We start from the raw sequence: 58,102 nt of genomic DNA, 5'->3' as shown, positions 1-58,102 counted from the left end.
CAGTTTAGGTGTGTATTCACACACTAGGATGTTCTGAGCAGTTTGTTATTCTTCCTGGATAGGGAATAGTTAATGCTTTGAACCAACGAGAACTCATTGTGATATTATCTGAGTTTTAGCCATGGTTAAATAATCTTGTTTATTGTAGATTTTACATCTGTCGGTTTTTAGGATAATGTATGTCCGTTCTGCTTAGTCTGTGTTCACACTTCTTGCTTGTATCTGTGCTCTGTATTTTATCATTCCTGTTTGGTATCCTGGAGTCTATTCAGACTCATCCGGTTCTAGTCTAATGTTTCCTGGAGTTATTCAGACTCATCCGGTTCTGGTCTAGTGTTTCATGTATTATATTTCTGTTTCCTACTTGGTCAGCATCCTGATCACACGGTGGAGTGTGCACGCTGGCTAGTAGTCTATCTGGCTTTATTATGCTGTCTACTCCTTCAGTGGAGTTGGGTGTCCAGTTTGTTTCTGTTCTGTGTCCCAGTGTGAACAGTGTTCTATGTACCTGATCAGTTTGGTGTTTTTATATTCAGTTCTTCCATTCATACCCTGCATCTCTTTGGATTCTGCTGTATACCTAGTCTTGTTCATTTTATCATGTTTGCCATTTATCTGGATTCTGGTTTATGAACTGTTTGTTTATACACTATATTCTGCCCTGTTTGTGAGTTAATATTCTGTCTGGTATATCTGGTTGTCTGGTAGTTTTCCCGTTCTGTTTTTCACTTGTGACAGACCATGTATATTATTTGTTTTTATGCCACTGTACTTTAGCTCAAGGAGGGACCGGCTTCAAGTTGTCGATCCACCGTTTAGAGTGGATGGGCAAGTAGCAGGGAGAGTTTTTCTAGGGTCAGTTTAGGGCTCACTCTCTCTGTCCTCCCCCAGTCATGACAATATGAGGAAGGGATATGAGGTCCGGACATGAGGACAAAATATAAGGACAGGATATGAGGACGGTATATGAGGACAAAAGCTTCCCCCTTTGTTGCTTTTCCTCCACCACAAGGATTAGGTAGGAAAAACCGGTCAGCACGGGTGCTTAGCTAGTAATGAATAAAAATTTACTGAAAATGAACTGATGAATATCAGATCTGCTGCTCCATGCCTGCATAGCATTGAACAGTTTATGCAATCAGAAGATTGCATGTAACAGTCCCCTATGGGAAATGGTGTAAAAAAAAAAAGCTAATAAATGTGATTTAACCCCTTCCTAAATAAAAAGTTTGAACCACCCCCCTTTCCCTTTAAAAAACAAAATGTAAACAAAAATAAACATAAACATATGTAGTATCACTGCGTGCATAAATGTCCGAACTATAAAGGTATAATGTTAATTAAACCGCATGGTTAATGGGGTATACATAAAAAAAATTCCAAAGTCCAAAATTGTGTATTTTTGGTCATTTTGTATACCATAAAAAAAAACGAAGAAAAAGTAATCAAAAAGTCCCATGGTACCGATAAAAACTTTAGATCACGGCGCAAAATATGAGCCCTCATACATCCCCGTATGCGGAAAAATTTTTATGTTATAGGGGTCAGAAGATGACAATTTTAAAGATACAAATTTTGGTGCATGTAGTAATGATTTTTTTTTAAGTAGTAAAATAAAATAAAACCTAGATAAATTAGGTATCCTTGCGACCGTATGGACCTAAGAATCAATATAAGGTGTCATTTTTACAGAAAAGTGCACTGCGTAGAATCGAAAGCCCCCAAAATGGCGTTTTTTTTTTTTGTCTTGAAATGATTAATGGTATTACAAATTAGAATTGGTGGCACAAAAAAAAAAACCCCTCATATGGGTCTGTAGGTGGAAAATTGAAAGCGTTATGATTTTTTAAATGTTAGGAGGTAAAAAAAACCAAAAGTGTAAAAATTAAAAATGGCCCGGTCCTTAAAGGAGTACTCCGGCGCGCACTTTTTTCCTTTTATCCCGTCCGGGCTGCAAAATAAAAGAAAACAAACTTTCTCTTACCTGCCAACGAGCCCCCGGAGCTCCGGTACAGGTGTTCGGTCCCCGGGCTGTATTCTTCTTACTTCCTGTTAGCCCGGCACGTCACACGGAGCTTCAGCCTATCACTGGTTGAGGCGGGACATCGCTGCAGCCGGTGATAGGCTGAAGCTCCGTGTGACGTGCCGGGCTAACAGGAAGTAAGAAGAATACAGCCCGGGGACCGAACACCTGTACCGGAGCTCCGGGGGCTCGTTGGCAGGTAAGAGAAAGTTTGTTTTCTTTTATTTTGCAGCCCGGACGGGATAAAAGGAAAAAAGTGCACGCCGGAGTACTCCTTTAAGGGGTTAAAGCTCCATACTTACTTTAGGAAACACCCATTCAGCCGAAGTGGGGGAAAGGTCACCACTGCGGGGATTTTATGCAGGGTGAACATGTCAGAGGAAGCATGGTGAGCAGCAGAGACCGGAGGCCATTGGAACGGCAGCTGCAGGGCAACTAGGGCAAGTGAGTATGCTTTTTTTTTTTTTTTTTTTTTTTTTGTTAAAGCATCCCCAGTCCATTATAACAAAATTCCCTTGCTGGAATTCTCCTTTAAAATATTATTCAGAATAATACAGGCATAAAACAATATTGAATGCAAATTAGCAGTTAAACCTAGGCGCTTTGTGGGCCCCTACCACATAGGTAGACATCAGTATTAAAAGTGATAGAAGCATAGAAGATATAGAATAGTATATGCTGGAGATCAGATGCTTCTAGTTATGTCTCTGGCTTCATAAAATAACTTGTTAAAGGGGTATTCTGTTAAAGGGGTATTTGACTGTGCTACAGGGGCTGTACAGTTAGTGTAGTTCATAATATAGTGTCTGTACCAGTGTGTGACAGTGGTTTTGCAATTCTTGTGTGATTTTTTCCCCCTAACATACACTCAGGTCTCATTTTTCCCAGGTTGCAGTGCAGCCGAGACATGACATCATTAGTCAAGTGTGCAAAGAGAGCCTGTCCTGCTTCAATGGGTGGAGCAACCGCTGGGTAGGAGATCATTCTGCAACTTATTGACACCCTGGTTAGAGAACACTGGTCTTTTGCATGGAATGCAGCTCATTTGTGTTTCAGTGGGTGGGGTGGCTGACGTGTGGGAGGGAGAAAAGTGACCTCACACTTACAAACAAGGAACCATTGGATTTGTAGTTCGTGACAACGAACCTGAACAGGAAATACCCAGTTCACAAGGAGATAGCCACAGTGTTATGGTTCTCACAACACAGTCATTTAGCCGTGAGACAAGCACGGATTCTTCCTAAGCATGTCCATTACTGTCTGGTAGGTACGTACTAAAATTACCTTATGGCGCAAAACCCCTTCAAAGACTCTGAAAATCTTTTGTTCATGTCATCTAGGGGAAATGTTTCAGACTATGCACAATGTGGTCTGATAACCTGAGGTCACATCTGTCGCCATTAGCTGATTACAGTGACCCCCCTCGACCTACGATGGCCCCGACATACGATCATTTCAACATACGATGGCCTCTCAGAGGCAGCATCAACATACGATGCTTTTGTATATGGGGGCCATCGCATAAACGGCTACCCGGCAGCGCAGACTGCTTCAGCTGCCACCGGATAGCCACTTACGGTGCCCTGTGTGGTCCGCTGATGATCACTTACCTGTCCTCGGGGCTCCGGCGCGTCCTCTTCGGGATCCCCTGCATCGTCGGCGCTCTCCATCGTCGTCATCACGTCGCTGCGCACACCGTCCAGTCATCCAATAGGAGCAGCGTGCGTAGCGACGTGATGGCGGCGATGGAGAGCGAGTATGCCGGGGAAGCAGAGGCCTTGCCGGAGCATCGGGGACACCCCGGGGACGCGGCGACAGCGATGGACGGCGACATCCCAGGCAGCGGTGACGGTCCGGAGCGGCGGGGACAGGTGAGTACAATTTCCTCTAACAGTGGTCTACAACCTGCGGACCTCCAGATGTTGCAAAACTACAACACCCAGCATGCCCGGACAGCCAACGGCTGTCCGGGCATGCTGGGTGTTGTAGTTTTGCAACATCTGGAGGTCCGCAGGTTGTAGACTACTGTCCTATACTTTACATTGCACGGATCCCTCAACATACGATGGTTTCAACAAACGATGATCCGTTTGTAACAGATTACCATCGTATGTTGAGGGACCACTGTATATCAAACCCCTCCCCTCTAAGATATAAGATTTGCTTTCTGAAAATGTTTGATGGTCCTAAATAAGTAGTCGCCTCCTAGAAAACCTGATCAGGGACTGACAAAAAAATAGTCAAGCAGTTTCTTTTTCTATGAAATTCTCAGTTTCTATGAGATTGTGATTGAAATGAGTTGATGAAATAAACCGTATTAAAGAAATGTTGGCGTTAACTGTGTTCTGCCAAAAATGTATAGGCGAAGTGTGATGAAATGTGAGCAATTGGCTTCTTAGTAATAATGCATCACATCTAGTGGGGAAATCCCTGGCTGCCATTATTGCTGAATTGAACAATTGAAAATGTCAATTTTACTTCATGTAAAGCAAGACATGAATTGTCACATTGCATTTCTTAAAGGGGTACTCCGCCCTTAGACATCTTTTCCCCTATCGAAAGGATAGGGGATAAGATGTCAGATCGCGGGGGTCCCGCCGCTGGGGACCCCCGGGATCTCGTCTGCAGGACCCACCTGTTGAGGCTTCCGGCAGCGCTGGAGGCTCTCATCCTAACGCCTCATGACCACGGCGACCTGAGATCGTGATGTCACGACTCCGCCCCCTCAATGCAAGTCTATGGGAGGGGGCGTGATGGCTGTCACGCCCCCTCCCATAGACTTGCATTGAGGGGCCGGGCGTGACGTCACACGAGGGCGGAGTCGTGACGTCACGATCTCACGTCACCGTGGTAGGGAGCCGAAGCCTCCAGCGTTTCCGGAAGCCGCAACAGGTGGGTCCTGCAGCAGAGATCCCGGGGGTCCCCCAGAGGCGGGACCCCCGCGATCTGACATCTTATCCCCTATTCTTTGGATAGGGGATAAGATGTCTAGGGGCGGAGTACCCCTTTAAGATGACTATGGTGTGGTGGTATTATTCTCCCTTATGTACTAATAATGTTTCCTCGTATACTGGTATTATTGGTAATATTGGTCTCAGTATACAGGATTTGGTCAGTTAGGTTAAAGGGGATCTCTCATCAAATAAACTTTTGATATATTTTAGATTAATGAATGTTGTATAACTTTCCAATAGCATGTTAATGAAAAATATGCTTCTTTCTATTGTATTTTTCCCAATCAGTCCTGGCAGCAAGCATTTCTGACTCATGCTGGAGTCCTAAACACTCAGAGCTGCCAGCCTGCTTTGTTCACAGCCAAACAGGCTGTGAACAAAGCAGGCTGGCAGCTCTGAGTGTTCTCCTTTGTGAACAAAGCAGACTGGCAGCTCGTAGTGTTTAGGACTCCAGCATGAGTCTGAAATGCTTGCTGCCAGGACTGGTAGGGAGACCCCTAGTGGTCATTTCTTCAAAGTGGAAAATTAAATAGAAAGAAGCATATTTTTTAAGAACATGCAATTGTAAAGTTATTCTGCATACAATAATCTATAATATATCAAAAGTTTTTTTGATGAGAGGTACCCTTTAAGTTCAGACTACAGAATTTCTGCCTGCAATTCCGCTTTGAAATTGCAGGCAGAAATTCTGCTTGCTAAAATGTATTATGCTAGTGAATGGGTTTTCTGTTCACAAATTTCTGTTCACAAATTTTTGAAGCGGAATTTGCGAACGGAAAATCCGCTTTAAAATTTCAGCCTGAAGAATGGAGTTACTCATTCTTCAGGCGGAACTGCAATGTCTGCAGGGTCCTAGCGCCAACTGATTCAGTCAGCGCTGGCCGTAATCTCTAGCCGGAAATTTTCCATCTGGAGATTCCGTAGTGTGAACCTAGCCCAACAGTATGATGGTAATATGTATGGTGATAATATTCCTCCTTGCATACTGGTATTATTGGTAATATTGGTCTCAGTATACAGGATTTGGTCAGTTGGGCCACTTTCACACTACCAAATCACCCCGTTTTAAAGATCCGGATGAAGTTCCGTCTAAAAATCGCCTGTAAAAAGGCAGTTACAAAATCCTATATGGCCGTTAGAAAATCCCATTATAGTCTATAGGATTTTTACATTATAATTTTTAACCCCTTATAGCCAGTTATTAATAACGGCCGTTATTTTGTGACGGAAGATAGTAACGGGAGAAATAGTGCATGCAATAGACTTGCATTGAGGGGGCGTGGCCGTGATGTCAAGAGCCTCCGCCCCGCATCGCCAGTCATCCGGCATGGAGCGAAGTTCAGGATCCCCGATATCAGCCATCTTATCCCCTATACTTTGGATAGGGGATAAGATGTCTAGGGGCGGAGTACCCCTTTAAGAATTAAAGGGTTACTCTGCTCCCCAGCATCCGTAACATTGAGTTCCGAACGCTGGGTGCGGGCTTCTGTGTTCACGCCCTGCCCCCTCAATGAAAGTCTATGGGAACGGGGATCGACGACCGTCACGTCCCCTCACACAGACTTGCATTGAGGGGGTTGGACGTGACATCACGGGGTGTGAAGTCACAAGGGGGCGGGCGTGCACACGGAAGCCCGCACCCAGCGTTCGGAACTCAATGTTCTAAACGCTGGGGAGTGGAGTAACCCTTTAAAGTCTGTTGGCAAGTGTCACAGTCAGTGCAAGAAACCAGCCACACTTTCCTATAATATACAGTGACCCCCCGACCTACGATGGCCCCGACATACGATCATTTCAACATACGATGGCCTCTCAGAGGCAGCATCAACATACGATGCTTTTGTATGTCGGGCCATCGCATAAACGGCTATCCAGCAGCGTAGACTGCTTCAGCTGCCACCGGATAGCCGTTTACGGTGCCCCGTGTGGTCCGCTGACGATCACTTACCTGTCCTCGGGGCTCCGGCGCGTCCTCTTCGGGATCCCCTGCATCGTCGGCGCTCTCCATCGTCGTCATCACGTCGCTGCGCACGCCGTCCCGTCTTCCAATAGGAGCGGCGTGCGTAGCGACGTGATGGCGGCGACGGAAAGCGAGGATGCCGGGGAAGCAGAGGCCTTGCCGGAGCATTCGGGGACACCCCGGGGGCGCGGCGACAGTGATGGAAGGCGACATCCCGGGCAGTGGTGACGAGTGGTGATGGTCCGGAGCGGCGGGGACAGGTGAGTATAACCTCCAATACCAGTGGTCTTCAACCTGCGAACCTCCAGATGTTGCAAAACTACAACTCCCAGCATGCCCGGACAGCCGTTGGCTGTCCGGGCATGCTGGGTGTTGTAGTTTTGCAACATCTGGAGGTCCGCAGGTTGTAGACCACTGTCCTATACTTTCCATTGCACGGATCCCTCAACATACGATGGTTTCAACAAACGATGGTCCATTTGGAACGGATTACCATCGTATGTTGAGGGACCACTGTATAGTCATAGTTTTCTAGAGTTTCAGTCTGTATTCTTCCACTAGATGGCGATGATGCTCTGCAGCAAAATACAAGATGCTGAATAGAGTTACTGTTACAGAACAATAGTAAATTTATATTCTTTTTTACTGGGGAAGAAGGGAGGGTTGCACCTGAAATTACTTGGCATAAATGTGCACTGTCCTAAATACAGACTATAGAAAGAATGCATATGGATTACAGAGGGTCTGATCTTGGATCTTGCGCCAATTCTAGCCTTTAAAAAAACAAAAAAAAAAACTTCTTCTGGGGTCCTATATACAGATATATATATATATATATATATATATATATATATATATATATATGTATATATGTATATATATATATATGTATATATATATATATATATATAAATATTTTTCTGTTCCTATGTGTTTCTGGTCCTCAAGTACAACTCCCGCAGAGGCTGTCACCCAGGACAGTGGTCATTAAAGAAAATGTCCTGCGGTAAGAAACGTATTTCCTATCTGCAGTATAGGGGATAAATGTCTGATCGCAGAGGGTCTGACCTCTAGGACAACCCCCCCCCCCACGATCTCCTGTACGGGACCCCGCCGGGGTCAGCCGCTGTTCTGCTTTAGGAAATGACATTTCGCACCCAGCACGTCAGCAGGTCGAAACACGCCCCCTCCATTCATCTCTATAGGAGAGGCGGAGTCACAGCATTTGCGTGTCTTTATAAAGATTAATGGAGGGGGATGGGGGGGGTTTCGACCTGCTGACGTGCTGGGTACGAAACTCGCTCTTGCAGTGCAGAGCCCATAAGAGTCCCCCGTGAGCAGATATTTACCCCCTATCCTGTGGAAAGGGGATACATTTCTTACCACTGGACACTTTCTTTAAAGGGGTAAATTATTATTTTTTTTTTTTTTTTTAATCAACTGGTGCCAGAAAGTTAAACAGATTTGTAAATGACTTCTATTACAAAATCTTTACCCTTCCAGTACTTTTTAGCAGCTGTATGCTACAGAGGAAATTCTTCGCTTTTTTAAATTTCTTTTTTGTCTTGTCCACAGTGCTCTCTGCTGACACCTGATGCCCATATCAGGGACTGTCCAGAGCGGGAGAAAATCCTCATAGCAAACCTATGCTGCTCTGAACAGTTCCTGACATAGACAGAGGTGTCAGCAGAGAGCACTGTGGACAAGACAAAAAAGAAATTAAAAAAGAAAAGAACTTTCTCTGTAGCATACAGCCGCTAAGAAGTACTGGAAGGGTAAAGATTTTTTAATAGAAGTAATTTAAAAATCAGTTTAACTTTCTGGCACCAGTTCATTAAAAAAAAAAAAAAAAGTTTTCCACCGGAGTACCCCTTTAATGTTCACTGTGCATAATTCCGATCGCGTAATTCCGTGGGAATTGCCCAGTGTGAACGTACCTTTATGGTCTATTCACACGTACAGTATTCTGCACAGATTTGATGCGCATAATTTTCTGCTGCAGATTTCAATGGAAACTAAATGACTGAACACCGCTTCAAATCCTGCGCAGAATACTATACGTGTGAATAGACCCTTAAAGGGAATGTTTCACCTAGATTATTTTTTTCATGATTAGATTCAAAAACCGAAACCTTAACTCTTTTTCTAATTTGTTTCTTTTTTCTGATTGTCATTTCTTTTTAAATTAGTTTTTTATGTGCATTATTTGTTTTTATGTCAATAATTATTATCTTGTCTGATCTGTTTGTAAAGGGGTATTTCAGTGGAAAACTATTTTATTTTTATTTATTTTTTAAATCAACTGGTGCCAGAAAGTTAAACAGATTTGTAAATTACTTCTATTAAAAAATCTTAATCCTTCTAGTACTTATCAGCTGCTGTATACTACAGAGGAAATTCTTTTCTTTTTGAAATGTTTTCTTTCTGACCACAGTGCTCTCTGCTGACACCTCTGTCCATGTCAGGAACTGTCCAGCGCAGGAGAGGTTTGCTATGGAGATTTGCTCCTACTCTGGACAGTCCTTCCCGTGGACAGGGTATTAGTCCTTCCCGTGGACAGGGTATAAGGTCTTCCCGTGGACAGGGTATAACTTGTTCCCGTGTACAGGGTAAAAGGTCTTCCCGTGGACAGGGTATAACTTGTTCCCGTGGACAGGGTATAACTTGTTCCCGTGGACAGGGTATAACTTGTTCCCGTGGACAGGGTATAAGGTCTTCCCGTGGACAGGGTATAAGGTCTTCCCGTGGACAGGGTATAAGGTCTTCCCGTGGACAGGGTATAAGTTCTTCCCGTGGACAGGGTATAAGTTCTTCCCGTGGACAGGGTATAAGGTCTTCCCGTGGACAGGGTATAAGGTCTTCCCGTGGACAGGGTATAAGGTCTTCCCGTGGACAGGGTATAAGGTCTTCCCGTGGACAGGGTATAAGGTCTTCCCGTGGACAGGGTATAAGTCCTTCCCGTGGATAGAGTATAAGGTCTTCCCGTGGACAGGGTATAAGGTCTTCCCGTGGACAGGGTATAAGGTCTTCCCGTGGACAGGGTATAAGGTCTTCCCGTAGACAGGGTATAAGGTCTTCCCGTAGACAGGGTATAAGGTCTTCCCGTGGATAGGGTATAAGCTCTTCCCGTGGACAGGGTATAAGTTCTTCCCGTGGACAGGGTATAAGGTCTTCCCGTGGACAGGGTATAAGTTCTTCCCGTGGACAGGGTATAAGGTCTTCCCGTGGACAGGGTATAAGTTCTTCCCGTGGACAGGGTATAAGGTCTTCCCGTGGATAGGGTATAAGGTCTTCCCGTGGATAGGGTATAAGGTCTTCCCGTGGATAGGGTATAAGGTCTTCCCGTGGATAGGGTATAAGTTCTTCCCGTGGACAGGGTATAAGGTCTTCCCGTGGATAGGGTATAAGGTCTTCCCGTGGATAGGGTATAAGGTCTTCCCGTGGACAGGGTATAAAGTCTTCCCGTGGACAGGGTATAAGTTCTTCCCGTGGACAGGGTATAAGTTCTTCCCGTGGACAGGGTATAAGGTATAAGGTCTTCCCGTGGACAGGGTATAAGCTCTTCCCGTGGATAGGGTATAAGGTCTTCCCGTGGATAGGGTATAAGTCCTTCCCGTGGATAGGGTATAAGTCCTTCCCGTGGATAGGGTATAAGGTCTTCCCGTGGATAGGGTATAAGTCCTTCCCGTGGACAGGGTATAAGGTCTTCCCGTGGATAGGGTATAAGTCCTTCCCGTGGACAGGGTATAAGTCCTTCCCGTGGACAGGGTATAAGTCCTTCCCGTGGACAGGGTATAAGTCCTTCCCGTGGACAGGGTATAAGGTCTTCCCGTGGATAGGGTATAAGGTCTTCCCGTGGATAGGGTATAAGGTCTTCCCGTGGATAGGGTATAAGTCCTTCCCGTGGACAGGGTATAAGTCCTTCCCGTGGATAGGGTATAAGGTCTTCCCGTGGACAGGGTATAAGTCCTTCCCGTGGACAGGGTATAAGGTATAAGGTCTTCCCGTGGACAGGGTATAAGGTCTTCCCGTGGATAGGGTATAAGGTCTTCCCGTGGATAGGGTATAAGTCCTTCCCGTGGATAGGGTATAAGTCCTTCCCGTGGATAGGGTATAAGGTCTTCCCGTGGATAGGGTATAAGTCCTTCCCGTGGACAGGGTATAAGGTCTTCCCGTGGATAGGGTATAAGTCCTTCCCGTGGACAGGGTATAAGTCCTTCCCGTGGACAGGGTATAAGTCCTTCCCGTGGACAGGGTATAAGTCCTTCCCGTGGACAGGGTATAAGGTCTTCCCGTGGAAAGGATATAAGGTCTATTCGCACGTACAGTATTCTGCCCAGATTTGATGCGCAGGATTTCTAGTCATTCAGTTTACATTGAAATCTGCAGCAGAAAATCCTGCGCATCAAATCTGCCCAGAATACTGTACGTGTGAATAGACCATAAAGGGTATTTCGGCTTTATACATGATCTTATCCATAAACATATAAGATGTATGATTGCAGGGGTCCTGCCGCTGGGGACCCCTGTGATCTCAGTGCAGCCCCAGGCACGCTGCCTCTGAGACAGGGACGTGACGTCACGGCCACACCCCCTCCATTCATGTTTATGGGGCGTGGTTGTGACGTCACGTCCCGGTCTTAGAGGCAGCGCCCGGCACAGACTGCCGGGGGCTGCACCGAGATCACGGGGGTCCTTAGCGGCAGGATCCCTGCAATCATACATCTTATCACCAATTCTTTGGATAGGGAACAAGATGTATAAAGCCGGAATACCCCTTTAAGCTACCATATATGACAGAGCCCATGAGCAAGAGTGGTAAAAAAATAAAAAGACACTTCTGTAAACTCAGACAACCCCTGTCGACGACTCCTTCTGTGCTGATCCGTCACAAAAAAGCTCCGCACGAGTCGGATCTCTCCTAAAAATGTTCATAATTCTAATACCCAGATGAAAGCTGCACAATGACTTATTCTGAAAGGGATTTCATGACGTCTCTGAGGTGATCACTGTTTATTCTGCTTATAATGGGACGGGTTACAACACCCGCTCATCTTATCTTACACATTTGTTCATAGGCTCCAGTGTATTAGCCATAAAAATCTCATCAACACTCATAAATCTGCCAACAAGAGCGATAAAACACTATGTACCTCAATCATAGTGCTTAAAGGGATACTCCGGTGAAAAACATTTTTTTTTTTTAAATCAATTTTTGGTGCCAGAAAGTTAAACAGATTCGTAAATGACTTCTATAAAAAAAAAAAAAAAATCTTTACCCTTCCAGTACTTATTAGCAGCTGTATGCTACAGAAGAAATTCTTATCTTTTTGAATTTCTTTTTTGTCTTGTGCTCTCTGCTGACACCTCTGTCCGTGTCAGGAACTGTCCAGAGCAGCAATGGAGATTTTCTCCTGCTCTGGACAGTTCCGTGACCGGTGATTTCTCGTTGGCCTGTGGCATCCGGGCCCGTCACCGTAAGCGCATACTAGCGCTGGACACAGCCTCTACACATCTATCTCTCGGACGTCCAGCCAAAAGCCACCTTTAGGAGTTGGTAATTATACCGTTTTGCGAACTTTTCTAAACCATATGAGAACGGAGTGTACCTTATAAAAGTGTATTATGTCGGTTTGCACAATATTGGGATAGCGGTAGAATACAATGTTACATGCCATTTTTTAAACACCTTTTTTAATATAATATTTTTTGTATTTCAATATCATACCTCCCCACAAGGGCCCTGTGGTAGGAGGCATTTATGTATTAGATTTGCATTATTTATTTTATGTCTCATTTGTAATATTTTATATTAAATTTGTACATCATTTAAAGTGAAGCACAGTCCGACTTAATTTTTCTGTAATTTCATCATCATGTACCATTTTATGGTATTAGTCTAGAGGCATTTGGTACCCCCCTTTTTATTCTTATATATTATTTTATACTGGTATTTTTTTGGTGTAAATACTTTCCATTCAGCCTCGACTAATCTATATTGTGAGCTGCACATACCCCAATTTCTTTTTCATTTACAAATCTGTTTAACTTTCAGGCAACAGTTGATTTAAAAAAAAAATTATTAAAAAGTTTTCCACCGGAGTACCCCTTTAAGTCCCCAGGCTAGCTCTCCTCAGAGCGCCATGATGTGGGGAGAGTTTTGCTTCTCTGACAGTCTCCGTCCCCCCTATCCAATGGTGCTTGCTGGCATGATTCCATGTCTGCTCCTTATTCTAACTCCAGTTTGGTAATATGCTGTAGTGCGGAACAGATGATTCTGAGTAGGGATCGACCGATTATCCGCCCCCGCACCTCCCCCCCACTTTGTTTTCCTATCTTTGCTTCTATTTCCTGTTTCTTGCTGTGCTGAAAACTACAAATCCCAGCATGCCACATGCCTTGCTGGTTTGGGGCGGCTCCTTTTTTTGTTCCGCCCTTTACCCAACCTACTATTTTCCTGGGTCGGCCCCCTTATACACAGCACACTAATATAATCAGCCCTGATTGGGATACACTGGCATACACACACAAAAGGGACTACAACTCCCAGCATGTGTCATTCAGGAGTTTTCAGTGTGTGGTATAACACCAGCATGCTGCCTCTGTCGTCTCCTAGGGGTTGTAGTTCACCACACCTCTGTAGGGCATACACCAGTGTTTCCCAACCAGGGTGCCTCCAGGTGTTGCAAAACTACAACTCCCAGCATGCCCTGACAGCCGTTGGGCATGCTAGGAGTTGTAGTTTTGCAACAGCTGGAGGCACACTGGTTGTGAAACACTGTTGTAACATGATGTGTATGCTGAATAGGCTAGAACAGTGTTTCCCAACTAGTGTGCCTCCAGCTGTTGCAAATCTACAACTCCCAGCATGCCCAAAGTCTGTCAGGGCATGCTGGGAGTTGTAGTTTTGCAACAGCTGGCGGCACACTGGTTTGTAAACACTAGCATACACACACACACACACACAACATGGACTACAACTCCCAGCATGTATCATACAGGAGTCCCCCCCCCCTCTCCCCATATAGAGATCATTCCCAGTATGAGATTTCTTCCCCTGCAGTCCATACATCCCCAGCCCGTGCACCTTCTCATCCTCCCCTTCAGATAACACTTATCTTCTCTGTGTTTCTTCTCCTGTGCAGACCTGCGTCCTTAGAATACAGAGCAGGGGGAGGGGAGAAGCTGTGTACTCAGCTGGATGAGATGAGGGGGCGTGGCTTATTCCTCTCATGCAGACAGAGGAAAAAAAAAAAAGCTGTGACATCTTGTCCACCACAGACTCAGAACATGGCCGACTGTGGACAACAGTAAAAGAAAACCCTCTGAACTACAGAACTTCCTGCCCAACAAACAGGTAAGAAAAACACATACATGCTGCCAAAACACAACACATGTATATTGCAAAAAAACAAAACTTACAAACAAGATGCCAGATAGTCAAAAAAATTAACCACCGGAGTACTCCTTTAACTAACGTCCATTTGCGGCAAGGGGTTGAAGAAGTACGGCGATGAAACTTTATCCATTGGGCCCAAGCTTCAAAAAAGTTGAATAAACTTTAATCTCACTGCCGCTCCCCCGGTGTGCCTATATCGCTCTTCTGGGCCCGGTTTTCTTCCGCATCCTTCACTCCACTTATTGTCAGCCTCATCAATGTCCCACCTCAGCTGGTGATAGGCGGATTGCGGTGTCATGTAACGAACTTGGGCCCCGCTGCACGGGCTTGTCACATGACACTGCACTCAGCGTATCACCGGCCGAGGCGGGAAATAGATGCGGCCGTCGATGAGCTAATCACAGTGTGACGGGTCGGGCTCCAGCATGCGGAAGAAGACTGGGCCTAGAAGACAAAGAGAGGCACACCGGGGAAGAGTCATTAAAAGGGTACTCTGCCCCTAGACATCTTATCCTCTAACCAAAGGATAGGGGATAACATCTAATCCCACAGGGGGGCACACTAGTCATCCGCTGCACACTCCACTTTTCTCTATTCACACGTACAGTATTCTTCGCAAATTTGATGCGCAGGATTTGAAGCGGTGCTCAGTTAGTTTACATTGAAATCAGCAGCAGAAAATACTGCGCATCAAATCTGTAAAGAATACTGTGCGTGTAAATAAACCATAAAGGAAAAAAAACACTACACAATGTGAAAAGCTAAGGCTGTCCGGGCATGCTGGGAGTTGTAGTTTTGCTACAGCTGGAGGCACCCTGGTTGGGAAGCACTGCCTTAGGAGTTAGTGATCTGCTCTACTGTCCCCTTCAAAAGTAGACACTTCGATAGATTTCATGGACTTGTTTGCATTTGGTCCCTTTATATGGTCCTTTTCTGTATCTGTCCAAGCAAGATTTAGGGTAGGGTCACACGTAGCGTATACGCTGTATATTTCAGTGCTAGCAGCGTTTACTCTACGTGTTACACAGGTGTATTTTCTGCTGCAGATTTGCAGCAAAATTATGCACGTCGCGCTCAGATGGATCACTGGGAAGTGGTAGGGGAAGCCAGATCATAATCGTATTTTCCTTGCTAAAAAGTCATGCCTGAGAGAGCCTGCAGGGGGGGCTAGCACTCACCACAAGGCTGCAAAGAGCGGAGCTGTCACCCATTTGCGTATTCATTACAGCGTCTGATCAGACGGGGCAATATAAATGAGGCAGGGGAGCTTGGTGAGCCGGCTCCTGATCTCTATTGCATATACTGGTGAAGATGCTTCAGCAATAAATGTAAGCGACCCCCCTTTTTAAAGCTGTTTGCGCCCGCACTATAATACAATATATTGGGTTTAGCGCGGGTGAACAAGCGGTTTATCTTTAAAAGGGCAACCAATTTCGGCCTTGGAGGACAAAGCAAATTGAAAAATGTTCCCTTTTCGTTTTTCCTCTCTGCCTTTTAAGAGACGTAACTTTTTTTATTTATTAAATTTTTTTGATCCACAGATCCATATTAGGGCTTGTTTTTTTTTTTTTTTTTACCGTGACCATGAATTGTACAGCACAACCCAAAATAAAAATAAATAAAATGTGGGGTAAAATGTAAACAAAACCTATTTTTTTTCCTTTACACAAAGAACGCTTTAGGCAAGACAGACTTTTTCCTGTGGGTCCACGAAATCCACCAGGTTTACATGATTTTTATTTTTTTATTGAACTGCTTTATTAAAAAAAAATATATATATAGTAATAATAATAATAATAATAAAAAATAAAAAAATTATATATATATATATATATATATATATATATATATATATATATATATATATATATATATATAAAATAAAATTAAGTACATTTAAATTTATCCTAGTCTGTCCTACAAATTTTTTTTATGGTGCTAATTTTTTGCGTTGCGGCCCCATTTTTGTTTCTATGGGACTTTTTGATAACTTTTTAGTAATTAATTTTTACGATACATGATGTTCCCAAAAACTAGCTGGCATTTGGTATTTTTTACATTTACGCCATTTTCCAGATGGGATCATAGCTCATAATGTTTTAATAGTTCAGACTAGAGATGAGCGAATTTACAGTAAATTCGATTCGTCACGAACTTCTCGGCTCGGCAGTTGATGACTTATCCTGCATAAATTAGTTCAGCTTTCCGGTGCTCCGGTGGGCTGGAAAAGGTGGATACAGTCCTAGGAAAGAGTCTCCTAGGACTGTATCCACCTTTTCCAGCCCACGGGAGCACCGGAAAGCTGAACTAATTTATGCAGGATAAGTCATCAACTGCCGAGCCGAGAAGTTCGTGACGAATCGAATTTACTGTAAGTTCGCTCATCTCTCGTTCAGACATTTATGCATGCGGCAATACCAAATGTGTATTTTTTTATTTGAAACAATGGGAAATGGGTTGAAAGGGCTTTTTTAATATAAAAAAAATAAAATAAAAAATTAATTACACTTTTGAAGTCCCCATTGAGTAAAACTGAATGACGCTCAGGACACTGTAAATATAAGAAGGGGTGTGTTAAGTACCAGGGCTCCAGGATGTACATTTACGTAAGATGCTGTTAAAGAGAACATTCCAGGGCAGATCCATTTTAAAAGGGTTAATTGTTATAAAGCAGTACACTGAACATAGATACGCCAATAACCTAGAACTCATTAAACATGACTTAGTCTTACATTCTCCTTTATCATCCGCCAGCCAAAACTCCATCTCCATTACTCCTTATGGGGTTTAACTTCTCATAAAACTAAGCTGCCAGCGTAATGCATTTGGCAAACGGACAAGAATATAGTAAACTCAGGACGGCTGTAGGGACTGTCGTCATTTTGTGGTACCGTATTTTTCGCCCTATAGGACGCACCGGCATATAAGACGCACCCAGTTTTAAAGGTCCAAAATCTAGAAAAAAAAAGATTCTGAACCCAACAGTGATCTTCAACCTGCGGACCTCCAGATGTTGCAAAACTACAACTCCCAGCATGCCCGGACAGCCGTTGGCTGTCCGGGCATGCTGGGAGTTGTAGTTTTGCAACATCAAGAGGTCCACAGGTTGAAGACCACTGGTATAGGAGGTAATACTCACGTGTCCCCACCGCTCCGGACCAGTCACCGCGGCCCTGGATGTCGCTCCATCGCTGTCGCCGCGTCCCCGACGCTCTGGACGTCTTCTTCCCCGGGATCCACGCTCTGCGTCGCCGTCATCACGTCGCTACGCACACCGCTCCTATTGGATGACGGGACGGCGTGCGGGATGATGTGATGACTAGAGATGAGCGAACTTACAGTAAATTCGATTCGTCACGAACTTCTCGGCTCGGCAGTTGATGACCTAGCCTGCGTAAATTAGTTCAGCCTTCAGGTGCTCCGGTGGGCTGGAAAAGGTGGATACAGTCCTAGGAAAGAGTCTCCTAGGACTGTATCCACCTTTTCCAGCCCACCGGAGCACCGGAAAGCTGAACTAATTTATGCAGGAAAAGTCATCAACTGCCGAGCCGAGAAGTTTGTGACGAATCAAATTTACTGTAAGTTCGCTCATCTCTATTGATGACGTCGAAGGAGAGCGCCGGCCATGCAGGGGATCCCGGCACGGAGCAGACACCGAGGAGGCAGGTAAGGTCCCTCCCGGTGTCATGTGAGCTGTTCAGGATGCCGCAATTTCACCGCGGCGGTCCCAAACAGCCCGACTGAACAGCCTGAACAGGATTAGTGTTATTTTCGCTTCAGACGAGGCGGTCAGCTTTGATCGCCGCGTCTGAAGGGTTATACAGGGCATCACCGCGATCGGTGATGTCCTGTATTAGCCGCGGGTCACAGGGACCGCCGCATAAGATGCACCAACTTTCCCCCCCCCAGTTTTGGGGAAGAAAAAGTGCGTCTTATACGGTGAAAAATACGGTAATTGTTAAAGGGGTACTCCGGTGTAAAACATGTTTATTTTTTTGTTTTTTTTTTAAATCAACTGGTGCCAGAAAGAAAAACAGATTTGTAAATTACTTCTATTAAAAAAAATCTTTACCCTTCCAGTACTTATTAGTAGCTATAGCAAACCCATGCTGCTCTGGACAGTTCCTGACACGGACAGAGGTGTCAGCAGAAAGCACTGTGGACAAGACAAAAAAGAAATTCAAAAAGAAAATAATTTCCTCTGTAGTATACAGCAGCTGATAAGTACTGGAAGGGCAAAGATTTTTTTTAATAGAAGCAATTTACAAATCTAAAATAAAAATGAGGCGAGAAAAGGGAGAACACACTAAAGGCAGACTTCACCTGGACTGGAATGCGGCTTGGTCCCGGTACCTAACTGTGTGTCTCCTGCGGGGTGCTCACACACAAGCATGAAGTATCAACGACAATGAATAAAGAAATACGTAGGTGCACTCACCGCTCGGCGGAGACAGCTGCGTGACTGGGTCCGGTTTACGGGGAGCCTCTGAGGCCAAAAGAAGCACTCACGCACCCACTCACTCACTCACTCGCGAAACTGCCGGCATAGCCTCCGAGCGCAACACTTCCTGTGCCGATGCGGAGGTCCAGCTTCCCCGTAAACCGGCCCCCGTCACACAGCTGTCTCCGCTGAGCGGTAAGTGCACCTATGTATTTCTTTATTCATTAATTTACAACTCTGTTTAACTTTCTTGCACAAGTTCATTTAAAAATAAAAATAATAATTTTAATAAAAAACGTTTTCCACCGGAGAACCCCTTTAAGTAGCACTTTACAGATTTTTCACCATTCCTAGCATACTGCAGCTCTTCAGCAGTTGTGGAACTCCTGCTAGCCTTTAGCTGTCTGGGAATGTAGGTTTGCAACAGCTGGAGACACCCTGGTTGGAAATACCCCTTTTAGGGTAAGGTCACACGCAACGAGTTAATATGCTGCGGATCTGGATGACTGACCCTACAGCGTGCCTTCAGCGGTGTCTGCCTGCTGGTAGTGGCAATCCGCCACTACGAGTTGGCACACAGCAATCTGCGCAGACATCGCGAACACTTGCAGACGCGGCCGCTCCCCCTGTTCAGAGCTTGGCGATGTGCGCGGCGACTCTCAGAATACTGTCTGCTCCAAGCCTAGATAGGGTGGGCTTCAGTAGGAACGCCGGCTAAGCCGGCGTTCCTACTGAAGCCCATCCTATCTACACTTGCACCTGAGCCGGAGGGCAGCGGACATCTCTTATGTTGTGGGTACGCAACACTTCAGGGGGAGTGGCTTTCATGCGATTTCCTTATTTTTATTAGTATTTTTTAAATTACACTATGGAGCGCCCTCACTCGTTTTTTGATCTGCTCCTAGCGGAAGACGGCCACTACGAGCAGGCACAGCTGGAGGCACACTGTAACTGTAACCTCTATAAGATGAGGTAATGACAACAACCCCCACCATTAACCGTAATCTTAAAGGGGTACTCCACTGGAAAACATTTTCTTTTAAATCAACTGGTGCCAGAAAGTTTAACAGATTTGTAAATTCCTTCTATTAAAAAAAAAAAAAAAATATCTCAATCCTTCCAGCACTTATCAGCTGCTGTATAATACACAAGAAGTGCTTTTCTTTTTGAATTTCCTTTCTGCCTGACACCTCTGTCCACGTCAGGAACTGTCCAGAGTAAGAGAGGTTTGCTCCTACTCTGGACAGTTCCTGACATGGACAGAGATGTCAGCAGAGAGCACTTGTGGACAGGCAGAAAGGAAATTCAAAAAGAAAAAGAACTTCCTGGCTATTATACAGCAGCTGATAAGTACCGGAAGGATTGAGATTTTTTTTAATAGGAGTAATTTACAAATCTGTTTAACTTTCTGGCACCAGTTGACTTAAAAGAAAAATGTTTTCCAGTGGAGTACCCCTTTAATTCCCAAAGTCAATTGGTCACTGGAGCAGCAAATACTTTTCAAATGTCACAGTACAAGAAGAAAAAGCATGCATACAAAGTATTCAATTCATCTTTATTTCATTTGCATTTGATAAAAAAAAAATTCAATAAAAAATATCAATTCATACACTAGGTTTTCTAACACAATTATGCCGAGAATTGTGTTTAGGCCACATTAGCTACAAAGTTGCAGCGTGGTGGAGGGAGCATTAAAATCCGAATTTAGGGTGAAGAATTAAAAACCGCAGGACTTGGGACGCCGCTGCAGTACAAGCACTGATGCTAGCCAAAATTCATCATGAAGATCCCACTATCTGGGTACAGTACCCCAAGGACAGACTTCAGTCCGCAAGCTAAAAATGCTACTCGACAACGTTTTTATGGCGCAGATGACCACCACCACCACCACCATCACCATACCAATATGGCCATAGCAGACAAATACTCCATAAAAATATATATGTCAAGAAGCAAAAAAAGTGTAGTGGGATTATAATTTAGGAATGATTTGAGACATCGTTCCTGACCAACCCTTGGGTGACAATAAAATAAAACACAAACTCTTAGCACGGGGAGATCAATCCTTCTGGTCCGTCTCTTCTGGTACTTGATCTGTAGTGGTTTCCTCCACTGTTCCGCTGTTGCTCTCAGACCCAGTGTTGCTGTCAGTTGTTCCCTCGTCCAGGGTGCTATCCACCGCTTCTTGCCCGCTCTCCTTGTCCTCTGGGGTAGAAGTCCCCTCCTCTCCATTTTGCTGGCTCTCGCTGGTCTCCTCTGGTGGCGGCAAAGAAGGGGTGTCCTCTGGAAATGAAAGCGGCACGTCTACATTACTCGGATAGTAAACCGGTAAGGCTATTTTTTAATCATACAAGTCGTCCTTTTGCCATGGGCAAGGAATGGACGCCCAAGGAGACCTGTGTTGGAATTTCGGTGCAAGGTTTTATCAAGAGTAGGTGAGAATGTTTTCCCTGGCAGCAGCAGCGCTCTTATGGTTTACTGCCAGTAGCAAAGCATGAGACATGCCAAGATTTCTACAGAGCCGTCTATCGGTGCTTAAAGGGGTACTCCTCCCCTAGAAATCTTAGTAGGGGGGAGAAGAGGTCTGATCTCGGCTGTGGCACCCCAGACATCCAAACTTCATTCCATGCTGGATGACTGGCGATGTGGGGGCGGAGGCTTGTGATATCACGGCCACACCCCCTCCGAATGCTTAAAGCCGACGCCGGGAGCTTGTGACGTCATAGCCCCGCCCCTCATGCCGTCACGCCCCCTCAGATAGACTTGCATTGAGGGAGCAGGGTGTGACGTCATGTGGGGCGGGGCTATAACGTCACGAGCTCCCGGCGCCGGCTCTAAGCGTTCGGAACATTTTGTTACAAATGTTGAGCAGCGGAGTAACCCTTTGAAGGGGTACTCCCGTGGAAAACTTTTTATTTTTTTAATCAACTGGTGCCAGAAAGTTAAACAGATTTGTAAATCACTTCTATTAAAAAATCTTAATCCTTCCAGTACTTTTTAGGGGCTGTTTACTAAAATCCAGAGAAATCCAAAAAAGAAATGCATTTCCTCTGATGTCATGATCACAGTGCTCTCTGCTGTCCATTTTAGGAACTGTCCAGAGCAGGAGAAAATCCCCATAGCAAACATATGCTGCTCTGGACAGTTCCTAAAATGAACAGCAGAGGTCAGCAGAGAGCACTGTGGTCATGACATCAGAGGAAATGCATTTCTTTGTTGGATTTCTCTTTAGTATACAGCTTCTAAAAAGTACTGGAAGGATTAAGATTCTTTTAACAGAAGTGATTTACAAATCCGTTTAACTTTCTGGCACCAGTTGATTTAAAAAAAAAAAAATTAGTTTTCCCACGGGAGTACCCCTTTAAACATCTCTGGTACATAAAACTGCAAGTAGAATGCATCTAGGCAAATATTACAAAATGACCAGGAAACGTTACAGCAAAAAAAATTAAATGTGAAATCCCATAAGAGCACATACCTGTCTCCATTGCCACCTCCTCCTCTCCATTCTTCTCTTCAGTCTTCACCACTTCCTGCTCCTCCTCAGCTGCGGTAGCGGCCGCTGCTGCCGCGGCGGCCGCTGCAGCAGCTGCGGCATTCTGATTGCGTTCAGCTTGTTCTGCCGCTTCTTTCTCTCGCTCTTCCTGACGTTTGCGAGCCTGTTCTTCTGCTTGAGCTATTTCTGCTGCGATCTTATCCATGTCAACCTCCACTTTCAGGCTGCACAGCTGTGAAAAGCAAATAGGAGTAAAAGACAAAAGTCACATAACAGGAGATTCTTCCATGCAGAGGAAAGAGAGATGACCGGATCATGTGACCGGCCGCATACACTGGAGGTTGGGTAGAAGTTGACCCTGCACTTATTACAAATACCATGTGCAATTCACCGTTCAGCTCCGCTCGGGGAGCTCTGTTTGCAGACTCTGTTTAAAATGTGGGATCTGATCAGAGAAAAAAAAAAATTATTACTGCAAGTAGAAATTTTTCTCTGCTTAGATCCTACAAATAAATGGACACTAGAATGAAAACCTAATGCAGCTCACTTAAAGGGGTACCCCGGTGGAAAACAATTTTATTTATTTATTTATTTTAAATCAACTGGAGCCAGAAAGTTAAAAACAGATTTGTAAATTACTTCTATAAAAAAAAAAGCTTAATACTTATAAGCTGCTGTATGCTCCAGAGGAAGTTGTTTATTTCTTTTAGCTCTCTGCTGACACCTCTGTCCATGTCAGGAACTGTCCAGAGTAGGAGCAAATCCCCATAGTGAACATTCTCCTGCTCCGGACAGTTCCCGACACTGTGGCCAGACTGGAAAGAACTACACAACTTCCTCTGGAGCATACAGCAGTTGATAAGTACTGGAAGGATTAAGATTTTTAAAAAGTAGTAATTTACAAAATCTAAACAAAATGAAGAAGGAAATGAAGGGGAGAGCACTCCTACTATAAGCACAGCTTCAATAAAAAGATACGTCTGCGGGGCTGTATGTGGATCCAGTGAAGCAAATGACACCTGCGGAGTGCACGCAATACAGTAGTAACAACCAAACAAAAGAACGATCGCATGCACTCACCGCTTAAACTGTGTAGGCGTCCAGAGGTCCGGGATCACAGGGAAGCATAGAAGGAATCATAGAAGCATAGAGGCCTCTGAGCTCTTTGGCGATTCCTTCTATGCTTCCCCGTGATCCCTGACCTCTGGACGCCTAGCGGTGAGTGCATGCCATCGTTCTTTTGTTTGGAATTTACAAAATCTGTTTAAACTTTCTGGCACTAGTTGATTTAAAAAAAAAAAAAAAAATAATTATTATTTTCCACCGGGGTAACCCTTAAAAGTCAATGGGACCGGTCAGGATCTGTTGTGCAACTGACCCATTCAGCTCAGTTTTGTGGCCCCGAGTCTGTGAGCTCCCAGAACGCTAAAGTGCACTTGGCCTTTGTTGTACTTATAAACTATTGATCCATAATTAGGTGAGAGGGGACTATGTCTGATTCCGCTGAACTTTGTCAAACGCTGTATTTACTAGGTTTGATCCTATCAACGTCTGGTTGTCACCTGCTAACCAGTGCTAGATGGGAGTAATGAGTCTATACAAGATTATGGTGATCCAGTGCAGTCACCCGCCAGAGCACCCAAGGAATACTTACCCGTTTAAGCTCATTGTTGAAGGCTTCGGTACTTTCTAAAAACTTTCTTTTCTTTTCCTGGTGACGATCTTCAATTTGTAACAGCTCGGCCTCCAGTTTGCGCTGATGAGAAAACACGGACATGTAAGGAAACTATAGGCACCTCTAATTCTTGTGTTACAGAACCCACTACATACAAGCCTCACACCCAAAAGACATTGCACACTTGAACCTTCACAAAGTAATGCCACAGATGAACCCTAGTGTAAAACTGTTTTGCTGGGGCCATACAATCCCCCTGTAATATAATCCTCCAAAGCATCTCCAGAGAGTTAAACAAATTTGTATATTACTTCTATTAAAATAAATCTTAACTCTTCCAGTACTTATCAGCTGCTGAAGTTGAGTTCTTTTCTGTCTGACAGGAGTGCTCTCTGCTGACACCTGTCTGACTGTCCCAGGAACTGTCCAGAGCAGGAGGTGTCAACAGAGAGCAATGTGGTCAGACACAAAACAACAACTCAACTTCAGCAGCTGATAAGTACTGGAAGGATTAAGATTTTTTAATAGAAGTAATTTACAAATATGGTTCACTTTCTGGAGCCAGTTGATATGAAGTTTTTCACCGGAATACCCCTTTAAGCAAAAGATTAGATTATAGTCATCACCTAAAGCCATGTAAAACAAATACCGGATTTATCGGCGTATAACACGCACTTTTAAAACTTAAATTTAAGGCAAAAAGCCTGCCTACGTGTTATACGCCGATAAATCGTCTGGTCACTGATTTAAAGCTGCCGCAGCAGCGGCTGCTTGTTAAGTATTAGCAGCACGGCCGCTTTAAATCAGTGACCAGCGGCGTCTCCTCCCCGCTTTGGAAAAAGGTCACTTGTTTTCTCCTGCACTATCCACAGGTACTGGGGGATAGTGCGGGAGACGCTGATTAAAATGAGCCCTACCTTGTCCGGATCTGCCCTACCTTTTAATCAGCATCTCCCGCACTATCCACCAGTACCTGTGGATAGTGCGGGAGAAAACGAGTTTCACTTTTCATTTCCCTACCTCCCCCCTCCCTCACCATTCCCCCTTTTACCCCGCTTTTCATAGTTTTGTTTATTTTCCTTACCTGGCTGCACTTCGGCAGGTCAGGTCAGGCGGGGGGGTCTTGCGGGCTGCGGTCAGTGAAGCAGATGAGTTACGTCCTCTGCCGGCTTCTCTGTGCGGCATCACTGACGTCACTTTTCATTTCCTGTAGTCGCCGCCGAAAAGTGACATCCCTGCTGCCGCGCAGAGAAGCCGAGAGAGGACGTTACTCATCTGCTTCACTGACCGCAGCCCGCAAGACAGCCGAAGCGCAGCCAGGTAAGGAAAGGGGAAGAATAGCATATTACAGTGGTCTTCAACCTGCAGACCTCCAGATGTTGCAAAACTACAACTCTCAGCATGCCTGGACAGCAGTTGGCTGTCAGGGGCATGCTGGGAGTTGTAGTTGTGCAACATCTGGAGGTCCGCAGGTTGAAGACCACTGGTAGGAGGAACATGATGGTGGGATGATGAGACAGGTTTTGGGGGGGGGGGGGGGTTGATGAAACAGGTTGGGGGGGGATGATGAGACAGGTTGGGGGGGGGATGATGAGACAGGTTGGGGGGGGGGGATGATGAGACAGGGGGAAATGATGGTGGGGGAGGCACTAAATGCTTAATGTCTGTATGGTTAGTGGTGGTCTATGACGGGGAAATGATGAGACATGGGAGGTGGTGATGAGAGGGGTAAATGTGGCACAGGGACTGAAAAGGGAAGGGATGATGTGGCACTGGAGGGGACAGGACCAAACTGAGGTGCAGAAGAAAACGAATTTGGGGGGGATGATGTTGCATTTAGTCCAAGTCATTTATTTAACATCTTATTTTTTTTACTTAAATTTCACTGTTAAAATGGGGGTGCGTGTTATACGCCGATAAATACGGTACCTCTAAGCTTATTTTTTAAAAAAAAGTGGCGCTTTAAATCCAACCAACTCAGAAAGAATGTGTTATGTCCTTACACTGATGTCAAGAGTTATGGCCCCATTATAGTAAATCAGGCATTAGGGGACACACCCCATTCACCACACCTACGAACTGGGGTGAGGTTAGTTTCTATCCAATCTCAGCGTGTTTATTCACGCTTCCATACAAAGAGAGGGATACAACTTTGAGACAGACAGGAAGCCATAACTCATAAGGGAACTAAGGTTTTAAGCAGCAGCTTTTAGTATTTTAATCTCCGTAGTTTTTTTTCCAAGCAAAACATCATTAAAGATTGGTACAGAGCCATGAAAAATGTAAAAAGGGATTTTTAGAGAATCTTGCACTCAATGCAAAGCAGTTAAAGGGGTTATGTGCTGGAAAAAGAAGATATGATCTATGAAATCTGTGCTCAATTGCTAAGGGCTGCCTAAGTGATCCCTAAGCAATCACAGAGAAGATGCAGAGGACACAGGACGGCCTCAGGCTTCTCTAGCAACCAATAACCCCCCCCCCCCCCCCCAAAAAAAAAAAATTACATCGCAGGGCTATGGGACCACTAGACACCAGGGAATAGCGGCATTAAGTGTTAAAATGCCTTGATCTGTATAGATAACGGTATTTAACCAGTTAAATGACGGACCTCGGCGCGATCGCCGAAGTCCATCATTACTGGCAGATGTCATCCCTGTCATGTCCGCCCACCCGACCCATGACCTACATGTAGGTCATGGATCGGGAAGGGGCTAAAGTCTTTGCTCCTTATTACACTGTATAATTCCTTATAAAAAAAAGTCGTGTACAGTGGTCCCTCAAGTTACAATATTAATTGGTTCCAGGACGACCATTGTATGTTGAAACCATTGTATGTTGAAACCAGAACTCTATGGAAACCTGGTAATTGGTTCTAAAGGCACCAAAATGTCATCCAAATATAGGAGAAAGTGAGGATTAAAGAAAAATAAGTAGATAACTAATATAGATAAAGCAAATCCTTACATATAAAAGTAAGAAAGATCTGTTGGGAGCTGTAATCACTGTCTATGTCAGTGTTTCACAAGCAGGGAGCCTCCAGCTGTTGCAAAACTACAACTCCCAGCATGCCCGGACAGCCAAAGGCTGTCCGGGCATGCTGGGAGTTGTAGTTTAGCAACAGCTGGGGGCACCCTGCTTGGGAAACACTGGTCTATGTAGAGGACAGGAGCTTCTTCGGGGTCCTGTACAGTACACAGTGTCCTAAAAAAGTAACGGAGTCGCCTTCACCTGGTGTCCAAAGAAGCAGCTAACCCTGGTACAGGTAAAGTGTACAGAACATGTAATACCTCCCTGTACTGTAGAGGGCGCTACCAGACACCAGTCAGTGCATACACTGCAGGAATACAGGGGTTTACCAGTGAATACCCATTTTGTTTGGTCGGTTCTTCCAGCCATTGACACGTTTCACAGATCTGGACTGTCCGTACATTGTATGTTGAGTCTGGTTTCAACTTACGATGGTCCAGAAAAGACCATTGTATGTTGAAACTATTGTATGTTGAGGCCATTGTAAGTTGAGGGATCACTGTACAGGGAAGATATCAAGATGCATAAACCAGAAATAGGAATCTGTAAAAATCAACCCTTTGCTGCAAACGGCTCTAGAATCGAACCAGATTTGATGTAAGAGTCACTAAGCCCAATACTGACCTGATGAACCATGAGGGACTGGACTTGTCTTTTTAGGACCTGCATTCTGGCAGTGGTGACCACAGACCTCACATCTGGGACCACGCTCTCGCTCAAAATCTCACTGATCAAACGGTGATTCCTCTGGAAACGGGCTGCCGCTGTGTGCTTCATGGAAAAACCGTCATCATAGTCTACAAGACGGAGAGAACATATGAAGGGGTTAACTCAAGTTTATTTGACTAGTGATGCGACAACCAACTCAATGGCATCTACTACGATGTTTCCTAAAACCCTTACGAGGAGAACTAACAAAAGCATTTATGTGGATTAAAGAAGTACGGCAGTGTTAGACACTTAGGGGAGATCTATCAAAACCTGTCCAGACGAAAAGTTGCTGAGTAGCCCATAGCAACCAATCAGATCGCTGCTTTCATTTTTCTAATGGCCTGTAAAAAATAATAGAAGCAATCTGATTGGTTGCTATAGGCAACTCAGCAACATTTTCTCTGGAAAGGTTTTGATATCTCCCCCATAGCCCCTATCTGCAGGATAGGGGCTATGTGTCTGATCACGATGGGGGTCCGACCGCTGGGACCCCCGCAATCTCCCATACGGGGACCCGACACTGCCGTGATCTGCGCTGTTAATGAGCGTGTTGTCAACCTCACTGAGGTCGAGGACACGCCCCCTCCATGTATCTCTATGGGAGAGGCGAGGGGGTGCACGAATGCTGCATATCAGCCTCTCCCATAGAGATACATGAAGGGGACGTGTCGAACGTGGCAGGGCCAGGGCCCCGTACAGGAGATTGAAGAGGGTCCCAGCGTTCAGACCCCTGCGGTCAGACACTTATTTCCTATCCTCCGGATAGGGGATAAGTGTCTAATACTGCAGATCTCCTTAAACTTTGAATTGTATACAGAGATCTAAATCAAATGCAAGTAATCTCACAGGTGCATTGGTGTTTGAAGCCTTAAACAACTCTGCATGATGTACTCAAGACATAGGCATGTATGCTTTATTCCTTTACAGCACTAGGGGGAGCTGGACTACCTGGGAGAAAACCATCCGTAGAGTTTATGACATTGATAAAGACTCTCACCATCAGACCCTTAGATGTGACCATAAGATTGCTAGAATTGCTTTGTACAGAACACGGTGATGAACAGAAAGAGTGCGACTGCATTAAAAAGGGTGGGGAATAAATTGCAAATTAAATTTACTTTGCAGGATCTAACCGGGAGAAAAAAAAACATGTGCAAGCGGTAATTTTTCTGTCCCGTCTAATCCTGCTAAATAAATGGAAAACACAGAAGAAACATTCAGCGCCCATTGAGGTCAGTGAGATCTCTTAGGATCCGTTGGTGTCCACTGTACAACAATTTGCTTCTGTTTTCAGGCCCCAAACTGAGTACCGACACAAATGTGAACCTAGACGTCCACTTTCCCTTATTAATACCGTATTCAAACCCAGTAAAATGTTCTCAAAAGTCGGGGGTTGTATTTTACGCCGGGTGCTGCAGTCGGCCGGGACGCCCGGGGTATGGATTATACATACCCCGGGCGTCTCGGCCGAGATTAATTTTCCCTGTCATATTCCGGACATCCCTGTGTCCCGAAAGATCTTTTCGGGACACAAGATGTCCTGGTTACCATCCTGCGGCCCCGCGTTAACTTAAAAAATGCAGGGGCCGCCTATAGGCCATAGCAGTAGATTGTGACCCCGGACTGGAGGAGCGATGGTCGGAACACTGAAATGGGGCAGTACACAGACATACAGTCTCTAGCCATACACTGTATATGGCTGAAGGCTGTATGTCTGTGGGGGGGGGGGGGGGGGGGGAACTGCAACCTAATGTGGGGGGGCAGAATACAACCTAATGGGGGGGGGGGGGGAAACTATGCTGCCAACCTAATGTGGGGGTGGGGGGGAAACTATGCTGCCAACCTAATGTGGTGGTGGGGGGGGGGGAACTATGCTGCCAACCTAATGTGGGGGGGGGGGGGGGGGGGGAAACTATGCTGCCAACCTAATGTGGGGGGGGGGGGAAACTATGCTGCCAACCTAATGTGGGGGGAACTATGCTGCCAACCTAATGTGGGGGGGGGGAACTATGCTGCCAACCTAATGTGGGGCGAACTATGCAGCCAACCTAATGTAGGGGGAACTATGCTCCCAACCTAATGTGCAAGCGATGGTCGGAATACTGAAGTGGGGGCAGTACACAGACATACAGGGGGGGGGGGGGGGGGGACTACAACCTAATGTGGGGGGGGGGGAACTATGCTGCCAACCTAATGTAGGGGGGGGGGGGAACTATGCTGCCAACCTAATGTAGGGGGGGGGGGGAACTATGCTGCCAACCTAATGTAGGGGGGGGGGGGGGGAACTATGCTGCCAACCTAATGTAGGGGGGGGGGAACTATGCTGCCAACCTAATGTAGGGGGGAACTATGCTGCCAACCTAATGTAGGGGGGAACTATGCTGCCAACCTAATGTAGGGGGGAACTATGCTGCCAACCTAATGTAGGGGGGAACTATGCTGCCAACCTAATGTAGGGGGGAACTATGCTGCCAACCTAATGTAGGGGGGAACTATGCTGCCAACCTAATGTAGGGGGGAACTATGCTGCCAACCTAATGTAGGGGGAACAATGGTAAGGTACTGTACATCACGGTAGAGGGTAGTCTTATACAGCGAGAATATACCAAACTCTATATTTTAACTGTAAAAGTTGGGGGTAGTCTTATACACCGGAAGAGACTATTTTTTCTGTACAATTTTTATTTTTATAAAGAAGTCTTGGTACTCTCAATCTGATAAGCCACCCAAGGGTACATCCATGGAATTGAAAAGACATTACGTACACATAAATATGAGTGCTGTTGCAGCCAGGTGCGCAGGTTCTTAAAAACCACATTCGGAAAAATGAAAGAGTCTTAAAATGTTTTTGCAACAAATCTGCCCTGTGTGAACATAAGGTGAGATTTATCAAGACCTGTGCAGAGGAAAAATTGCCCATAGCAACCAATCAGATCGCTTCTTTCATTTTAAATGAAATAAGCGATCTGATTGGTTGCTATGGGCAACTTTTCATAAATGTCCCTCATAATGTACACCAGTGGACTCAAACTGTGGCCCTCCAGATGTTGCAAAACTTCAACTCCCAGCATGCCCGGACAGCCAACGGCTGTCCGGGCATGCTGGGAGTTGAAGTTTTGCAACATCTGGAGGGCCACAGTTTGAGAACACTGACTTACACTAAAGTCAACTACAACTTCTATATGCCTTGGGATGTATTGTCAACTTACCGTCAGGATCCTCCGCAGGCTGGATGCTCATGTACGGCTCTCCCTTGTCGAGGCGGGACTGGCGCTGGCGGCTTTCTTCTTCCAGGGCTGCTTCAGCTCTGCTTTTGGCATTGATGTAAGCGAGATAAGCAGGCGAGTTGTGGTAGGTTTTCATAGATTCATTGTACTCAATCTGCAGGAGGAGCACACCAGCAAACCACAATTACAATCACGTACAACTAGACATCCATTAACAATGCGACCAACGTATTCGGAAAATGACCTCCGCCTTACAGGACCGCTCATTCTTAGTCTAAAGACACTTAAATGAATTGTCCTAGGACTCAGGATCCGTGCTCACAAAGAAAAAAAAAAAAAAACATTAGCCGTCTATTCTCTTCATGGCCTGGCCCGTTTTCTATATTTAAAACCCATCATAAAATTTCCGCTAATACGAAACCATTGTTTGGAGATCCATCTGGTTAGTTCTAAAGAGTCCTATAGGATTAGGGGGGGGGGGGGAAAGAATACATTTTTTATTTTTTTTTGCCTTAGAACAGCGACCCTCTTCTCCGCCATTTCTGATCTTCCCTCTGCTGTAGACTTGCATTGACTAACGTGCATGAGCAGGTACCGTATATACTCGAGTATATACGGTAGATAAAAGCAAAATGCCAAGACACATTGTAGGAGATTTGTGAAGCTTTTTTTAGTTGTCTTTGTTCTATATTTGTCACAAGCTGTGTTTTTGCACAACATTTGTGCAACTTTTTGCAAAGTATTTTTTATTTATTTATTTTTTGCTCAAAGTTTTCCTCAAAATTTTGCCAGAGTAGTCACAATGCCCTTAATTACCCCATCAGCCCAGACCGGGCTTACAAAAATGACTGTTTAACCCCTTGCTGCAGAACACCGGGTATACCGGGAGCTGAGCTCGCATCATACCCGCATGGTTCCGGCTGCTGTCAGCAGCCAGGACCCGTGGCTAATGCCGGACATCGCCGTTCCGGCAGATGCCCGGCATTAACTCTTTAGACGTGGCGATCAAAGTTGATCGCCGCGTCTAAAAGTGAAAGTAAAAGCATCCCGGCAGCTCAGTCGGGCTGATCGGGACATGTCTAGATGGGCTAGGACGCAGCAGGAGGGTGCCTTACCTGCCTCCTGTGCGTCCGAACGGCGATTGATTGCTGCAAGCCTGAAATCCATGCTTGAGCAATCAACCGCCGATAACAGTGATCAATGCAAAGCTATGGCTTTAAGAAAGCACTGTGCTCGTGATGTCAGCAGAGAGCTCTGTGTTCCAAAAAGAAAAGAATTTCCTCTGTACTATTCAGTAGCTAATAAGTACTGGAAGGATTAAGATTTTTTAATATAAGTAATTTACAAATCTGTTTAACTTTCTGGCACCAGCTGATTTAAAAAAAAAGTTTTCCACCGGAATACCCCTTTAACCCCTTAACGACACAGGACTTAAATGTAAGTCCTGGTGATGTGGTACTTAAACGCACCAGGACGTACATTTACGTCCTGAGCATAACCGCAGGCATCGGAGCGATGCCGGCATCATGCGCGGCAGGGCCCGGCTGTGGATCGCAGCCAGGGACCCGCCGACTGTAATGATGGACACCCTCGATCCCGCGGATGTCCGCCATTAACCCCTCAGATGCCGTGATCAATACAGATCACGGCATCTGCAGCATCGCGGTCACTTAACAGGATGATCGGATCGCCCGCAGAGCTGCCGCGGCGATCCGATCATCCTGAACGGCAGACGGAGGTCCCCTCACCGGTCTCCGCTGCCTTCCGGGAGTCTTCTGCTCTGATCTGCCTTCCCGCAGACCAGAGCAGAAGATGACTGATAACCCTGATCAGTGCTGTGTCCTATACATAGCACTGAACAGGATTAGCAATCAAATGGTTTCTATAAATAGTCTCCTATGGGGACTATAAGAGTGTAAAAATAAAAAATAAAAGTAAAAAAAAATATGTGAAAAATCCCCTCCCCCAATAAAAACGGAAATTGTCCCATTTTCCCTATTTTACCCCAAAAAAGTGTAAAAAATTTTTATATACATATTTGGTATCGCCGCGTGCGTAAATATCCGAACTATTAAAATAAAATGTAAATGATCCTGTACGGTGAACGGTGTGAACATTAAAAAAAAAAGTCCAAAATAGCTGCTTTTTTATAACATTTTATTGCAAAAAAATTAATAAAAAATGTAGTAAAAGTTTTGCATAAGCAAATATGGTATTAATAAAAAGTACAGATCACAGCGCAAAAAATTAGCCCTCATACCGCCGCTTATACGGAAAAATGAAAAAGTTATAGGTCTTCAAAATAGGGGGATTTTAAACGTACTAATTTGGTTAAAAAGTTTGCGATTTTTTTTAAGCGCAACAGTAATAGAAAAGTGTGTAACCATGGGTATCATTTTAAATCGTATTGACTCAGAGAATAAATAACACGTAATTTTTACCATAAATTGTACGGCGTGAAAACAAAACCTTCCAAATTTTGCTAAATTGCAGCTTTCTTTTTAATTTCCCCACACAAATAGTATTTTTTTGGTTGCGCCATACATTTTATGGTAAAGTGAGTGTCATTACAACGGACAACTGGTCGCGCAAAAAACAAGCCCTCATACTAGTCTGTGGATGAAAACATAAAAAAGAGTTATGATTTTTTGAAGGGGAGGAGGAAAAAACGAAAAACGTAAAAATAAAATTTTCTTAGTCCTTAAGGTCCAAATGGGCTGAGTCCTTAAGGTGTTAATGCCTTAAAGGGGTACTCCGCTGCTCAGCGTTTAGAACAAACTGTTCCGAACGCTGGAGCCGTTGCCGAGAGCTAGTGATCTCATAGCCCCGCCCCCTCATGACGTCACACCCCAACCCCCCAATGCAAGTCTATGGGAGGGGGCTCCCAGCTCCAGTGTTCGGAACAGTTTTCCAAACTTTAAGATCCATCTTGTCTACACACAACTATTGTTAGGTTGGGTACAACTATTAATAGTTGTACCCAACCTAACAATAGTTAAAGGGGTACTCTGGTGGAAAACTTATTTATTTTTATTTTTTTTGTTCCAGACGCTGAGCAGCGGAGTACCCCTTTAAAATTATAAAATTATAAGTACCCCTTATAAAATAAAGTTACATTCGTCTGCAGGTTATGCGTTCTGTCCTATTCACTTTTATGGAGCCGACACGACCCACAGACAGATGTTTTGCTATAGTTCTCTAATCCTGAACAACCTCTCCAGCCTACAGGAATCTAGCAGTGATTTTGGAAGGACCCAGTGAACAGCAGAGTCAACCCTCACCTCTCAGAAGAAACAGCAGATGAAGCCTTCAGGGGCCCCTGAGGCTCTAATGAGATTTTTTTTTGAGGGATATTTTTCAGTTTTCTAAACACTAATTCCTCGTACCTTTTCAGCTTCATATTCGTTCAAGTACTCTTGCTTCTCCTCATCGGTTAGGTCACGCCACATCCCACCAATGATCTTCCCAATCTCCCACAACTTAAGGTCAGGGTTGGAAGCCTTCACTTGGTCCCAGACCTATTCAGAAATATTAAAGGTGGCGGAGAGGATTTGTCTTTTAGGAGGTCTAGACTTATGGGAATAAATAAGGCTTTTGTGGAAGCTACATAGAAATAAGCTGCACCTCCCAGAACCCAGATCCATCACTTACCTTCCTGCTGTATCTCATGTAAGGCATGAGGGGCTTATCTGGAGGCTTCGGGGGCTTTGGGATCGTGATCCCAGATGAAGCCTGAAACAGAATAGAAAATAATCAAGTTTAGGGCCCTGCAGAGTTCATTGCATGTTACTGACTAAAGCATGCATGTCACTAACACTCAACACAAAAAGGGGTCACTTGTGACACTGGGTAACATGCACATTTATTTCTGTTTTTCATAGGAAAAGAGGCAGTGATGTGATTATTTCAAAGATGTACTCCTCTGGGAAACTTTTTTTTTTTTAAAGGGTACCTCGCATCAAAAAAACTTTTGATATATTATAGATTAATGTATGCAGAATAACTTTACAATTGCATGTTATTAAAAAATATGCTTCTTTCTATTTAATTTTCCACTTTGAAGAAATGACCACTAGGGGTCTCCCTACCAGTCCTGGCAGCAAGCATTTCAGACTCATGCTGGAGTCCTAAACACTACGAGCTGCCAGTCTGCTTTGTTCACAAAGGAGAACACTCAGAGCTGCCAGCCTGCTTTGTTCACAGCCTGTTTGGCTGTGAACAAAGCAGGCTGGCAGCTCTGAGTGTTTAGGACTCCAGCATGAGCCAGAAATGCTTGCTGACAGGACTGATCGGGAAAAATACAATAGAAAGAAGCCTATTTTTCATTAACATGCTATTGGAAAGTTATTCAACATTCATTAATCTAAAATATATCAAAAGTTTATTTGATGAGAGGTACCCTTTAAATCAACTGGTGGCAGAAAGTTATTTTTTTTATAAAAATCGCTTTTATTTAAAAATCTTAATCCTTCCAGTACGTATGAGCTGCTGTCTGCTCCAAAGGAAGTTCTTTTCTTTTTGAATTTCTGTTCAGTCTGACCACAGTGCTCTCTGCTGACACCTCTGTCCGTGTCAGGAACTGCCCAGAGCAGGATAGGTTTGCTATGGAGATTTTCTCCTGCTCTGGACAGTTCCTAACATGGACAGAGGTGTCAGCAGAGAGCACTGTGGTCAGACTGAAAGGAAATTCAAAAAGAACTTCCTCTATAGTAAAAAGCTGCTGATAAGTATTGGAAGGATTAAGATTTTTTTTAATAGAAGTAATTTACAAATCTGTTTAACTATTTGTCATCAGTTGAATTAAAAAAATAAAAATAAAAATGTTTTCCACCGGAGTACCCCTTTAACCTTATAGTGCCAAAATATGCTGAATAAAAGCCATAAGGAAAAGGCCAAACTAGACAAAAATGTAAGTATATGGGTTGTCCGACAGAGGACAATGCAGCTTCTGCAGAGTCACTGAGCTGAGATTTTTGTCTAAGGGTGGTCCCACATAGAACTTCAGCCTATTTTTAAGATCTGGTCTGGAGAGACGCAGTTGCCAAGGTAACCAACAACAGATAGCAAGTTCTGTGCACGAGTCCATTCCTAATAGGAAACATGCATGGAACTTGCCAAGCCTTGTCCACTGTATTTCCCAGCAGGGAATATATTTCTCCATGCCAACCTGAAGAATAGGCAGACGTTTAACTTTACAGGTACCCTTAAAAGGGGAACTCCGGTGGAAAACATTTATTTTTTTTTTTTAAATAAACTGTTGGCAGAAAGTTTAACAGATTTGTAAATTACTTCTATTCAAAAATCTTTAACTTTCCAGCCCTTTTTAGCAGCTGTATACTACAGAGGAAATTATTTTCTTTTTGAATTTCTTTGTCTTGTCCACGGTGCTCTCTGCTGACACCTGATGCCCGTATCAGGAACTGTCCAGAGCAGCATAGGTTTGCTATGGGGATTTTCTCCTGCTCTGGACAGTTCCTGATACGGGCATCAGGTGTCAGCAGAGAGCACTGTGGACAAGACAATAAAGAAATTCAAAAAGAAAATAAATTTCCTCTGTAGCATACAGCTGCTAGAAAGTACTGGAAGGTTAAAGATGTTTTAATAGAAGTCATTTACAAATCTGTTTGACTTTCTGGGACCAGTTGATTTAAAAAAATAAAATAAAAAAATATATAAATAAATAAATAAATAATATTATATTATAATATATATAAAATTATATTATATAATATATATATATAAATAATAATATAATATAATATATATATATATATATATATAAATTATATTAATTATATATATGTATGTATGTATGTATGTATGTATGTGTTTTCCACCGGAGTACCTGTTTAAAAGGGAAAATGGATAGGTGCTGTCCTTATGAGACAACCTCTTTATTTCTATGGGATTTATCCCAATTGTCACATATGTTGCAAAATGTGACTGCAAAAAATGGGCACTCTATAAGCACAAGCCTTACCGCACACTAGTAACACAATCTGTGTTTTTTTGGGTCAGCAGCCGGAATTCTTTTCGGAGTCCCACTTAGTGGTAACAATGCCTCTCGTCCCATGCCAGTTAACCAGTCAGTGCCTCTACCAGACTGCAAGGTTAACTCAGCTTTAGGACAAAAAGGTCATCATACTCCTCCACGCCAACCCAACGTCCGACTGTGCTGCAAGGCCTCAGGTCACACATAGTTACAATCTCCTACCGTTACCCTGCTGTTGCTGCCTGGGTTCCCTCCCAGCCTGTAGTTGTTGTAGGCAAGATGACTGTATGGATTGTATCCCACAAACCCTGGTGTGCTGGGCATTTGCTGATGGAAACAAATGAGACAAAAACACGAATGAGAAATGAGTTCAAACAAAGGAACAAAAAAAATAAAAAAAATATAGAAAAATTATAAAAAAAATAAATAAAAATAAATAAAAAAAAGTCACAAAATGAATATGATTTGCATATGGCATGTAAAGGAAGCTGTGGAACATATCTATCACTGTATTAAAGGGGTACTCCGGAGGAAAACACTTTTTTATTATTTATTTTTATATATTTTTTTTTAAATCAACTGGTACCAGAAAGTTAGAGAGATTTGTAAATTACTTCTATTTAAAAAAAAAATAATAATCTTAATCCTTCCAGTACTTATCAGCTGCTGTATACTCCAGAGAAAGTTGTGTAGTTCCTTTCGGTCTGACCACAGTGCTCTCTGCTGACACCTCTGTCCAGGTCAGGAACTGTCCAGAGCAGGAGAAAATCCCCATAGCAAACCTATGCTGCTCTGGACAGTTCCTAAAATGGACAGAGGTGTCAGGAGAGCGCACTGTGGTCAGACAGAAAGGAAATATTTAAAAAAAAGAAAAATTTTACTTCCTGTGGAGTATGCAGCAGCTAATAAGTACTGGAAGGATAAAGATTTTTTTTAATAGATGTAATTTACAAATCTGCTTAACTTTTTTTGGCACCAGTTGAATAGAAAAAAAAAAAAAAAAAAAAAAAAATGTTAATAAAATATTTTCCACCAGAGTACCCCTTTAAATACATGAAAAGCTTGTGGGAAAAAAATAGTGCATCTCATTCGCTCTATAGAAGACAAATTGGAATTACTTTCTAAAGACTTGTGAGAATAAGTGTTCTTTGTGCGTCTTCCGGTAAGTCAGTGTTTCCCAACCAGGGTGCCTCCAGCTGTTGCAAAACTACAACTCCCAGCATGCCCGGACAGCCTTCGGCTGTCCGAGCATGCTGGAAGTTGTAGTTTTGCAACAGCTGGAGGCACCCTGGTTGGGAAACACTTCTGTAAGTAGTTTATTAGCATAAGGAGGGAAGGGAAAGTGGTTGCCAGACACCCCCCTGGGGAACAAATGATCCGGCTTATTAACATGTGTCCCATCACTTTCTCCAGAAAGCGAATGTCGAGGGACAGCCTGGTGTTGCTTTCCACGACGGAGTTAAGTCTAAGGGTACAGATGGCTGACTGCAGATCTCCAAGTAGATTTGGGTAGTCGAGGGGTCTATTTTACATAATTTAAAGGGTACCTTTCATCAAAAAAACTTTTGATATATTATAGATTAATGTATGCAGAATAACTTTCCAATAGCATGTTATTAAAAAATATGCTTCTTTCTATTTAATTTTCCACTTTGAAAAAAATGACCACTAGGGGTCTCCCTACCAGTCCTCCTTTATAGATTTCAGACTCATGCAGGAGTCCTAAATCTCAGACTGCAGCCGGGACACAGACAAGCACAGCAGTGCTCCCTGGCAGTGAGCAATGCTGAGTTTGTGTTCTGGCTGCAGTCTGAGATTTAGGACTCCTGCATGAGTCTGAAATCTATAAAGAAGGACTGGTAGGGAGACCCCTAGTGGTCATTTTTTTCAAAGTGGAAAATTAAATAGAAAGAAGCATATTTTTTAATAACATGCAATTGGAAAGCTATTCTGCATACATTAATCTATAATATATCAAAAGTTTTTTTTTTGATGAAAGGTACCCTTTAAAGGGAAACCATCATCAGATTTTACCCTATATAAACACTTGAGGATAAAGATTTTACCCTATATAACGCTTTGCCAAGTGTTATATAGGGTAAAATCTTTATCCTCACCATCCCCGGGGGACACTCCTGCCTGTGAGGATGGAGAGGATATGAACTTATAAACTACTTCCCGCCGGCCCACAAGTAGTCCCCTGGGCGGAGAGCTCCTCTTACCTAGTCCCGTTACTTCGGCCGGCAGCGACGCCCCTCGGCTTTATTGACAGGCCGCGTCATCACTCTGCTCACTGAACAGACGGAGCAGAGCGATGACGCGACCTGTCAATGAAGCCGAGGGTGAGTCGCTGCCGGCCGAAGTAACGGTACCAGGTAAGAGGAGCTCTCCGCTCAGGGGACTACTTGCGGGGTCGGCGAGGACTAGTTTATAAGTTCATATCCTCTCCATCCCCGCAGGCAGGAGCGTCCCCCGGGGACGGTGAGGATAAGGAGATTCTTTTTGTACTCGCTGTAAAAATCTCTCTCGCAGCCTTACTGATGGGTATATGCTCTTGCCACTAGGAGGCGCTGACACTAGGAAAAAAAATTGGCTCCTCCCTGGCAGGATATACCCGCCCCCTGGAAGTGAGGTAATCAGTTTTGTCACAAAGCAGTAGGAGAAGCCAACAAAGACATAAGACCGAAGGACCCCGTAAAAGAATCCCAGAAAATAGGCCCAGAAAAAATCATCCGGACAAAAAAAATAAAATAAATATGGGTGGGTGCGGTGTCCCCCAATGAAGGCTACGAGAAAGATTTTACAGTAAGTACAAAAAAAAACAAAAAAAAAAAATAAAATCTCCTTTTCTTGGTCGCTCTTCAATGGTGGACACCTTACTGATTACCTCACTTCCAGTGGGCAGGTATATCCTGCCAGGGAGGAGCCGACTTTTTTTTTCCCCAAGTGTCAGCGCCTCCTAGTGGCAAGAGCATATACCCATCAGTAAGGTGTCCCCCCAAAGAAGAGCGAACGAGAAAAATATTTTACCCTATATACCGCATTTTTCGCCGAATAAGACGCACTTTTTCTTCCCCAAAACTGGGGGGAAAAAGTCGGTGCGTCTTATACGGCGAATACACACCTATCACGGCGGTCCCTGTGGCCATCAACGGCCGGGACCCGCGGCTAATACAGGACATCACCGATCGCGGTGATGCCCTGTATTAACCCTTCAGACGCAGCGATCTAAGCTGACCGCCGCGTCTGAAGGGAAAGTGACACTAACCGGCTGTTCGGGACCGCCGCGATTTCACCGCGGCGGTCCCGGACAGCCCGACTAAATAGCCGGGTTAGTGCTTACAGGACACCGGGAGGGACCTTACCTGCCTCCTCGGTGTCTTCTCCGTTCAGGGATCCCCTGTACGGCCGGCGCTCTCCTTCCTCGTCATCACGTCGTCGCGTACGTGCGTCGGCGTGCGTAACGACGTGATGGCGGCGACGGAGAGCGAGGATACCCGGCCGGCAGCAGAGACGTTCCGGAGCGACGGGGACGCGGCGACAGTGATGGAGCAACTTCCAGGGCAGCGGTGATGGGTCCGGAGCGGCGGGGACACGTGAGTATTACCTCCTATACAATGGTCTTCAATCTGCAGACCTCCAGATGTTGCAAAACTACAACTCCCAGCATGCCTGGACAGCCGTTGGCTGTCCGGGCATGCTGGGAGTTGTAGTTTTGCAACATCTGGAGGTCCGCAGGTTGAAGACCACTATTGGGTTCAAAATCTAAATTTTTTTAGATTTTGCACCTATAAATTGGGTGCGTCTTATACGCCGGTGCGTCCTATAGGGCGAAAATTACGGTAACACTTTGCCAAGCGTTATATATAGGGTAAAATCTGATGATTGGTTCCCTTTAAGCTGGTATTTCATCTGTAGGGAGAGCTGTACCAAAATTGGCAATTTAATGCAGATTTGCCTTTCCCTGCAGCAAATCCATCGTGTGTGTCTTTCACCTTAGACGGTTTACCTTCACGTTGACATTTGTTAAAATTTATAGCCAGTCTTGTAAATGCTTTAGGATTTCACATAAGGACACTAAAAGTATCAATTAGATTTCGGCCATTCTACCCATGAGTCCGAGGAGACGAAATGGGGCTAAGGAACTGCTGCTTGTACAAAGTAATCCTTAAAAGGGGTACTCCGGCCCCAAGACATCTTATCCCCTATACGTCACACGGAAGCGGAGTCGTGACATCACGATACTCCGTCCCCGTGGTCGGGAGGCATAAAGCAGAGCCTCCAGCGCTTCCTGCAGTGCTTACAGGGATAAGATGTCTTGGGGCCGGAGTACCCCTTTAATTCTGGCAATCCTGTCCCTTTTATGCATTTTACTGTTGGGTTCTTAAAGGGGTACTCCGCACATGTAGACATCTTATCCCCTATCTGCTGGGGACCCCCGGGATCTCTGCTGTTGCACCCTCCTGTACGGCTTCCACCTCACATCGGCAACGCTGGAGGCTTCGGATCCCGACCACAATGGCGGACGAGCGTAACGTCACGACTCCGCCCCCTCAATGCAAGTCTATGGGAAGGGGCGTGATGTCCCACGGGGCGGAGTCGTGGTGCAACAGCAGGGAGGGTGCAACAGCAGAGATCCCGGGGGTCCCCAGCAGTGGGACCCCGGCGATCTGACATCTTATCCCCTATCCTTTGGAAAGGGGATTAGATGTCTAGGGGTGCGGAGTACACCCTTAAAATGTATGACTGGCAAGTAATACCGCATCTTCTCAGCAGATTCTAAAAGCCAGACATGACAGTCAATTGACTCTGTTAACGGGGTACTTCGGTGGAAAACATTTTATTTTTATTTTTTTTTAAATCAACTGATGCCAGAAAGCTAAATAGATTTATAAATTACTCCTATTTAAAAATCTTAATCCTTCCAGTACTTAGCTGCTATGTGCTTCAGAGGAAGTTGAGTTGTTCTTTTCTGTCTGACCACAGTGCTCTTTGCTGACACCTCTGTCCATAGCAGGAGAAAATCCCCATAGCAAACCTCTCCTGCTCTGGACAGTTCCTGACATGGACAGAGGTGTCAGCAGAGAGCACTGTGGTCAGACTGGAAAGAAATTCAAAGAGAACATAATTTCATCTGCATTATACAAGATTTTTTAATTGAAATAATTTACAAATCTGTTTAACTTTCTGGCACCAGTTGATTTAAATAAAAAAAGAAATTTTTATATGATAGAGCTAGATTATATATATATATATATATATATATATATATATATATATATATATATATATATATATATATATTTATTTATTTTTTCACCGGAGTACCCCTTTAATGTGTATGGTGGCCTCCCACCTCACCCAATGATTGTCAGGGAGAGAAGGGTTAAGAACAGCAGTCCTCAACCTGTGGCCCTCCAGATGTTGCAAAACTACAACTCCCAGCATGCCCGGAAACGGCTGTCCGGGCATGCTGGGAATTGTAGTTCTGCAATATCTGGAGGGCCACAGGTTAAAGGGGTACTACCGTGGAAAACTTTTTTTTTAAATCAACTGGTGCCAGAAAGTTAAACAGATTTGTAAATCACTTCTATTAAAAAAAAATCTTAATCCTTGCAGTACTTTTTAGGGGCTGTATACTAAAGAGAAATCCAAAAAAGCAATGCATTTTCTGACCACAGTACTCTCTGCTGACCTCTGCTGTCCATTTTAGGAACTGTCCAGAGAAGCACATGTTTGCTATGGGGATTTTCTCCAGTTCCTAAAATGGACAGCAGAGGTCAGCAGAGAGCACTGTGGTCAGGACATCACAGGAAATGCATTTCTTTTTTTGGATTTCTCTTTAGTATACAGCCCCTAAAAAGTACTGGAAGGATTAAGATTTTTTAATAGACGTGATTTACAAATCTGTTTAACTTTCTGGCATCAGTTGGTTTAAAAAAAAAAAAAAAAAAAAAAAAAAAAGAAGGTTTTCCACGGTAGTACCCCTTTAAGAAGATAAGCCACTGTCAGAGCTGTCTAGCAGTTGCTTACCCCTACAGCCTTCTTTCACCACACATGAACTTTCGACCTTGCACTTTTCATTTGTAAGGGGGAAGGGAGAGCTGCCTGGACACTGTAACAGATCTTCTCCTGATGTCAGCACCACCCTTACAGGATCATGCACTTTATAGAGTGTGGTCAGTATCCTTACAGTGACAATGGTGAAAGGCCAGACACTGACAACAACAATTCAGAAATCTAACTGCAGGCAATGCAGTCAGAGCAAGCACACAGGGACCACACACTTACACGATGACAGCACGTGCCTGACAGACGAAACAACATGTAATCATATGAATAAAGCAGGCATGGGGGTTCGCTTCATATACAAAGCGGAGCATTCAGGGGAGCAAGGTTTGCCCATAAATAAATTAAAAATTAAAAAACAAAAATAAAAACTAATTTTAAATCACAAAAAAATGTGATTAAAATTAGTGCACATCCATTTTCTGGGTTTCAGATATTTACATTAGTTTTTACATTACAACTTTGTTGCTGGGCTCTACGGTTCCTCAGGAGTGTTCTAGGTGCTCCAGGTCAAAGGGTTACTCCGCCCCTAGACATCTTATCCCCTATCCAAGGATAGGGGATAAGATGTATGATGTCAGCGGGACCCCCCGCGATCTCTCCTGCAGCCCACCCGAGTTATCAGCTCTCCGGAGCTAAGTTTGCTCCATGGCTGATGACGGACTGGCGGTTCGTGACGCCATGGCTCAGCCCCCTCATTATGTCACGCCCCGCTCCCTTAATGCTGATGACTCGGGGGGCTGCAGGAGAGATCACGAGGGTCCCCAGCAGCGGGACCCCTGCGATCGGACATCTTATCCCCTATTCCTTGGATGGAGGATAAGATGTCTAGGGGCGGAGTACCCCTTTAAGTGATTTCCTCATAGGCTAAAAAGGGGTTCAGTATATAACTCTGCAGCTGCTCTATAGTACATAATGCTGTACAACATGTGCAGTACTGGAAGTAACACACGGCTTTTACTTACTGTTGTGGGTGCCGGGGCCGGCGGCGGAGCATATGACGGCCGCTCTGTTGAAAAGAACGTAGAAATATTACTTGGCAGACAATATATAAGTGCATAGGATTTAAAGGGGTACTCCACTGGAATTTATTATTATTTTTTTTTTAATAAAATACTAGGAAGTTCGTTTCATTTTGAATTTCCTTTCAGCCTGACCACAGTGCTCTCTGCTGACACCAGAGTAGGACAGGTTTTCTATGGGGATTTGGACAGTTCCTAAAATGGACAGAGGTGTCAGCAGAGAGAACTGTGGTCAGGCAGAAAGGAAATTCAAAGAGAAATGAACTTCCTGTGAAACATACAGCAGCTGAAAAGTACTGGAAGGATTAAGATTTTTATTTATTTATTTTTTTATATAGAAGTAAATTACAAATCTGTTTAACTTAAAAAAAAAAAAAAAAAAAAAGTGTTTTCCACTTTTACTGTGAATGTCTGGAAGAAATAACCTGTGAAAGCTCATTCATTGACTAGACTTAGTAAGGAGACTGTTCCGCTGCTGTAACGTGTAGTAAACTGCATCTGGCAGCAATAGCGTACGCTGGTGTTTCCCAATCAGGGTGCCTCCAGCTGTTGCAAAACTACAACTCCCAGCATGCCCGGACAGCCTCCGGCTGTCCGGGCATGCTGGGAGTTGTAGTTTTGCAACAGCTGGAGGCACCCTGGTTGGGAAACACTGGCGCACGCTATGGCTGGTTTCAGACAAGCACAATAAAAATGCATAGGAATTATGCTTGTCTGAAACCAGCCTGTAACACAAGATGCTCTGGTGTATCTGCGGCTCTGATCACATTTTAAATGTGGCTTAAAGGTTTTATTTATCTATTTATTTTATTTTTTTTACATCAACTGGTACCAGAAAGTCCAGAGTAGGAGAAAATCCCCATAGCAAACATATGCTTGCTCCGGACAGTTCCTAAAATGGACAGAGATGTCAGCAGAGAGCACTGTGCTCGTGATGTCAGCAGAGAACACTGTGTTCCAAAAAGAAAAGAATTTCCCCTGTAGTATTCAGCAGCTAATAAGTACTGGAAGGATTAAGATTTTTTTTTACAGAAGTAATTTACAAATCTGTTTAACTTTCTGGCACCAGTTGATTAAAAAAAATAAAAAAAATAAAAAAGTTTTCCACTGGAGTACCCCTTTAAAAGGTCCTATTACGTAAGGGCAATATCTGTTGAAGAGGCCAATATCGCCCTGTGTAATAGGCCCAGCGATTAGGGGCTGAAATGTGTTAGAGCAGGACATATATAATAAAGAAATAAAATTCCTCCCCATTTTTCTTTGCCTTCCTTTATATTACTTGGCTCTATTATGTTGTGTTCACATTACATAAGTTACATTTTTTTTATATTATATATATATATATATATATATATATATATATATATATATATATATATAATATAAAAAAAATGTAACTTATGTAATGTGAACACAACATAATAGAGCCAAGTAATATAAAGGAAGGCAAAGAAAAATGGGGAGGAATTTTATTTCTTTATTATATATGTCCTGCTCTAACACATTTCAGCCCCTAATCGCTGGGCCTATTACACAGGGCGATATTGGCCTCTTCAACAGATATTGCCCTTACGTAATAGGACCTTTTAAAGGGGTACTCCAGTGGAAAACTTTTTTATTTTTTTTATTTTTTTTAATCAACTGGTGCCAGAAAGTTAAACAGATTTGTAAATTATTTCTATTAAAAAATCTTAATCCTTTCAGTACTTATGAGCTGCTGAAGTTGAATTGTTCTTTTCTGTCTAAGTGCTCTCTGGTGACACGTGTCTCGGGAGCTGTCCAGAGTAGAAGCAAATCCCCATAGGAACTGCACAGAGCAGAATAGGTTTGCTATGGGAATTTGTTTCTACTCTGGACAGCTCCCGAGACACGTGTCATCAGAGAGCACTTAGACAGAAAAGAACAACAACTTCAGCAGCTGATAATTATTGGAAGGATTAAGATTTTTTAATAGAAGTCATTTACAAATCTGTTTAACTTTCTGGAGCCAGTTGTTATATAAAAAAAAAGTTTTTTCCTGGATAACCCCTTTAAAGACAATGGGCAGAGGAGATGTGCATTAATTCGGAGCGACAAATTCAGGAGGAATTACTCGAGTAAATTCCTCCTGGATTACTCCGTGTGAACTAGGACTGCATCATTTTAATAATCGATTAGTTGTCGAATATTTTTATCGATTAATCGTTGCAGCCCTAGTGTGAACGCACCCCAATATTATTTTCCAGCAAAACTTTTCCCTAAAATTTTCCAAAAGGGATTCCGCTACAATAATACAATGCGCTGTACTTGTAGATGCATATTTTCTATACCTAACAAGTCAATGGCCTCAATATCAAATATTAAAACATTTTAATAAAAGCATCACACAAACTATACCAAAATCACTTACTCGACATGTTTTCTGATTACTTCTTCTTCAATCCTAACATTGAACCTAAAAAAAAAAAAAAAAAATAAGTAAAATGAGAAATATGTTAAGGGACTGGGCTGTACTATCTACTTTGAATTTAGGTAAAGTTCAGGACAAATGTAGAAAACAATGGGTTCACATATGATCAGTACAGGCAGGCGCTAGTTAAAAAAACAAAAATTGCTGAATGCAGCCGTTTTTCATCTCTATTAAAAACACGACAGCAGGCAACTATTCTGGTGCTGTGCCCCCATTTTAGATTAAAGGGCAACAGATAGGAAATCAGACGCAGAAGATCTAGCTTAAAGGGGTACTCCGGTGAAAACCTTTTTTCTTTTAAATCAACTGGTGGCAGAAAGTTAAACATATTTGTAAATTACTTCTATTAAAAAAATCTTAATCCTTCCTGTACTTATTAGCTGCTGAATACTATAGAGGAAATGCTTTTCTTTTTGGAATGCTCTCTGATGACATCACGAGCACAGTTCTCTCTGCTGACGTTATTATAATAATAATAACGCTTTATTTATTGTTGTCCTTAGTGGGATTTGAACCCAAGTTCAGTGCTAACCACTGAGCCACCATGCTGCCCTTCACATACATCTGCTATGCACGGTTGCTAAAATGGACAGAGATGTCAGCAGAGAGCACTGTGCTCGTGATGTCATCAGTGTTCCAAAAAGAAAGGAATTTCCTCTGTAGCATTCAGCAGCTAATAAGTACTGGAAGGATTAAGATTTTTTAATAGAAGTAATTTACAAATATGTTTATCTTTCTGCCACCAGTTGATATAAAAGAAAAGGTTTTCACCGGAGTACCCCTTTAATACATCTGGTGTTTCTATCCAGTGAACATACGTGTGCAGGCTCCAGCTTCTTAAAGGGGTACTCCGGTGGAAATTTTTTTTTTTTTTTTTTAATGAACTGGTGCCCGAAAGTTAAACAGATTTGTAAATTATTTCTATTAAAAAAAAAATCTTTATCCTTCAGGTACTTCTTAGCAGCTGTATGCTACAGAGGAAATTCTTTTCTTTTTGAATTTCTTTTTTGTCTTGTCCACAGTGCTCTCTGCTGACACCTGATGCCCGTATCAGCAACTGTGCTAAGCAGGAGAAAATCCTAATAGCAAACCTATGCTGCTCTGGACAGTTCCTGATATGGGCATCAGGTGTCAGCAGAGAGCACTGTGGACAAGACAAAAAAAAAAGAAATTAAAAATAAAATAATTTCTTCTTTAGCATACAGCTGCTAATAAGTACTGGAAGGGTAAAGATTTTTTTTTTTTTTTTTTTAATAGAAGCAATTTACAAATCTGTTTAACTTTCTGGCACCAGTTGATTAAAAAATGTTTTCCACCGGAGTACCCCTTTAAACACATGAAAAGCTTGTAGTGGGAAAGCAATAGTGCATCTCACTCACTCTAAAGAACACAATTTTGGAATTACTGTCTAAAGACTTGTGAGTATAAGTGTCCCTTGTGTGTCTTCCGGTAAGTCAGTGTTTCCCAACCAGGGTGCCTCCAGCTGTTGCAAAACTACAACTTTAAAATGTATTGACCGTCAACCTGTAGCAAAACTACCACTGCCAAGATGAACCCTGAAAGTCAAAGCCCCCATATAACTTCATCCTCTCTCATATAGGACTTCAGTAGCTGTATTTACTGGCTGGGGGTCCGGCTGCTGGAAACACGGGATGCATCGGTGTCTCATATGTTCAGGGGATAGTTGTCCCTGGTACTTGTGATTGATGGGGGTCCCAGTGCCCGAATTGCCACCCATCAGATAGTTATTACCTATCCTGTGGAAAACTGCCAACAGAGTACAAAAATCTAACCTGCCGATATAGGGCGGGGGACACCTTTATTATCCGTCTCTGCAGCGTAAATTTCGGACAAGTCCCTTTTATTATGATAACGAGGCCGTTCTTTACCTGTAGGTGCTCCAATATGTCCGCCCTTCTAATTGCGCCTCATGAATAATCTTGAAATCGCAGGGGTCCTAGAAGTCAGACCGCCAACGATCAAACACTCTGATAGTCTTATCCTGATAGTTTATAAGGGCTGGAATACCACTTTAAAGTGAACCTGTCGTCAACAAAAACCTTTTATATAAATGTAAATACGATACAGTGGTCCCTCAAGATACGATGGTAATTCGCTCCAAACGACCCATCGTTTGTCGAATCCATCGTTTGTTGAGGGATTCGTGCAATGTAAAAGTAGTGCTGGGCGATATGACCAAAAATGAGTATCACAGTGTTTTTCTAAAGTATCACAGTGTTTCACGGAATTATTTTTTTTTTTTTTTTTACATTGAGACTTGCATTGAGGTGGCGGAGCGGAACTAAATGGGCTTTTGGAACTAAAAGATCTGAACACTGGGGCAGTGGAGTACCCTTTTAAATAGATGTAACAATCAACCCTACAGCCTCCAGCTGTTGCAAAACTACAACTCCCAGCATGTTGGACTATATAGTAGTGTATAGTATAGGTCAGTGCTTCCCAACTAGGGGTGCCTCCAGCTGTTGCAAAACTACAACTCCCAGCATGTTGGACTATATAGTAGTGTATAGTATAGGTCAGTGTTTCCCAACTAGGGGTGCCTCCAGCTGTTGCAAAACTACTACTCCCAGCATGCCCGGACAGCCGTTGGCTGTCCGGGCATGCTGGGAGTTGTAGTTTTGCAACAGCTGGAGGGCCTACTGTAGATATAGTATATTATACAGACCCATGTCCTTCCCAGAACCCTGACTCACCTCCCCAGTTGCTGCAGGGACCGTCCGGGGAGGGTGGTCCGGGCCATCCATCCTTCCTGTAGTGTCCGGCGGCATTCCGGGTGGAGGGTGGTCCGGTCCGGGCTGTCCTTCTCCGGGGGTCCTCTTCTCCACTCCGGGCAGGCTCCGGCCTAGTAACGCTGCATAGACGCCACTGCGCAGTGACGCCTGTGCGCAGCGACGCACCTGACGTCCAAGCGTAGCGGCGTCTATGCAGTGTACTAGGCCGGAGCGGAGAAGAGGACCCCCGGAGAAGGACAGCCCGGACCGGTTCACCCTCCACCCGGAATGCCGCCGGACACTACAGGAAGGATGGATGGCCCGGACCACCCCCATTACGGGTAAGTTTAAAAAAACGGTATCCGGTTCATACCGGTATACCGCCCAGCACTATGTAAAAGTGCATTAAATACTCACCTGTCCCTGCCGCTCCGGACCGCGTCCTCACCGCTCCCGATGGGGTCCCCCTGCTTAGACGTCGTCTTCTGGGTCCTCCGGCGTCTTCCGCGGTGTCCGAGCCTCGCTTTCTGGTGACGTTATTACGTTGTTACGCCAGGACGGCGTGCGCAGCTACATAATAACGACGCCGGAAAGCGAGGTCCGGACCCGGAGCAGCAGGGATAGGTAAGTGTACTTGCTGGGGCACATCAAACTGCTATCCGACAGCAGCTTAAGCATTTTGCGCTGTCGGATAGCAGTTAATGCATTGGCCCCGACATATAAAAGCATTGTATGTTGATTTGATCATATGTCGGGGCCATCGCATGTCGGGGGGTTACTGTATGTATATTTGTAATATACATTGGTTAAATATTGTGTATATTTTTGTCCCTGCAGCTATTGTCTGTGTGTCTCTATGAGGAGTCCAAATACAGGAAGTGAGGGCAGGAATAGTGTTGAGCACGAACATTCGTAATGCAAATTTTTATCGCGAATATCGGCACTTTGTGATTTAGCGAATATTTAGAATATAGTGCTATATATTCGCAATGACAAATTTTTTTCACATGCAAATTTTCCATGCCTAAAGGGGTCTATCACATGGGTCTGTTTTTTTTTTTTTTTTTTCACATGCAGGAAAAAAAGTGAACGAACATAGTGAATATGCGAAAGTGTGAATGAACATAGAATGAATAATCGTCAATATATTTGAAAAATATTGCGAATTTGAATATGATCCCTGCCGCTCATCACTAGGCAGGAATAGCAGGGATCTGTGCAGGCTCCTGGCTTGTCAATCATCCTGATGTGTGTGTGAGCCAGGAGCATGTCACAGAGCCCCGCATGCCCTCAGTGCACAGAGCCCCGCTTGTCCACCATCACTTCCTGTATTTGGACTCCTTATAGACACATAGGCAATAGCTGCTGGGACAAAAAATATACCGTATTTTTCGCCGTATAAGACGCACTTTTTCTTCCCCAAAACTGTGGGGGAAAAGTTGGTGCGTCTTATAAGGCGAATACACACCTATCGCGGCGGTCCCTGCGGCTATCAACAGCCGGCACCCGCGGCTAATACAGGACATCACCGATCGCGGCAATGCCCTGTATTAACCCTTCAGACGCGGCGATCAAAACTGACCGTCGCGTCTGAAGTGAAAGTTACACTAACCCGGCTGTTCAGTCGGGCTGTTCGGGACCGCCGCGGTGAAATTGCGGCGTCCCGAACAGCTTACAGGACACCGGGAGGGACCTTACCTGCCTCCTCTGTGTCTGCTCCGTGCCGGGATCCCCTGCATGGCCGGCGCTCTCCGTCGTCATCGCGCATGCCGTCCCGTCATCCAATAGGAGCGGCGTGCGGAGCGACGGGATGGTGGCGACGGAGAGCGTGGATACCGGGGAAGAAGACGTCCGGAGCGTCGGGGACGCAGCGACAGCGATGGAGGGCGACATCCAGGGCAGCGGTGACAGGTCCGGAGCAGCGGGGACAGGTGAGCATTACCTCCTATACCAGTAGTCTTTAACCTGCGGACCTCCAGATGTTGCAAAACTACAACTCCCAGCATGCCCGGACAGCCAACGGCTGTCCGGGCATGCTGGGAGTTGTAGTTTTGCAACATCTGGAGGTCCACAGGTTGAAGATCACTATTGGGTACAGAATCTTTTTTTTCCTAGATTTTGCACCTCTTAAATAGGGTGCGTCTTATATGCCGATGCGTCCTATAGGGCGAAAAATACGGTACATATTTTTTTTTACCAATGTATATTACAAATATACATATAATGGTATTATCTACATTATATAAAAAGTTTTTGTTGACGACAGGTACACTTTAAAGGGGTATTTCGGCCATAGACATCTTGGAGGTGGAACATCGCTGCGGCCGGTGATAGGCTCTCCAATGTTCACGTCCCCAGGAAGAGCGTAAGGCCGACGTAGGAACGTGCATTAAAGTTTAATTTTGTTTACTTTTGCAGCCGGGCATAGGGATACAGCTATAGAGTGTCAGCGCTAGCAAACAAGAGGACAAGGAGGGCAGCGCTTGACGTGAGTAGTACCCCGATGGGGACAGCGGAGCGCTGGGCTAATAATTTTTTTTTTTTGGGGGGGGGGGGGGAGAACTGTTATATACCGTGGAACAGCCACAAGTTACAAAAATACTGTGATACACACATTTGGTCATACCGCCCAGCCCTAGATAACCCTACTGAAGACAAACGATGCCCTAACAAATATGGCATACCCGGGGGTGGCACACTATGGGCCAGAACATGGAGTCACTCTGCAGGAGCAACTTCCATTGTAGCTTTGTATTCCTCTAGATATCATGTAAATCAACAGGTCAGTGTTTCCCAACCGGAGTGCCTCCAGCTGTTGCAAAACTACAACTGTCCGGGCATGCTGGGAGTTGTAGTTTTGCAACAGCTGGAGGCACCCTGGTTGGGATACACTGCAACAGATAGTAGCATAGGTCGGGTACCAGACCTATGATGCTGTATATACTTTGCCTCAGTTATAACAAACAAAAAGAAGAACGGGGAAAATAAAAAATACACGTTTACTGTTGCACCTGATTCTGTTTAAATATTTTTATTGAAGTCATATTTGCAACAAAAAACAAGCACAGTACGTAGTACCGACAAAATAATTCACAATAACAATTATCGCAAAGACAGCAAATGTTACTAGGCTAGAAATAGACAAAAAATGTATATATAGTGTTTAGAGATGAGCGAACTTACAGTAAATTCGATTCATCACAAACTTCTCGGCTCGGCAGTTGATGACTTATCCTGCATAAATTAGTTCATTTTTCAGGTGCTCCCGTGGGCTGGAAAAGGTGGATACAGTCCTAGGAAAGAGTCTCCTAGGACTGTATCCACCTTTTCCAGCCCACCGGAGCACCTGAAGGCTGAACTAATTTATGCAGGAAAAGTCAGCAACTGCCGAGCCGAGAAGTTCGTGACGAATCAAATTTACTGTAAGTTCGCTCATCTTTAATAGTGTTACTATTAAATCATTGTCTCCTCTAATATGCCTAGAAACCATCATTTAGAAAGCTGTAACCTAAAGCATTGTAAAAAAAAAAAAATATATATAATAGATTATATATATATATATATATATATATATATATATATATATATATATATCTATATATATATATATCTATATATCTATCTATCTATCTATCTATCTATCTATCTATCTATCTATCTATCTATCTGTGTGTACCACATACCCTGTAAATATTTTTAACCTATATAAGGCTGCATTCACACTAGGGATCGACCAATTATCGGTTTGCCCGATAATCGTGATTTTGGACATTATCGGTATTGGCAATTACCTTGCCGATAATACCCCGCCCCCCGCCCAGAGACGACCATCGCTGCCGCTGCCCCATTGCCTCCCCCCATCCCCGGTGTTATAATTACCTGTTCCCGGGGTCCGCGATCCTTCAGGCTCCTGCGCTGTTGCTGTGCGCTGCATAATGATGAGTGACGTCCCCGACGCAACGTCACCGTCAGTATGCAGTGTGACAGCGCTGGAGCCAGAAGGATCGCGGACCCCGGTAACAGGTAATTATAACACCGGGGATGGGGGGAGGTGATGGGGCGTCGGCGGTATGTGAGCCGAGGATGGGGGGGGGAAGCGATCGGGCAACTGTGGTGGTTAGAGAAGAGGGTGGCAGCGGCGGCGGCCTCTGGCACCGCAAAAGCAGCGGCAGTTCATTGATTTAAAGCGCCCGCTTTAGATCATTGCGCTGCAACGACTTCTGCCCCGCCGGTAACATACCGGAATATCGGTATAAGTTATCGGTAGAGATGAGCGAACTTACAGTAAATTCAATCCGTCAAACTTCTCGGCTCGGCGGTTGATGACTTTTCCTACATAAATTAGTTCAGCTTTCAGGTGCTCCCGTGGGCTGGAAAAGGAGGATACAGTCCTAGGAGAATCTTTCCTAGGACTGTATCCACCTTTTCCAGCCCACCGGGGCACCGGAAAGCTGAATTAATTTATGCAGGAAAAGACATCAACCGCCGAGCTGAGAAGTTCGTGACGAATCGAATTTACTGCAAGTTCGCTCATCCCTAGTTATCGGCTATCAGCCTGAAAGGTGACAGATTATCGGTATCTGCCCGAAAAAAAAAAAAAAATAAAATAAAATCGATATCTGTCGATCCCTAATTCACATCACGTTTTTGCAATACAGTTCCTGTTTTTGATGAAAACTGGATTCCTCAAAATCTGACTAAGAACTGTATCAAAACGTGTGTACAAGTTTTAACCCGTATACGGTTTGAAGAATTATGTCCGGTTGCATCCGTTTTTTTTTTTTACTTTTAAAGAAAAAGCCGTATGTGTTAACTTTTCACTCCATTACAAATAAAGTTTCACTTGTTTGAAATTCCAAGAAAAAAAAACGCACATACGGTTCTGTACGGATCCCATTGACTTCCATGTTTAAAAAAAAATAAAAATAAAATAAAAAAGTACCATATTTATCGGGGTATACCACGCACCGGCCTATAACACGCACCCTCATTTTACCAAGGATATTTGGGTAAAAAAAGTTTTTTTACCCAAATATCCATGGTAAAATGAGGGTGCGTGTGTGCGCGTGTATACCCCGATACACCCCCAGGAAAGGTAGGGGGAGAGAGGCAGTCGCAGCCCGCTTCTCTCCCCCTGCCTTTCCTGGGGTCTAGAGCCCTGCTGCCGACCCTTCTCTCCCCCTGACTATCGGTACCGGCGCCGACAGCCAGGGGGAGAGAAGCGGCGCCGACAGCCAGGGGGAGAGAAGCGTCAGCGGCACCCATTGCCGGCGCCGCTGCCCCGTTGCCTTCCCCCATCCCCGGTGGCATAATTACCTGGGTCGGGTCCGCGCTGCTGCACGCCTCCGGCGCGCGTCCCCAGCGTCGTTGCTATGCACGGCGCGGCGCACTGACGTCATGCGCCGCGCAGCGCATAGCAACGACGCCGGGGACACACGCCGGAGGCCTGCAGCAGCGCGGACCCGACCCAGGTAATTATGCCTCCCAGTGTCCTGTAAGCTGTGCGGGATGGCGCGATTTCACAGCCCAACTGAACAGCCCAACTGAGCTGAAGGGTTACTTTCACTTTCAATTCAGACACGGCAGTCAACTTTGATCGCCGTGTCTTAAGGGTTAAAACAGGGCATCACCGCGATCGGTGATGTCCTGTATTAGCCGCGGGTCCCGGCCGTTGATGGCCGCCGGAACGGACCCGACAACGTTATATGGCGGGAGCCAGCACAGGACGTAAATATACGTCCTGCGTCGTTAATAGAAGTAATTTACAAATCTGTTTAACTTTCTGGCACCAGTTGATTAAAAAATAAATTAAAAAAAAATTCCACCACAGTACCCCTTACAGTGCTGAAAATTTCTGCTCCTTTTGCAGTTGCTGGGCAGAGCTGAGATTGTAGAGTTCAGTGCTGAGGAGGGTGTGCAGTCTCACAGCCCATCACACGCTGAACTGTTCTGGGCTGTGTGTAGCATAGTGAGGGAAAAAGTTATCCCCAGCAGGGCTTCAGATGATGTCATACCTTCCAGGGAACACCCCTTCCCAGTATTTGTAGCTGACTGAGACTGAGCAGAAGATACAGAACAATATCAAAGTAGAAAAATAAAAAATAAAAGTGGGGGTGGTTTAAAGGAGATCTCCAGCCCTGAAAAACGTATCCCCTATCCTAAGGATAGGGGATAAGTTTCAGATTGCGAGGAGTCCAACTGCTGGGGCCCCCTGCGATCTCCTGTACGGGGCCCTGGCAGCACGCGGGAAGGGGGCGTGTTGACCACCGCACGAAGCGGGGGCTGATATGTCCCCTCAATACAACTCTATGGCAGAGACGGAGGCCCTCAGCAATCTCCGGCTCTACCATAGAGTTGCATTGAGGGGGCATGTCAGCAGCTGCTTCATGCGGTGGTCAACACGCCCCCCCTTCCCAAAGGATGGCAGGTCCCCCATACAGGAGATCGGGGGGGCCCCAGCGGTCGGACCCCCCTGCGATCTGAAACTTATCCCCTATCCTTAGGATAGGGGGATACGTTTTTCAGGACTGGATATCTCCTTTAAAAAAATACACCTTTACTTACCTCAAGTGCTTCCTCCGCTGTCCTGCTCAGATCCCTGATGTGGTCGCTTCTTGAGCTGCAGCGTGACGGTAGTCCCCAGGAACCACCCGGGCCCAATGCGTTATACTGCCTTTCAGCAAATCGCTGGCCGTAGCGATGTCCCGCCTCAACCAGTGATTTGCTAAACCACAGCATGACACATCGGACCCTGGTGCTTCCCGGGACTAAAGTCAGGCTGCAGCTCAGGAAGCGACCACATCGGGGGATCTGAGCAGGACACAAAGCACCGCTAGAGGGAAGTACAGGTACATGCAAAAAGATAATTGGCTAAATAAAACAAAATCTATATGAATTGGGTATTGTAATCGTACGGACCTACAGAACAAGGATGTGTCATTTTAACTGTAAAGTGCAGTATGTAAAAAGTCCCCCCCCCCCCCCCAAAAAAAATAAATAAATAAATAAATAAATGTGAAAAAAAGTTATATATATATATATATATATATATATATATATATATATATATATACACACACACACACACACACACACACACATCCAAATATTTTTGTATTTGGCCTTGCTATTGATTTTGTAAATCATGGTAAAATGGCTGATTCCTTTACAAATTATAATTGGTTCCGCATAAAACAAGCTGCCCTCATGTGGCCCTGTAGGCACGCCATTGAAAGACTTATGGATATTGAAAGGCGAGGGGGAAAAAAAGTCACTGCATCCTCAAGGGGTCAACTGTGTGTGTACCGAGCCTAACAACAACAACGCATAATAAAAACACAAATGCAGCATGATCCCAGCCTTTCCACTTTCTCTCAGAAGGAAATATCCAACTTTACTGGTGTTTTCTAACCAGTGTGCCTCCAGCTGTTGCAAAACTAGAAATCCCAGCATGGTGGGATTTGTAGTTTTGCACCAGCTAGATGCTAAGGCCGCATACACATCCATAATACAATTCACTTTTCATGTCAAGTCTCAAATTCCAATAAGGCCGCAATCTGCACCCGTGTGTGTGAACTGCGGCCTATGATGGAATCTCAATGGGGGAGATTTATCAAAACCTGTGCAGAGGAAGAGATGTGCAGTTGCCCATAGCAACCAGATTGCTTCTTTCATTTTCCACAGGCCTCTAAAGAGGCCTGTGGAAAATGAAAGAAGCGATCTGATTGGTTGCTATGGGCAACTGCACCACTCTTCCTCTGCACAGGTTTTGATAAATCTCCCCCAATAAGATTCTGGAATACAATCTGTGAATAGTCTAAGAGGCTAAATAAGTGATCAGGGATCTGATGCTCCTACAAAAATGTTTATGTTCCCAATGAAAAATCCCATCATCTGCATTGTAACATTATGTGTGCCTGCTGGGGGTTGTAGTTTTGCAACAGCTGTGTATATATATATATATATATATATATATATATACATACACACACACACACAATCTCCATGGTACCCAACAAAGATCATTCACTATGGGATAATACAGTGAGGACCCCATGGCTTCCCTTTGTATCACTGCCTCCTATATACAGGGCCCTCCCGGATACCACTAGGCCTCAGCTCCGAGTCACTCTCCGCCGAGCTCTAACACCCCTCCCCAGGCCCCGGTCTTCTCCCCCTTCCTCACCCCCAGCGGACCCCCAAGTTGCCCGGTGTGTCCCATCAGCCCCGCACTCACCTCGCCGCCTCCTCTGCCCGCTCCGCTCTATTGTCCTCTAACAGGAAGAGGCTGACACTTCACATCCGCTCTCGCACTTTCCGCACAATAGCGCAGACCCCGGTGGCACATTCACCACAAGCGCCGCGGACCTCTATTGTATACAATACGTGTGGGCGTTCATATAGTCGACCCGGGTGGGGGGAAAAAAATCATACGTTTTCTAATTTACATTTTATACATATGTGTTTGAGATTCATTTTATTTTTTTATTTTTTTGTGACGAATCTGCAGCTGCTAAGAGCTTGTGGTTGCTGATTATTTCCATTGAGATCTATCTAGCTATCTATCTCATATCTATCTATCTCATATCTATCTATCTCATATGAATCGATCTATCTATCTATCTATCTCATATCTATCTCATATCTATCTATCTCATATGAATCGATCTATCTATCTCATATCTATCTATCTCATATCTATTTATCTATCTATATCATATCTATCTATCTCATATCTATCTATCTCATATCTATCTATCTAGCTCATATCTATCTATCTCATATCTATCTATCTCATATCTATCTATCTATCTATCTATCTCATATCTATCTATCTATCTCATATCTATCTATCTCATATCTATCTATCTATCTATCTCATATCTATCTATCTCATGTCTATCTATCTAATATCTATCTCATATC

At 44.4% G+C, this 58,102-nt stretch overlaps 1 protein-coding gene across 3 annotated transcripts; it reads right to left on the bottom strand.

The window, feature by feature from the left end:
* Window positions 1-20,315: 20,315 nt before the first annotated feature.
* Window positions 20,316-57,520, bottom strand: SMARCE1 (SWI/SNF related, matrix associated, actin dependent regulator of chromatin, subfamily e, member 1). 3 transcript variants are annotated; one of them, XM_056549014.1, is made up of 11 exons: window positions 57,414-57,520; window positions 46,386-46,430; window positions 43,940-43,983; window positions 37,128-37,232; window positions 34,565-34,645; window positions 34,300-34,431; window positions 30,896-31,067; window positions 27,600-27,772; window positions 23,928-24,029; window positions 22,256-22,505; window positions 20,316-21,060 (listed from the first exon to the last, which is right to left on the bottom strand). In XM_056549014.1, exons 2-11 carry the CDS (start codon window positions 46,390-46,392, stop codon window positions 20,837-20,839), a joined length of 1,290 nt encoding a protein of 429 aa, XP_056404989.1. In that variant the 5' UTR covers window positions 46,393-46,430; window positions 57,414-57,520; the 3' UTR covers window positions 20,316-20,836. The 3 variants fall into 3 exon arrangements, with proteins under 3 accessions (XP_056404989.1, XP_056404991.1, XP_056404992.1); XM_056549016.1 differs by having other exon boundaries at window positions 37,134-37,232; XM_056549017.1 differs by lacking the exon at window positions 37,128-37,232.
* Window positions 57,521-58,102: the final 582 nt, after the last annotated feature.

This window comes from Hyla sarda, chromosome 12, assembly GCF_029499605.1.
Source record: "Hyla sarda isolate aHylSar1 chromosome 12, aHylSar1.hap1, whole genome shotgun sequence".
Taxonomy (NCBI): domain Eukaryota; kingdom Metazoa; phylum Chordata; class Amphibia; order Anura; family Hylidae; genus Hyla; species Hyla sarda.
This window is presented reverse-complemented; position numbering and strand designations above follow the sequence as displayed.

What these genes read in the sequence shown, in the direction of transcription:
- SMARCE1 (XM_056549014.1), bottom strand. An exon ending in TCAACAATGAGCTTAAACGG is followed by an intron (nt 22,506 to 23,927) that starts GTAAGTATTCCT and finishes TGCTTTTCACAG; the next exon opens with CTGTGCAGCCTGAAAGTGGA. An exon ending in GGAGGTGGCAATGGAGACAG is followed by an intron (nt 21,061 to 22,255) that starts GTATGTGCTCTT and finishes TTTCATTTCCAG; the next exon opens with AGGACACCCCTTCTTTGCCG.